Genomic DNA, 72089 nt, shown 5'->3' with positions numbered 1-72089 from the left:
CAAAAATAAAGAATTTAAAAAAAAAAAATAGCATAGTTTAAAATATTCTTAACTGATTTGGAGATTTTCTTTTTCAACTTGACTGTTAGGTCTATGTATACTGAAATTTGATTTGCAGCTAATTGTTTCATGAATACATTTATGACAAAGCGTAGCTGACTTTGGAGAACACAGTTTTGGAAGTTTATACATTTTGGTATCTATAGATATAGATCTAATATAAAATATTTAAATAGTGCTGGTAATTTCAAAGGAACAATAGAATGTATTAGGAGAAATTTCAAAGCAGATTATGCTATTATCATTGATACATTTGTAGAATCTAAAATTATATTTAAATATGTATTAGGCTCCCCCATTAACATAGTGATATTATATTTCCAAGATGAGAAATTTGCTTTAGTTTACTCGGTTGTATAATAAACAAGGTTGAATTACCTGATTACATTTGCATTTCTGCTTTTGTGATTTCTGTAACCTGTTTTTTTAAAAGCTATGTTTGGATCATATTAGCAAATTGGTCCCAGTTATTAATGAGCCCTGGATTTTTTTTGTTAACAGGAAAGGACAGTCTCAGCAGGATCTTACCCATGTATAGGCATCATGCGGGCCAAGTTTGAAGTTTTTTTTTTTAACAAAATTGTGGATTCCAGATTCCGCTTTGTAACAAAATGCCAAGATATTGTTTGTTCAAACATTTTTAGAAACACATCTACAGATGTGCATGTGTAGTGTGGATTTAGAGATACCTGTATAATGGCTGAGAGCAGGTTTAACAGGACAACACTAAGTGCACCACACCCACAAGCGTTCCATTACACATGCAGCCCATGCACAAACAACTTCCACCATAATTTCACACAAGTCCCATCCCAGAGTTACGAGACAACAACACACAAGTCCCCTGTCACACACATGTTGCATGATGTGTTTTTTCTGTATATTTTATTTCTATCTTTATGGAGAGCATCAAAATATACTACAGCGATGTGCAAAGGGCGTGATATGTATATTAATTTACATGTGCATGTGTTTTTAATATCTCCCCAACATCAGCATCCCATGACGCAGGACATGGACAGACCTGCCTTAAAAAGGGGCAAGTCCGCCCAAAGAAATGGCAGGTCAGTCTGGCATGAATGCACACCAGGCTGACTGACAAGCAGGCAGGCTGGCCTACAGAGATAGGACAGTGCAGGGAGTGCTGATTCACTGTACTGAAAAGTGGGACACCAGGAAACAATGGAAGGAAAGGACCCTAAAATAAGGGCTATCCCCAGTGGCACAACTAATGGAGAGAGGGCCCTTGAGCAAGAAAGTTTTTGGGCCCCATGTAGTGCCGCCGGCTGGGGAGGGAGAGAGGACCCGGTGGAGCTCTTACCTGCAGCTCCGGAGGGTTCCTTTAGCGAGGTCGGAGCATTTCCGCGGTTATCACGGCAACACGCAGATCTCGCGAGAGTGAACTGTAGCCTCGCAGGCTAAAGGTAAGAAGTGGGAAATAAAGTTTAGTTTTTTTTAAATTAAAAAAAGTCTATATTTAATATATTTAAATCTGCCCCCCCCCCACACACAATCCCTCCAAACATATTCACACACAGCACACTCACATTAGCAGCACCCCCAGACACACAGCACCCTCTCACACACACACACAGTACCCTCACACACACAGCACCCTAAGACACACAGCACGCTCACACACACAGCACCATCAGACACACACAGCACACACACAGCACCATTACACACACAGCACCTTCACACACACACACAGCACACTCACACTAACAGCACCCTCACACACACACACACACACACACAGCACACACATACACACAGTGAGTTAACAGACAAAGAAAATTAAAAACATAGAATTTGACGGCAGATAAAAACACCCTCACACCACCCTTCTTACACACACACTGCACCCCTCACACACACACACATGCTGCACCCTTCACACATACACCCAGCACCCCCCAACACACTGTACCCCTCATACATAAAATACATCCAAACATATATGTATATATACTACAGCACCCCTCACAATGCACCACTAAACACATTGCACTCCAGATACACGCTAGATCCAAACTCTGGCTCATCTAATTTACACACACACACACACACACAAACACACAACACTAGATCCCTATATACACTCTGAATCCTCTACACACACACACACAAACACACACACAATCTCCTATACACACTCTTGTTCCTTTACACAGTAGATCCCCTGCACACACACACTGCACCACTACACACACTACATTCCTGACATACAACCTCTGGATCCCATATGCACATACTACATTCCTTGTAAGCAAACACATACTATATTCTCTAAATACACACTCTCTACAACCCCTATACACACTATGTCACCTATATACACACACACTATAGTCTGTATGCACACACTCGCTACATCCCCTATACACACTATGCCCCCTACACACACACTCTCCGCAACCCCTATCCACACATATTACACCACAAACACGAATGAAATCAAACTATTTACACAATACCACACCACAATTAGCTCACTCTACACACAAGAAATTCAACAAGCAGGCTCCAAACACATGCACCATATGCTTTCCTGGCCTTTTTGTCCTCTGGTATCCCACTTATGGAGACACCAGAGACAAGTTAAAAGCAAACACAGCACAAGCATGTTATTACATTTGCTTGCTCTGTGCAGAGCAAAACAGGGCCCTTTTCTCATGCTAGAACTCTTCAGCAGGGCTCTGTGCATTGAACCAACATGCTCACTTTGAGAGGGGGCATGCTTGTTATTAGTATATTTGTATGTACTGTTGCTATTGGAATGCAGTGATGTACTTGTGTGTTGGTGTTTGAATAAAGGGGTGTTTGTATGTAATGTTTGCGTTTGATTGCAGGGGTGTGTTTTGATGTAATATTGGCTTTTAAATGCAGATGTATATATGTTTGTAGTATTTGAGTGAAGAGGTGTGTTTGTAAATCATATTTGTGATAGATAGCAGGAGTCTGTTTTCATGTTGCGTTGGTGTTTGATTGCTTGAATGTATGCACATGCACACATACACAGCCACATACATACTTACACAGATATATATATATATATATATACACACATTTGCACACACATACACACATACACACACTGACACAAAGATACACACTGACACATGCAAACACCCTGACACACAGATACACACACTGACATATACACACACACACACACACACTGACATATACACACTGACACACATATACAAACACACACACACATACACATACTGACGTATACACACCCTGACACACAGATGCACACACTGACATATACACACCCTGACAAAAAGATTCACACACACACACACAGTAACATATACACACTCTGACATACAGAAACACACTGCTGTTATTTCCTCCCTCTGGCGCGGCTCTCTTATGAAACTGAGCGGAAGTGACAGGCTGTCACTTCTTCCCAACGCCGCCGATATTATAGGAGCCCGGTTTCAGGCTTAAAGGGCCGCTGCTCCTGACCAGGCCCCTGTTCAGTAGTGCCCATCAGGTGGCCCAATGCTCTTAGGGCCCCCCCAAGTGTTAAGGCCCTGGTGCAGTCACACCAGTTGCACCTGCAGTAGTTCCAACACTGGCTGTCCCACCAAAACTGGGATGGTTGGAAGTCCGGTTCATTAGATAGACAAGTTTTAAGAATAAAGAGATAGTTAAACTTGATTGTCCACTTGGTTTCATATTCCTAGCAAACTGGAAGTTTCCATTGTTTCAACAATGGGACACACCCCTTTTCTGGTAGTTTCTTTGTTTCTAGGATATTCCACTCAATCACTAGGTCAAAGCAGTTGGTAAATTTGCATATACATAAGGGGTAGATTAGAAGTCAAATGAATAACCGAATCACTATAATAGATGTGGGAAATTTTAAATACAAATTTTTTTTCTGTATTACCATTGAGAAGGTATAAGATGATGAGACAGCTTCTGGATACATGAACGTGGATTTTGATTTGGTTTGCTTTTTATGATGTGTTTTATATTCTATATTTTATTTTTCCTCTATTTTCTAGTTTTATTTAAAAAATGTTTTTATATATTTTTTTCATATTTACTTCTCTTTGTATTTGTATTTAATTACCTTTTAAATGTTTCCTATTTTATGATATATTAATTATAATTAGTTTATGGTTTCCATAATTATTTTCCACTTTTCTATTAATTTTGACATCCCATTTTTAACTCAGATGGTTGGCCCCAGTTTCTTTATAGTCCCTCTCTTTTCCTCTGTTCAGATATCAAATTGGTATGCCATTGTCAATGGACGTTTCTGATATAATTTTAGTTGTCCTCGATTTGTTTGAGGTTTAACCCCTTAAGGACCGGACTGTTTTTGCGATGTTGTACATTTGCGACCAGGCATCTTTTTACACTTTTGTGGTGTTTGTATTTAGCTGTAATTTTCCGCTCTCTCATTTACTGTTCCCATACAAATTATATATTGTTTTTTTCAGGACAAAAGGGGCTTTCTTTACATACCATTATTTATATAATCCCATGTAATTTAATTTTTAACAAATGAAAAAATATGATGAAAAATTGAAAAATATACATGTTTTTTTACTTTTATGTGAAAAATCTTTTACTCATCTACAAAAGCGAATGAAAAAAACTGCTAAATAGATTCAAAATTTTGTCCTGAGTTTAAAAATACCCAGTGTTTACATGCTTTTTGCTATTTTTTTGCATGTTATAGGGCTATAAGTACAAGTAGGATATTGCGGTTTCAAAACATACATTTTTAAAATGTATCAATAGTGGCATTGTAACACTATTATCTGTCATAAATCGCTGAATAACACCCCACATGTACATATTTTTTTTAAAGTAGACAACCCAGGGTATTCAATATGGGGTATGTCCAGACTTTTTTAGTAGCCACTTAGTCGCAAACACTGGCCAAAGTTAGCGTTCATATTTGTTTGTGTGTGAAAAAAGTAAAAAACTAAATTGAACGCTAATTTTGGCCAGTGTTTGTGACTAAGTGGCTACTAAAAAAGACTGGACATACCCCATTTGCAATACCTTGGGTTGTCTTCTTTCGCAAATGGCATGCCATCATGGGGGTAATTCTCATTCCTGGGCTACCATACGCTCTCAAAGGCAACGTAACCAACCTGGCCATTTTCAATGTAAAAATATTTGACCCATATATTTGACCCTGTAACTTTCAAAAACGCTATAAAACCTGTACATGGGGGGTACTGTTATACTCAGGAGACTTTGCTGAACACAAATATTAGTGTTTCAAAACTGGAAAATGTATCACAACAATTATATAATCAGTAAACGTGCTGTTTGTGTGTGAAAAATGCAAAAAAAGTCACTTTCACTGACAATATCATCGCTGTGATATGTTTTACTGTTTTGAATCACTAATATTTGTGTTCAGCAAAGTCTCCCGAGTAAAACAGTACCCCCCATGTACAGGTTTTAGGGTGTCGTAGAACGTTACAGGGTAAAATACAGTGCAAGCAAATTAAATTCTCTGGACTTTCGGCCTGGGTTGGCAGGCAGGTCCCTTAAATTGCAATCAATAAAATAACATAATACATATTTATATATTTGAAGTCTACGTGTATATTTCTATAATTATTTATGTAATTTTGTATATGGACATATGAATAGTTCGTATTCTTTTTATTTCTTTATATATACATAGATATATATACAATTTCATTCTAAGTGTATTTTGATATAAATATATATATATTAATATCAAAATACAGTTAGAATAACATTTCGTATAGATATATAATTTTTTTTTTTTTTTTTTATTTTTTTTTTTTTTTAATTCTTTATTTAATTGTGCGTTTAGAGTACAAGTAAGTGAGCAATGCCCCAACAGCATTTTTTTTAATTTTTATTATTATTTTTACATGTTTAATTTAATTTAAATTACTTATTATTTGTATTTTATAATAATATATATACAATATATATAGTTATTATATATATTATATATATACGTGTGTAATTTAATTATAAGTGTATTTTTATATTAATATATGTACATATTAATATAAAAATACACTTAGCATGACATTATATATATGATATATAGACATATATTATATAGGTATAATATATGTCTATATATAATATATATATACACATATATTATAATAATTTTTTTATTAACTATAACTTTAATTTTTTTATGATTTTACACTAAGCAGGGAGACTGCCGGTCAACACAGACAGTCCCCCTGCAGGCAGAGACTAGGACACCTATTGTGACCATGTGGTCGCCCTGTTGGGCGATCACATGGCCACAGGGGTCCTAATCCGCCATGGGGAGACTGTCTGGGCTGCAGGCAGTCTCCCCACAACGGGAGCACCGCCGATCGCCACCGGGGGAACGACGGCGATCGGGTAAGTACATTTTAAATTTAGGACGGTTCAGGACCGTCGTCGGTCGGCAAGGGAAAAATGCCGATGACGGTCCTGAACCGTCTAGCGTCCTCAAGGGGTTAATATGACATTTGAGGTGTATGTGCTACATGTAACACAAGTGTGAGAACGAATAAGGAAGCGGAACCGGATTATGTACCAAAATTGAGGCGTGGAATACATTGATATGACTGAAATAACTCACACATGCAAGTGAACCAGCGGATTGGCTGGTGATGGCTATTCATGGGAGGAGCCTCGGGTATTTAAAAGAGGGAAGAGCTATATAGTTTGGCATATCAAACTTTGCAAGTAATTGAAGCTGAATGCACCTGAAGCGGTCCAAGCAATTGGACGAAAATACATAGGGGGATTTGTTTTATTACATTTTTTTTTTTTTTTTATATTTGTATGCTGAATTGCACCTAAAACTTAACATTTTGAGATTCCTGCAACAACTGGGAATGGTGAAATGTAAATACAAATATTTGTAGTGAGTGTATTTGTATTAAATTGCTGATTTTATTAGAAGATGTGCATTGTGTCCACTTTTCTTTTTATTCTTATACTAGGGTGATTATAATTTATATTTTTGAATTGCAAGGTTAAATAGGGCCATGTGAAATAAAGAAAAAACATCGACCTAGGAGCCATAAGTTTAACCCATAGGTCAGTGTTTGAGAAAAAAGGCCCCAATAACTCTTCCCAACGGGGAATAACCCACAAATTAAATAATAGAAAAGTATGGAACCAAAGGTCCCTAGTAGAAGACTTATTCAGAAGAAATCCCTATCTTTAATAATCCTAAGGGTATAGACCGTAAAATAGACAGGAGAAAATTAGAGGAGCCAGGGTAGAGGGGGTGAGTATGACTAAATACACACAAACCCTAATAATTCCTTAACAGAGAAATTTGTTAAAGCCTAATAATTAAGCCTAAATCAAATAACATACAAAAACTGTAAGGAAATTAAACTAGGTAGAGGAAAAAGTGGGTAAGTAAATCTAATCCCATAAGGGTCCACTCACTAGGAGAGGATCCTATAACTAAATACCTCGGCACTGTGACAATCACAAATGCCTACCTATTAGCCTGCTCCCTTCCTGACTAAGTAGCAAAAAGACAAATTAAATTAAATCCATAACGTGCTACCTAAATGTGCAAATGAAAATAAAATAAATAAATAAAACTCGACGCGCGTTTCGGCGTGCTAACACGCCATCGTCAGGAGTAATGCACTGCGGTGTAACTTTGTTCATTTTTATACACATTGTAACGATCATGATTGCCAAGTGTGTAGCCCACGTGTGTGCACTACGTCACTTTACCCGTCTGCTGATTGGTCAGAAATTATCAGTGTATCCTGATTGGTGTCCTTTTCGGACCATGTGACCAGGGGGCGTGTCGGTAGGTAGCGTGGGGCTCACGTGGGTAGTCCATCAAGTAGAGTGGGAGTGGTATAAACACGTCACTTAGTGACGATACCATCAATCTTAATAGCCCTCCCACTAAGTGGGACGGCGCCTGCATAGAGGAGACCCGCATCAAAGAAAGAGGGAGTGTCATAACTCCGTTACCTTGGTAACGAAAAAGACAGTCCCTTGCGATCTCCTACATTCTCTAGGACATCGTAAATGCTCAGTTCAAAGCATCCTCTATAATAGTATGATAATATCTTTGCTTTTGAAGGAATTACCTTCCAAAGGGTGCTATTAACTTATGTCCTTATATATATGTAATGTACTGGCTTTATAATGAATGCTGCATATGTGGAAACCATAATGATGAAGAAAAGGAAAAAATCCTAAAGTGAGGCAATGGTAGACCTGCTAGAAACACAGGCAGACTTAAGTCATTTATCCATACTCAAGAGGTAGCAACCTTTATTATTAACAATGGAGATTTAAACCAAGAGTCTGTCTCTCTATCCTGCCTCACCAGACTCCTAATACTTAAAGTAACAAGAAGAAAGAAATAATCCGTGCAGTGAGTTCCAATAACTATGTACAATTGTGCCTACTGATTATATACAAGGATTTAGTGGGGATAACTATACATGACATCTAAAAAGAGAGAGTGGTCATAAAAATGCGGTAAATGAGAAGCCCTCATTGAGACCAGCCAGCGAGAGAGTCTTCAGTCTGTAAATCCAGTAGGACTCTCGTTGTCTCAATTTCATATCCCAATCACCTTTCCTTTGGGTCTGTGGGATATGCTCAATTCCCATAAATCTCAGTTTTTTTGGAGGAATTTGAGTGATATATTTTTAAGTGGCGTGATATTGGAGTTTCCAAAGGTCGCCTAACAGAATTCACATGTTCCCTAATCCTTAGTTTAAGGGGTCTAAATGTTTTCCCCACGTATTGTAGACTGCACGAACAGATGAGTAAGTAAATCACGCCCTCTGTTCTGCAGTTAAAAAACGATCGGACTGGGAAAGTATCGGTATTGTGACTATCCGTGAATTCCTTGGAATTTCTTTCCATGAATTCACATGCAGTACAGTGCCCACATTTGTATGAGCCTTTCGGCAAGTAGTAATTGAGGCTCCTTTTCTCGAAAGTTACTTCCCCTCCTTGTAGTCACGGAGGGGAAGGAAGTGATTACATGTTTCAAATGTGGGTCAGATTTAAGTTTAGTGGGAGGGCTATTAAGATTGATGGTATCGTCACTAAGTGACGTGTTTATACCACTACCACTATACTTGATTGACTCCCCACGTGGGCCACACTCTACCTACTGACACGCCCCCTGGTCACATGGTCCGGAAAGGACACCAATCAGGATACACTGATAATTTCTGACCAATCAGCGGACGGGTAAAGTGACGTAGTGCACACACGTGGGCTACACACCTGGCAATCATGATCGTTACAATGTGTATTAAAATGAACAAAGTTACACCGCAGTGCATTACTCCTGACGACGGCGTGTTAGCACGCCGAAACGCGCGTCGAGTTTTATTTATTTATTTTCTTTTCAATTGCACATTTAGGTAGCACGTTATGGATTTAATTTAATTTGTCTTTTTGCTACTTAGTCAGGAAGGGAGCAGGGTAATAGGTAGGCATTTGTGATTGTCACAGTGCCGAGGTATTTAGTTATAGGATCCTCTCCTAGTGAGTAGACCCTTATGGGATTAGATTTTGGTGGGAGGTTCTCACTCCTCTGTTTTAGAGGGGTTTTTCCCCCTTCTCCCCTACTTACCCACTTTTTCCTCTACCTAGTTTAATTTCCTTACAGTTTTTGTATGTTATTTGATTTAGGCTTAATTATTAGGCTTTAACAAATTTCTCTGTTAAGGAATTATTAGGGTTTGTGTGTATTTAGTCATACTCACCCCCTCTACCCTGGCTCCTCTAATTTTCTCCTGTCTATTTTACTGTCTATACCCTTAGGATTATTAAAGATAGGGATTTCTTCTGAATAAGTCTTCTACTAGGGACCTTTGGTTCCATACTTTTCTAAATAGGGCCATGGAATTATTCCAGAAATTATGACAGCACATAAGAATTTTTCATAAGAGAAATAGCCTTAGTTTTATTCCACGTCTACTAGCTTATTGTGACAGGTTTTTATCCATTAATCCCTCCTCACCTCTCACCTGCTTATATAACTTGTGTGTCTTTACCCCTTCCTCATAGATTGTAAGCTTGTTTAGCAGGCCTCCTTCACCTCTTGTCTCTGTTAATACCTGGAAATTACTTCAGATATCCCTATAATTGTAAAGTGTTGGTGCTATATAAAAATAATAATGTGTGAAGAGTGTGTAATTTTTCATTTTTACACAAAATGCAGATTTCAACAGAAATTGCCACATTTGTAAATTCACCTGGTTACACTACCCTTATCCCTGTCTGTCAATTAGACAACCAGTCCCTTACTTCCTGGTTGTTTAGCTCAGTGGAACTAAGCTCACAGTACCTTCCTTGAAAAGACATTTAGCTGCATTGAAAAGTCTGTGATTGGACAGCCATAGAAAGTCTGAAGGTCAAGAGGTCTTCAGGGCTTCCTCCGTTGGGGTTTAATCCATTGCTCCTAACAGAGGAGCATTAGGGAACTGGCGCACATGTGTGGTGAGCGCTACACACATTCAAACTTTCCCATAGGAAAGAATTGACTCAAAAACTGCAATGCTTTACATTACGGTGTTAAAGGGATAGAGACACGTACCCAGACCACTTTATTGAAATCATTCTTCTGTCCTCTCTCTTTAGCATGTTTGTCAAAGAGTTAATCCAGTTATCAGGTTACTTTCAGTAATTTAGATCATTCACACTAAAGAAACTATCACAATTTGCATCTCCTAATGAATAAACTCTAAAAGTATCCCCTTAAATCTTTTCAATCCCTGTATTATTATCTTAAATTTTCATTCCCTCCCCCCCAGATATAAACAAGGGACTCTGTAATTGACAACTATATCTAACAGGGTTTTTCTGTGAGTTACCCAGCTCCATTAGCCTCTCATTGTATTGCATACCATACACCATCTATTTTAAACTGTATATCTTATATAAGGCAAAATAAATAGCTCTTTTTTAAATTTTATTTCCAAGCAAATGCCTTTGATACTGAGGTACACTTTTAACTGCCAAACTCTTAATAAGACTTTATTAAACAATGTGTTATTGTGCTGCTATTCTAAGAGTTAAAACTTTATGTGCATTGTAAGGAGAGAGTTTATAAGGATGTGAACTGGTTTCTCTTTTTAACGGTATACAGTAGTAAATATTTCATCTGTAAAGGATTACAAGAGGGAGGTAGCTGTTCAATATAATTTTAGCGTAGTTTGCAGGAGGTATTATTATTTCAGCATATTGAGGTATAAAAATTCATTGTAGAACCAGTTTTATTTGATGAAATTTTCATGTAATCCATGTGGCCTCACAGTAGCAGGACAGGCTGCAGACTCAGCAAGTAGCCTTGTGGCTGTCATCATTATGCATACACTGGAATTATTCACTACAAGGGATGAAGGTTCAGCTCGTGAAGGAGTCAGGACTTGGAAAGATTGGCAGCGAGGATTAGGACACAGTTTAGGCATTTAATAAGTGGGTAGAAAATATTTATAGCAACGTTCTATAGAATGAACAAATCGCTGATAGCTTAGAATTACTGACTTTCTTATCAAAGCACATAAAAATGTATACTTTAATGCAGCCACAACTACCTTCTTAACAATAATATATATATATATATATATATATATATATTTCCATTCCGAATGTTTTGATATATCTTTGCTGTTATTTATTAATTTAAAATAAAATAATAGAGATTCCAATTTGGATTTTATTGACTAGCGAGTTGCCATTAATTAACAATTAAATTGGAACATGTTGAAATAATTGAGATAAAAACAAGTATCCAATTTGGCTGAGTATGAATTTGTTTGTTTTTTCAATCAGACTATTGTATTTTACTTTTGGCAAAACTCCCATTTTACTGAAGACCATTGATGTCCCGTAAGTTAATTTTTAAGAAAATTTTTGGGGTTCCCTTTTTTCTTTAACAGTGATAAGGACAGTTCAAGTTATTATATATATTAGCTATCATATACAGTACATTTCGATTTTTTGTTTCTTCATTTATCCAAAGATATTAAACTGTAGTGTTTATTGTGCTTTCTCTTATGGTTCAATGCATTTAATAAAGTAACATTTTCAGAAATGTGAAAAAGTTACAAGTCGAATAAAACAGAACATGTTGTCAGAGTAATAAAGAGAACTCAATACAAAGAAGTGTAAACTACATTCATTTGAGGAGTCAATTCACATTAAATAGAGAGTAGGGGCCATTTATCAGTTAACATAGTAGATGCTGCAATTCTGTATAGATTATACGGCATGATATTTTCATTGATATTGGCGATAGCTGGCAAGTCAGTTGGTAATTCATGCAGACCCAGGGATGGACTGACAGCCTTCTGGGCCCCCGGACAAAATTAGATCCAGGGCCCTTCGAAGACTAAATATTAAAGGAGCACTATAGTGCCAGGAAACAAACTCGTTTTTCTGGCACTATAGGGTCATTAGGTCGACCCCCCCCAACCCCCCCCAACCCGCTAGGCTGAAGGGGTTAAACTGTTTAAGAACAGTTTGACAACTTACCTGGGGTCTGCTGGGATATGAGGCTGTAATAGGGCATAGGAGCAGTGTGTGTGTGAAAGGTTCAGTGTGTGTGGGGGAGGACGGGTGTAGTGAGTGAATGTGTAGGGTGTGTGGGGCAACGTGTGTATGGGGGGGTGCAATGTGTGTATGGGGGGGCAGTGTGTGAATGTGTATGGTGTGTGTGTGTGGGGGGCAGTGTATGTGTGTGGGGTGGGCAGTGTATGTGTGTGGGGGGGTAGTGTATATATGGGTGATCAGTGTATGTGTGTGGGGGAGCTGTGTGTGTGTATATATGGGTGAGAAGGGGGTGCAGTGTGTGTAGAACGGTAGGCAGTGTGTGTATATATGGGTGGCCAGTGTATGCAGTGTGTATATATGGGTGGGCAGTGTGTGGGGGGGGGGGGGGCAGTGTGTGTGTATATATGGGTGGGCAGTGTATGCAGTGTGTGTGTATATATATATATGGGTGGACAGTGTGTATGTGTGTAGATATGGGTGGGCAGTGTGTGTGTATATATATGGGTGGCAGTATATGTATATAGGTGGGCAGTGTATGAATATGGGTGGGGGGCAGTGTGTGTGTATATATGGGTAGGCAGTGTGTGTATATATATATATATATATATGGGTAGTCAGTGTGTGTGTATATATATATATATATATATATATATATATATATGTGGGCAGTGTATGTATATGTGTGGGCAGTGTATATATATATATATATATATATATATATATATATATAGGTGAGCAGTGTATGTATATGGGTGGGCAGTATATATATATATATATATATATATATATATATGGGTGGGCAGTGTATGTGTATGGGTGGGCAGTGTATGCGTATGGGTGGGGGGCAGTGTGTGTATATATATATATATGAGTGGGCAGTGTATGTGTATAGTCCAAGTAAAAAAAGGGTAGGTTAGCGCTAATAATACAGTGGATAGGCAGCGGCCTTGCAGAGGGTAACCCTCTATATGAGAAATGTACAATATACAATATGTAAAATTATAGGAATAGAAATAAATCAAAAGAATATAAAAATATAAAAAAAATAAGTTCAAATAAATATCTGAAGGTGTATAACTATAGTCACTGATTCCGCTGGTAGAGTATCTTCTCTGTTTATAGTAGTTCAGATCGTCTCGTGATATGGAAGACACAAGAAGAGAGAACCAATCGTGTGGAGTGTACAAAATAAATATTACAGAAAATAAAATGTAAGTATTCCACTCACATTTGGATGAGCTATGGCCAGCTCAGGTATAACAGGCATACAGCGGAATAATTCCCACTTGTAGGATATGATGATGCTTGTCCTCCAGGGGGTAGTAATGTCCAATTTTCAGGAAAAGAAGAAGATAAAAACAGCAAATAGTGCTCTCTGATAATATAATGTGTCAGTATATAAAATAGAATAAAATATACTCACAAATAGAGTTCAGACAACACTGCACTCTGGAAGTAGCGTTGGTGGTATAATCCCCACCTCAGAATAAATTGAATAAAATGCCAGGAAAAAAATATAAAAATAGTGTGTAAAAAGTTAGTGGCACAAATATATAGCCAAAACTCATTTATTATAAAATACACCATATTTGTAAAACCATTAACGCGTTTCACCACTGGGGCTTTATCAAAATGGATTAATCGTTAATCCATTTTGATAAAGCCCCAGTGGTTAAACGCGTTAATGGTTTGAAAGTGCCAATTGGGACAATGTCCTGCTATGCTGCATGATGGTTTCTAGTCCAGTATGAGTTGTTGAAATGTTGGAGTGATGGTGGCTGTGGAGTGATTGTCAGCAGCTGTGTTACATACACCTGGAACATGGAAACAACATAGGAAAAAATTGCCAACCAAGTGAGTTTCCTCAGAAATCTCATGATCATAAGGGATTTGGAACAACCTTTGTTGATGATGTGACAGGTTGCCTGGCATATTAGCCCATAAATGACCCCATGCTACGGCAGCCGCCACGATGGGATAGATCTCAAAAAGAGCTGAGGTAGTGGCAAAACCTTTCAAATCCTGAACTGCTGAAGGCCAGCTGCCCCAAAGCCATTCATTCCCAAAAATTGCTGCAAAACCAGTGGTAGATGCCGCATCTGACCAAATGGTAGGAGATGAGTCAGTCAATTGAGGGAGGAACATACTTTTACCATTCCAAGTGGATAAAAATCTCTTCCACATGTTTAGATCTGCCGTAGCTTGGGTATCTAAGGACAACCTGTGCGTGTCATGTAGGAAAAGTGGGAAAAGATGCAATAGTCGTGATATAAAGGAGCGGCCTTGAGGTATGATGCGCATAGCAAAATTTAGTGATCTCAGCAGGGACTGTAGCTCTTTGCGGTTGCAAGTACCGAGCTGAAGGTAGCTGTTTATGTAAGTGTATGTAAGTGTATCTTATCGTGTGGTAGGTTCGCTTGCATTGTGGCGGAGTCTAATTGGATACCCAGAAAAGTGATAACCGTGTCTGGCCCCTCTGTTTTCTTAGGGGAGATAGGTACACCTAGTTGCTCAAATAGCTTAGTGGTAGCTTTGAAACTAGTAGGAGGGGAAGTATTCTCCTCGACCAGTAGGAAATCGTCCAGGTAATGTAATACCGTAGGGCATCTGGCTATGTTCAATAGTAACCAGCATAATGCTTCGGCAAATGTGTCGAAAATAGCTGGGCTACTTTTGGACCCAAAAGTTAACCGGGAGAAAAAAATAGTAATTCCCGGACCACTTGATGCCATGCAGGTGCCACAGTGTGGGGTGGATTGGTAGTAATTTAAAGGCGTTAGTAATGTTGTTCTTACTGAGCCAGGCTCCAACCCCTGCGTGTATGATAGCGGTAATGGCATGATCTACGGTGGTGTATTGCAGGGAGAATTCCTCAGAGGGTATGAGGGAATTAAGACTGGGGTTGGCCGATGAGTGGGGTGCCGATAAGTCAATGATGAGTCTCTGTTTTTGGGAAGATTTCCCTGTGACAATACCAATGGGGTTAGTGCGCCACTCTATGAATGGAGGAGTTTTGAAAGGCCCCAATACGAAGCCCTCAACCACTGTGGGGTTGTGTTGGGCGGATTGTAGATTAGGGCATTCCAGAGTTCCAGCTGGTATGTGTAGGATACCTGTATGGAAGCCTTCTGTTAAACCAGAGATAAGAAAGTCTACTAGGTGTCTAGATGGGTGCTGGGACATAAATGCAGTGAATACTGGCATATTAATGGACGTTAGGTAAGGCTTGGAATACATTTTATTTGGACACATGGTCTTTGCATGTGCCCTAAAACATTTTGAACAGACATGTAATAGTCTACATCCACTGTAATTACAAGACCCAACATTGAAATTATTACATATCTGGGACTTGCCCAGAAACTTTATTGGGCGTCCCAGTTTGTCTCTTGACAACTTCTCTGGAACCCCAGAGGAACTAGCTCCTTGCGTGGAGGCATGTTCGTCCGCCTGTAGTATGGTCTGTGGAGGAGCAGTATGCACAAGCCGGTGTTCTTAGCCCTGCAAAGTGTCTGCAAAAAATGATGGTATCAATCCTTCCCCAGTTGGATCGTGTTCCGTACTGGGAGAAGGCTCCAGACACTTTTGCAGAAAAAGACCTATGGTAGTCATAGAAGGCTGAACCACCATATTTGTTGCCCAGGTCTACCAGCTTGTGCATATAGAGATCAAACTCCTCTCTTCTGTTGGGACAGACCGCACAGATGACATCCCTGTAAATACCAAAGGCTAGTACAAATTCAGGGATAGTCAGTTTCCTGTTTAGGCGGGCATCCCTAGATCTGACAACAACAGATACATCATCATAAGCATACGTCTTATTCTCAACAATCTCCTGGGAGGCAATCAACAGGGAAGCCAGGTTGACGTCTTTACCTTCCAGGATATCCCTTTTTATGTGCTCAGGTATGATATGAGCCGGGCTAACTTCCTGTCAGGGTTTCTTTGCTGTTTTAAACAGCAACCCTTTTCTGTTTCAGTGATTGAGTTTCAGTTGCAATTACTATCAGCTCCTTCTGCTTGTTGCTACGGTTACTCACCTGTGAGTAGTAATCAACCCTGCTGCTAATCAGTTCTGCCTATTTAAGCAGCTAAGCCCAGAACCTCCTTGCCCTTGCGTGGTTTCCTGTTTCCCAGAAGTCTCTTTGTTCCTGTGTTTCCTGTTTGCTCCTGGTTCCTGACTCCGGCCTTGTTCCTGACTCCGCTGCTCTCCGTGCTCCTGATCCTGGCTTGTCTGACTACCCGCTCTGGTGACTGACCCCTGCTTGATTCCTGGACTTTGCTTTTGTTTATTATTTGTTATTTATTAAGAAAGGTGTGTTTGCATCTACTTCTGTCTCTGTCTGGTTCCTGGTCTCTGACACTTCCTGGTCATCCAGGGTGATGGCTGGAGCAACTATTGGCAAGTCGGCTGGTGCTTGTGAAGCAGCAGCGGGTGGCCCTGCTAGAGTAAGGGCCGTGGTGACCGACTCAAGTTTCTCCAGCCTGGAGTTGACCTTGCTCATGGACGCCATGAGTGAGGATAACATGGCATGTATGTCTCCTGGGTTGGACTGGCTAGGTCCTTCCCCGGCATCCATGTTATTTGTAGATGTGCGTAGCAGTTTGAAAAGTTCTGCTTTCCTTGCTGTAGCGGGGTAGGGGATTTGTCGTCTCCTCAATTCCGTGGTTATACGCGGGATCGTCCAGGATCTGATCGATGCTGGACTAGCTAGCTCTCCTCCTTGTGTGCTCTAGCCGGGGTGCTAGGCAGGGAGAAATCCTCTACCCTTTCCTGAGACATACTATAAACAAAACAATTAATTAGTGTATGAAACCACCAAATTGTACTTGCAGGCTAGCTAGGCCGGATGGCGAAAACATTATACTTGTTTTAAATAAAAAGTTAAGAAGTAGAGCGATATCAAGATTGCAATAAGTCCCTCTCCCACATGCACCAGAGCTTACAAAAGGAAAAGAAAGGTACTTATATTCCCCACTGGATGGTATTCCAATTCATGCTCGACATGTAAGAAAAATATAAAAACAAAAAATCATAGAACACATCTGTGGGGCTTATTTGAAACTTCTTAAATGATATTAAAAATACAGATATTGTCTTAATCTGCTAAATATAAAATAATGTATTACCAATGTAACAGTATCAATTATGAAAAAGTTAAAAGTAAATATAAAACTTGAGCATACAGCATATCACTGCTTAGTTAACAACCTAAAGCAGGTATTGCTCGATATACAAACAAAACAATTTACTGCTAGATACATAAGACATAAGACAGGTTGGCTGCTTACTAGATAGAGTGGTGAGTAAAACGGTATATATTCCCGTAACTCACAAACAGGGTATCCCACACTGGGAGATGTCTCCTGGGTTAGGGGGTCAGTGGAGTTCCTTTCACTGTAGTCCTGGTAATGTGTGAGCGATCGGCTGCTGCTTTTTTTTCAAAAGTCCCGGTTTGTTTGTAGGCTCCGCCCCTTCTCAAAATACTTCCGTGTCTGTGACTGTGCAGAGAAAACCGTAAAGCGAGGACCCGTGCTGTACCGTGCGCAGTGGGAACCAATCCTGGCATGACAGGTAGGCCTGACTTACGGTTTAGGAGTCCCTGGGACGCGATCTACGACGAAGACCCGGGTAAGAAGCTGGACGGCCTGCAAGAGGATTCCTGGACACAGTTTGCCGCGGAGAAACTCGTGGGTAAGAAAACCAAGATGGCGTCTGAGAGAACCCGGAAGTGGATCCTCATTCAACGCTGACCTCGAACGGTAAGGAGCAAGGTAAGGGGAGTGCCTTAAGTAGGCTAGGGGTAGCAAACCAGCAACTCCCACAAATCCAGGCAAATTGCCTTAATACATATATGTGAGCAGTGTATATATATATATATATATATATATATGTATGTGGGCAGTGTATGTGTATGGTTGGGCAGTGTGTGTATATATATGAGTGGGCAGTGTATGAATATGGGTGGGCAGTGTGTGAATAAGGGTGGGCAGTGTATGAATATGGGTGGGCAGTGTATGTGTATGGGTGGACATTGTATATATATATGGGTGGGCAGTGTATGTATATGGGTGGGGGGCAGTGCGTGTGTATATATGAGGGGGCAGTGTATGTGTATGGGTGGGCAGTGTATGTGTATGGGTGGGCAGTGTGTGTATATATATATGAGTGGGCAGTGTATATATATGGATGGGCAGTGTATGAATATGGATGGGCAGTGTGTGAATATAGGTGGGCAGTGTATGAATATGGGTGGGCAGTGTATGTGTATGGGTGGACATTGTATATATATATATATATGGGTGGGCAGTGTGTGTGTATATATGAGTGGGGAGTGTATATATATATGGATGGTCAGTGTATGTATATGGGTGGGCATTGTATGTATATATGGGTGGGCAGTGTGTGTGTATATATGGGTGGGCAGTGTGTGTGTATATATGAGTGGGCAGTGTATGTATATGGGTGGGCGGCAGTCTATATATATATATATATATATATATATATATATATATATATATATATATATATGGATGGGCAGTATGTGTATATGGGTGGGCAGTGTGTGTATATGGGTGGGGGCAGTGTGTGTGTATATATGAGTGGGCAGTGTATGTATATGGGTGGGCAGTGTATGTATATGGGTGGGGGGCAGTGTGTGTGTATATATATGGATGGGCAGTGTATGTATATGGGTGGGCAGTGTGTGTATAAGGGTGGGGGGCAGTGTATGAATATAGGTGGGGGGCAGCGTGTGTGTATATATGCGTGGGCAGTGTATGTATATGGGTGGGCAGTGTATGTATATGGGTGGGATGCAGTGTGTGTGTATATATATGAGTGGGCAGTGTATATATATATATCGATGGGCAGTGTATGAATATGGGTGGGCAGTGTGTGAATATGGGCGGGCAGTGTATTAATATGGGTGGGCAGTGTATTACTATGGGTGGGCAGTGTGTATATCGGAGGGCAGTGTATTTATATGGGTGGGCAGTGTGTGTATATGGGTGGGCAGTGTGTGTATATGGGTGGGCAGTGTATGAAAATGGGTGGGCAGTGTATGAATATGGGTGGGGGGCAGTGTGTGTGTATATATGAGTGGGCAGTGCATGTATATGGGTGGGCAGTGTATGTATATGGGTGGGAGGCAGTGTGTGTGTATATATATGAGTGGGCAGTGTGTGTATATGGGTGGCAGTGTGTGTATATGGGGGGCAGTGTGTGTATATGGGGGGCAGTGTGTGTATATGGGGGGGCAGTGTGTGTATATGGGGGGGGGCAGTGTGTGTATATGGGGGGGGGCAGTGTGTATATGGGTGGGCAGTGTATGTATATGGGTGGGCAGTGTGTGTATATGGGTGGGCAGTGTGTGTATATGGGTGGGGGCAGTGTGTGTATATATGAGTGGGCAGTGTATATATATGGATGGGCAGTGTATGAATATGGGTGGGCAGTGTGTGTATATGGGTGGGCAGTGTATGAATATGGGTGGGCAGTGTATGAATATGGATGGGCAGTGTATGAATATGAGTGGGCAGTGTATGAATATGAGTGGGCAGTGCATGTATATGGGTGGGCAGTGTATGTATATGGGTGGAGGGCAGTGTGGTGTATATATGAGTGGGCAGTGTATATATATGTGGGTGGGCAGTGAATGTATATGAGTGGGCAGTGTATGTATATGGGTGGGCAGTGTGTGTATATGGGGGCAGTGTGTGTATATGGGGGGCAGTGTGTATATATGGGTGGGCAGTGTGTCTATATGGGGGCAGTGTATGTATATGGGGGGGCAGTGTATGTATATGGGGGGGCAGTGTGTGTATAATTCTGCTGTGGAGATCTCTGATCTCCAGAGCAGAAGCATGGCTGTGCTGCCGGGCCCCCTGACTGACTCTGGCCCTCGGTCCATGACCGATCTGCCCGACCTGTCAGTCCGCCCTGCAGACCGCAACTTGCCTGCTAACGCCTAAGGTCGGGTGGAGTTGAACGTTGTAATTTATCATCACCACTCACACTTCTATGTTAAATTATGGAACAGGAGGCCTTTAAAAACCTATCTACATTGCTGTTAAGAAGCTCAAGAGTCTCAGAAATGTAACCCCTTAAGGACACATGACATGTGTGACATGTCATGATTCCCTTTTATTCCAGAAGTTTGGTCCTTAAAGGAAAACCACAGAGGATGGAGAATTCTGAATACACTAAATGGCATATTTGAAGACTGCCTATAGCACAGATGACTGGTTTTGCCAAGGCAACTGAGCTTACTGTAAAGCTACACACAGACATTATTTTGTTAGCTATGCTTGTCGGAAGAACCTTAGCAGGGTTAAAAGCAGGAAATATTTCCCAGATGATTTAAGGCAGTCCGTGCCTTTTAAAATCCATAATATTTCCCAAACTATTAAACCCATTATATTGATTCTTTTACTTCTTTTGAAACACGATGTTCAAAGGTTACAATCTCTTTTCAACACCTTCTTATGGCATGGGAGAAGTGTAAGGGTGGAGCAACCTAGATACAGCTGCAGCAACCTAGATTTAATCTAGGCCCCCATATCTATAAATGTATTTATCTATTTATTTATTTATTAAATATTTTACCAGGAAAGATACATTGAGATTTCTCTTGTTTTCAAGAGAACACGAAGCGTGTGTTATACAACGCTGGACGTCCTCACGCCAGGGCCACATTAACATAGGGGCTGATGGAGCTGCAGCTCCAGGCCCAAGTCCATGGAATAGGCCTATTGATTTAAAAAAAAAAAAAAAAAAATGTTTTTTTATTTTTTACACACTACTCTTAGGGTTGCCAGGTATTTTTCAGGTATTTCTTATGGTTGCCAGGTACTTCTCAGAAGTATTTATCAGGTATTTGAGGCTGCCTACCCGGTGCCGGTATTGCAGTAATACCAGCAATACAAATGTCAGTCTCAGTATAAACTGAGATTAGATGCAATACTGGCAAAAGCCAGTAGGTGGCACTGTGTGTGTGGAGAGAGGCAGGGATAGAAAGTTACAGAATCTCAGTCCCTGCCTCTTTCTATTCACAGATCCGCAGGGGGAGCAGTTCTGCCCAGACAGTCCAAACAGCAGCTCCCAGCCTGCAGAGACAGCCAACAGCTCAGGTAAATGAGGGATGGGGGGAAAGGCTGCAGGGAGACATGGGGACACAGACACTAAGGAACACTGGGGCACACTGAGACACTAGGGGACACTGTTAAACATGGCGACACAGACTCTAAGGGACACTGGGTGACTTGAGAATAGAAACACTAGGGGACACTGGATGACATGGGGACAGTGAGACACTAGGGGGCACTGAGAGACATGGGCACACTGGGGGACACAGGGAGACATGGGGACACGGGGCAACTTTGCAACCTGGGAGACATGGGGCACTCCCAGTGTCCCCATGTCTACCAACCAGTGTCCCTAGTATCTCAGTGTCCCCATGTTTCCTAGTGTCCCTGGTATCTCTCAGTGTCTGTCGTGTGTCAGTGTCCCTTGTGTTTCAGTGTTTCCTAATCTACCAAAGTCCCCTAGTCTCCCAGTGTCTCAGTGTCCCAATGTCTCCCAGTGTCCCCATGTCTCCCAATGTCTCAGTGTCCCCTAGTATAAAATAAAAATCTAATCACTAAGGGACTGGGAGACACGGGGATATAGACAATGACATGCCCCTTTTTTGGGTATGTTTGCCCCTTTCGGCACTGCTTTACTGGACACTGCTGTTAATGGGTATGGATTTACTTGAAAGATGAAAGCGTGAGATTAGCATAGGGTATGTGTTTTCTCATAGCTGCATCCTATGAGTTTCCCTCCAGCACCATCTCCATCAGATACATGACGCTTGGGAGGTAGGACTGTTTAGTGTTTTTGGTTGATAAGATTTTGTAATTAGGCCCATCATAATTCTCAGCACCAGGCCCACTGGGCTCTTAATCTGACCCTGACCACCCTGTTTTCCTCACCCCTCTTTTGACTATTACCTCCAGTTGTAGCATGGCCTGGCAATCTGCAGTAGAAGACCTTTTTTGTCCTCTACGTAGTCTGACTGAAAGCTGGGCAATGCACCCAGCTACATGGAAGACCAGGTAGAGGATAAAAACTCCTAAACCAAGGTCAGCTGGCCATGCTACATGTAGTGACTGGCATCGTGTGACAGAATAAGGGACCCAGGCAGGTTTTGTCCCAAGTTTCGCAGTAAAAAAATGTGTCCTAAATTTGGTGGCAGGTAGCGCTATAAGACTCCAAGTTTTATCTTTGTGAAGGATTTTAATCTCCTCAACTACTGCTTGCCTTCATTGTTTGGCTTTCCCTTTAGGCAAATTACAAACTTCCCTTTCAGTATTGCTATTTGCTTTATGTTGTGTTTAATCTGTTTATGGGTTTCTAAGTTCTTCTTTACAGTTATTTTAAGTAAATCAAACACAATAATGTGAACATATAACTATAGGGTCCATTGCCACCATCTTATATAATAAAAAAATACATTACAATATATATACATATATACCAAAGAGCCTTGTCAAACAGTGGAAGCCAATGTAGCATCACAGGACCAAAAAAAGTTTCAATCAAATTGTAGGTGATTTTTACTGTTGCACACAAGTATGTAATTTCCAGAGAAGTGATAATTCCAGTTCAAAGTTAAATACTCACACAATTTCTGTAATGAGATGTACAAACCTTTTTTTTGTTTATATTTCTGACATGAATTAGTCGATTGGTTTCAACTAGTTGGCCTATAAATACGTTTGCCTTTTTTGTTTCGTATGTCCCAGGCTACCACCAGGTCTGTGTTTTGTGTAGCACCTTGTATGTTAAAGGGACACTCCAGGCACCCAGACCACTTCTGCCCATTGGAGTGGTCTGGGTGCCAACTCCCACTACCCCTAACCCTGCAAGTGTAATTATTGCAGTTTTCTATAAACTGCAATAATTACATTGCAGGGTTAACTCCACCTCTAGTGGCTGTCTACTAGACAGCCACTAGAGGTCACTACCTCCTTCATAGCACAGGAAACCTGTGCTAGAGCGTCGCTGGACATCCTCACGCTGTGTGAGGACCTCCAGCGTCGCTCATTTCCCCATAGGAAAGCATTGAAATTATTTTTCAATGCTTTCCTATGGGGAGACGTAATGCGCATGCGCGGCATTGCCGCGCATGCCCATTAGGTCTCCTCGGCCGGCTGGCAGGATCAGTCTCGCCCACCGGCCGACGCAATACAGAGGAGGAGCGGCGCGGAGGAGGAGACAGCGTCGAGGGACATCGCTGCTGCCTCAGGTAAGTGACTGAAGGGGTTTTCACCCCTTCAGTAACTGGGGATTGGGGGGTGGGAGGGAGAGGGAACAATCCGTTTTCCTGGCACTGGAGTTTCCCTTTAAGAGAGAGCAATATTGCTACAACTACAGGTTTTTACCGCTGCCGGTTTTCATTATTCAGGTTTAACACATTATATTGTATATCTGTCCCACGTACCATTTTCACACTGTTTGCCTCCAGCTGACTGGATGTACTCTAAAACACTTTTTATTTGCCTTAAAGTAGAACAATTTTCTTTATTTGATTTATTAACTGTTAGGTGAAATACCTGTAGCAGAATTGATATGATTGAATGAAGAAACCTTGCTACTAACAGGAAATAAAACAGATTGAAGGAACGTTTCAGCTTTACAAATATACATTTATTTATAATGATGGAGTGTTAATAAGTCATCTGTGCTGATTTTTCCCACCGGCACCTGTAGAAAAAGCATTATCTTACCTCTGACCCAGGGGCTAGAAGGTCTCTCACCATAGCTCCAATCTGTCTCAAGGAGCTTATAATTACTGATGATCTCCTGATTGTCAGGACGAACCAGTGGCTCAACAAGCAGAATTAAGTAAAACACGTAACAAAGACAAACCGTAACAACGTATTACCGGGCCTTAGAATGGCCGGATTTAATGTAATAGAATCATAGGCGTGTGCCGGGTGTGCCTGGGCACACCCTAATCCCCGCGGCGCGCCTATGTATTGAGACCGGCAGGGGAGATCTCAGGATCCCCCCTGTCGGCGCATGCAGAGCCGGCGCTATCCAAACGCCGGCTCTGCTCTCAGCCTCCCTCCCCACTGAGCCACAGACAGTGAGGGAGGCAGGAGAGGACCGGCGGAGCTCTTGCCAGCAGCTCCGCCGGGTTCCTCTCGCGAGATCTGAGCATTGCCGCGGCAACGCTCAGATCTCGCGAGAGTGAACTCTAGCCCCGCAGGCTAGAGTTCACTCACCACTGGACCACCAGGGAAGGATGGCAGAACAAGGATCCCCCCTCCCAGGCATAAGGTAACAAGGGAGGGGGGATATTAACTGATCTGCCCCCACCTCCACTGGACCACCAGGGAATGCAGCAAGGATTCCCTCCCCACATAAAGCAAGAAGGGAGGGGGGATATTGAGTAATGTACCCCCACCTCCACCCCCCACAATCACCCACACACATACAGCACCCACACACATAAAGCACCTACAGACATACAGCACCCACAGACATACACAGCATCCACACACACATAAAGCACCCACACACAGCACACACAGACATACAGCACCCACAGACATACAGCACCCACAGACATACAGCACCCACAGACATACAGCATCCACAGACATACACAGCACCTACACACATACAGCACCCACACATACACAGCACCTACACACATACACAGCACCCACACACATACACAGCACCAACACACATACAGCACCCACAGACATACACAGCACCCACAGACATACAGCACCCACAGACATACAGCACCCACAGACATACAGCACCTACAGACATACAGCACCCACAGACATACACAGCACTTACACACATACAGCACCCACAGACATACACAGCACCTACACACATACAGCACCCACACATACTGCACCCTCACAAAAACACACAGCACCCTTACACACATTACACAAACAGCACCCTAACACACAGCACACAAACAGTACCCTCACAAACACAAACAGGACCCTAACAAACACACACAGCACACTACCAGTACCCTCACACACAGTACATTAACAGCACCCTCACAAGTGCACACACACACACAAACAGCACCCTCACACACAGTAAATTAACAGCACCCTCACAAGCGCGCACACACAAACACCCTCACCCACATAGTACACTACCAGCACCCTTACACACACATCACACTAACAGCACACACACACACACAGCTGTGTATGTGTGTTTGTGTATATATGTGTATATGTATATATACACATATATATATACATACATACATACATATATATACGCAGCCTGTGCTTGTGCTTTAGGGTGCACACCCTAATGCAATAGGCTGCGCATGCCTATGAATAGAATAAACAGTCACAAGCCGAGGTCAGGAATACAGAAAGGAACAAATACAATAAGAGCAAAGCCGAAGGGTCAGGGATACCAGCAATATGGGAAGTCAAGCCAAGCCAAGATCAATAACCAATGAACAGTATCAGGAACGCGCTCTCGGATAACCAACAGGATGGAAACAACGACAGGGCACTGAACCATTGCAGGTTTGGGTTTAAATAACCCAGTAAACCCTGCTAATGGCTGTTTTGGGTCACATGACCCAAGAACGTGCGTGAAAACGCGATGATGCACGCACATTCATGTCACTAGTGACTTCATTGTGGGTGGCGTTATTATATAGCGCCGCCTTGAAGGGGCCGGCGTCCTTCCTAATGATGGACCCGGCTGCTGTATTGAGAACTGCATGAAGTGTGACCGCACCAATCAGATGCGGTCACATCGTGGTGCCAATCAGGCCATGCGATAGTGTGACCGCACTGATCTGGTGCAGTCACACTGAGGTGCCGATCAGGCACCGTGACACTTATCAATACAATGCTTCTTACAGAGGAACAGTGGAAGGTAGGGCGTATGATTGGCAATAACTGTGCTGCGCTAACAAAAATTCTAAAAGAGAAGCATTGAAGCTAATGCTTCTCTGTGAGAAGTATTGCCATCAACTTTGTCAGTCAGGACAGTCAACTAAGGAGCATTAAAAAAAAGTGCTGATTTCAATTGAAATCTGCACTTTCATAAAGTTAGAAAGAGGGAACAGTCCTAAATAGCAACATAAAGAGAAAACAAAGCAAAATAAAGTGTCATTAAAACAAGAGAGTCAGTTAACCATAGAGTCACTCAAAGAACTAATATTCTATTTTCTCTGTGGATATATTTATAACAGCTCCGACGGCTTCTGGATTCCGTAAAAGCACTTTCATTATATGTGATGGCTAACATTACAGCCCCAATACATTTTACATTTATGTGGCATTTTTGAGAAGCTGCCTTCATTAAAATGCCAATAGGTATCCCTGAACAACAATATATACATTATATTTTTTGGTTCATATTTCTGTGCTATATATTCCCTCAACTTTTGAAAAATGATTTCACTTTTTTATTGAAAAGTTTTGTGGTGAAGAGGTTAACATATCTGCCAACTATTAAAATGCAACACTTTATATCTTGCCTACCCTGTGAAATTACACTCCAAATGAGAAATTAGATTCTTAAAAAAAGAAAAGCAACAAACTAGAGTGAATAAATTATCATATGTTAAACAAATACTCTATTTTATATTAATAACTCATTGATTTGGATCAGTATATGGCATTTTATTGCTGCATTTGAACTATGAACCAGTGTGCCAAAATAAGTCTGCCCTGACAACTTAACAATTCCCATTCTTATGAATTTTGTAAGAACTCTGTTTTTTTTTTTCCCTGAGAAAATCTGCTAAATAAAACATGGCATGCGCAAAAGAGCAAAGAAAAACACAATAATTTGCATTTTGACTTCTGCAAATTAACTCACGGCACAGGCTGTCCCTGCCAAATATTTTAGGCCTATCTAGGGATATGAGGTATATCTGCCCAGAGCTGCCTGACTTATGAGAACTGCCACAGCAAGACAACAAGTGCATCCCTAAACATTTAGTAATATAATTCTGTTGTTCTGTTGTCGCCAGGAATTAACAAGCTTAGTCCCTATGAGAGGTGATAAGAATTCATTAATCTAATTAAATACTTCTTATTGCCAAAGTGACTTTGTAGAGAAGCTTTGCTGAAGGATAAGAGGAAAGCAAAATGGAGTCCCAGCAGAGATACAAATGTTAGACTTGAGCAAGCAACTACATGCTTCATTAAAGTCCTAATTATCTATTGGTTCTAAGTAGCTGATAATATTAAATGAGTATCCAAGATAATTTAAAGAAAATGTTTACTAATTGCAAGTGAAAAGTGCTATGGCACACTAGCACCTTGGGTACTGTAATTGCCTGAATTTACCTGTATCTCTCATTGTAGTCTTTGTCAAAGCCATTACCCTTGTTTTAATTTTTTAAATTTCTTTTTAAATAAAGATTATTGAAGGCTTTAAAAAAAAAACAAAGAAACTATTAACCACTCAAGTTCATACATTTGGAACAGAATGTGTTGCTCAAGTCTCTCACCACCAAATAGTTAAGATGTTCTATGTAATTTATCTAATACTGCCCAGAGACAAGATTGATTGACCAAGGAGCATGTAGTCGTAAATATAACTTTGTCAGCTCTCCAATAACAGCATCTTTACTACTAAGCCATTATGTGCTAATTTATAGTCCAGTTCCTTATTACTGCTGTTTAGTGAATTAGGCTGTGGTAATGAAATGGAGTTTAATTAATTATACATATGTAGGAGGCTCTTGTTACAAAATGTACTGTTACCAAATAGCTGGGAATTACACTATCAATTTCAAAATCTGAGTTGTTTGGTAGCGTTGGTTAATCAAGTTTAAGGAAATTAAAACCGGGCGACAAAAAATGCGCGAGTTATTTACAAAGTGCACAGCACAATGCATTAGAGTATAAAAACGTTGTTTTCTAAAGTAGCAAACACAAATGATACGTACAAAAATGAACATATAGAAAGTGAATACTCTACACTGTTTTTTTAATTTTGTTTTTTAAAAGCTAATTATTATTATTATTATTATTGGTATTTATATAGCGCCAACTAATTTCGCAGCGCTTTACAATATTATGAAAGGGGGGAAATTTACAATAAATGAAACAGTGACACAGGAACAATAGGTAAATGAGGGCCCTGCTTAAACAAGCTTACAGTCTAATGCTGCCTGCAGTCTAACTTTACACATTAACACTTTTTTATCTGAAAAATTGTGGCTTCGTTGTATGAGAAGTTGTTTTTTTATTAACAGTTTTATTACAGAATGCAAAATTGACACTGAACATATGAAATAGCGAATATTTGTAGGTGTAGGTATAAAACAGCACAGTGAATTGTACCAGAATGAAATAATTAATAAGGTTATAACAAAATGTACTGTAAGGTGTGTAACATCTCCTATACTACCGGTAAGTTTTTAATTCTTATTTTTATCACTTTGGAAAAAGTGTTTTATACAAGTTACGCTCTATATCTGAGGTCGAATTTGTCTATTTGTTTTCAAAGTGTGCCACTTTATACATGTTTGAAAAACAAGTGAATAGAATACATACAGATTATAAAAAATAATAGAACAATACCATTCACCCCGACCCCGCCTGGATTGTAAAAAGTACTAGTGTTAAAAATTATAAGTTAAACAATTGGGCCTATAAGTGAATATTTGGAATTATTATAAATTTCATCTCTGTTTGTCCATTTTCTGGAAATGATACTGTCCCTGTATTTGTTCTGTATGACCATGAAATATAAGACCATGAATTTAGTTATTGTGAACATGTTTGAAGCTGTCTTCTTCTATTCTCTCCTGGATATGATGTGCTCATCTTCCTGTGTATACACGACAAAGACAGATTAATAGGTTAACACAATTATTGTACAGTATATCACAATGTGGTAACTTGTTTAATTGGGTTATTATTTTTTCTCATGCATAGATCATTTAAATAAGCCTCATGGCTGTTTAATCACCTGCCTTCTTAGATGACAAACTTGTACTGCAACCAAAAAAAAAAAACAAATCGTTTTCTATGTATATTTGGTATACCCCTCTAAGGTCATAGTGACTAGTTTTCTATGTATATTTGATATCTTACTTTTAATGTTGTAATGACAAGTTTTTCATGTATATTTGGTATATCACTCTAATGCCACAATGACTAGTTTTCTGTTAGGGATGTGCATGGGCAAAAAATTTGGTTCGGTTCGGAAATTCGGGCAAGTAAAAAAATTGGCACTTCTGCAATTCTGTTCGGTTCGGCAATTCAGAACTTCGGCAATTCGGAACTTCGAAATTCGTAACATCTGTAAGGCTCCCTCCCTCTAACCCTACCTCTACACCTAACCCTACCCTTAACACTAACCCTACCCCTTACACTACCCTTAACCCTATCCCTAACCCTACCGTTAACCCTAACCCTACCCATAACCCTAACCACCACAACCACTTGCACATCTATAGGGCTCCCAGTGCCCGGACTGAAACCACAACCACTTACACATTTATAAGGCTCCCATTGCCAGGATTGCCACCACAACCACTTACACATCATTAGGGCTCCCAGTGCCAGGAATTAGCTTATTGATCAAGATTCCTGTCATCATTAACGTAAATTTTCCTCCCTCTCTTGTTTTGCCACTTTTCAGAAATCCGAAACATTTTGGCACTTCCGAAATTCAGCACTTCCGAAATTCGGCACTTCCGAAATTCGGCACTTTAGCAATTCGACACTTTAGCAATTCGACACTTCAGCAATTTGGTTTGGATCGGCACTTCAGAAATTCGGACTTTGACACTTCGGAAATACGGCACTTAGGACAGTCACAAGCAGGGTAGTGTATTAAATTGGAGAGGGAAGGGGGCAGTGTATTAAATTGGTGGGGAGGGCAGTGTACTCAATAAGAGTAGAGTGTGGGGGGTCCGTGTATTAGATTAATGGGCAGTGTATTAGATTGGGGTGCATGGAATTAGAGTGGATGGAGGGGAGCAGTGTATTGGATTTAGCGGCAGTGTATATAAATGGGGGGAGCGAGCAGTGATTAGATTGGGTCTGCATGGCGGCGCTGAACTCTCCCCATGGAGCTGCTCATTGGCCGCGTAGCGTTTTGCCACGCATGCACAATAGCCTCCCAATGCTTTCCTAAGGGAAAGCATTGGATTGGCTGAGATCATCAAACTTGAAGTTAAGAACACACTCATAGGACTTAAAAATCAACAAGATAACGTCATTTTGTTTTTTATAGCTGTGCAATTGCATACATTCACCACTTCAGTCCCATTACCAAACTTTTCTTAATATGTCAAGGTAGTTGGACTGAAATATTGGTTATATGCAAATGCTTGTCTCCATAAAATAAATTCGCTCTTTTGTTTACTTTGAAGCCCTACGAATGTGAGGACATCCAGTTAGGCGACTTTGTTTATACTCTTCTTTTCTAAATAAACCTATGTTTCTATGAAAACTGAAGTTTTTGTTTTTTTGCAACCCACACAAACTTAAATCTTGTTTATTTGGCCCGTGTTAGCCTTTGAGTTTGACATGCTTGTTATACACCCTTCTTAAATGGTCACAAATATCTTTCTAAGTATATTTGGTATACCACCTTATCTTGTAATGAACTGTATATATTGCACCCCTCTAATGTGTAATGACTAGTGATGTACCGAACTGTCCGCCGGCGAACTTAGCGTGTTCGCGTTCGCAGCGGCGGGCGGACACATGCACAGTTCGATCCGCCCCCTATTCGTCATCATTGGGCAAACTTTGACCCTGTGCCTCTCGGTCAGCAGACACATTCCAGCCAATCAGCAGCACTCCCTCCCTTCCACACCCTCCAACCTCCCTCCCAGCATCCATTTTCGATTCATTCTGAAGCTGCATGCTTAGTGAGAGGAGGGAAAGTTTAGCTGCTGCTGATTAGATAGGGAAATTGATAGCTAGGCTAGGGTATTCAGTGTCCACTACAATCCTGAAGGACTCATCTGATCTCTGCTGTAAGGACAGCACCCCAAAAAGCCCTTTTTAGGGCTATAACATCAGGCTGCTTTTTTTTTTTTTTCCTGTGTAATGTAATTGCAGGTGCCTGCCTGCCAGCTTCTGTGTGAGGTTCACATTGGATACTGTGCCTACTTGCCCAGTGCCACCACTCATATCTGTTTTAACAATAGGTTAAGCTTTAGATTTAAAAGAAATATTTTTTTTTCACTGTAATAGAAGAGCATTTGCCTGCCTGCCAGCTTCTGTGTCAGGTTGGATGCCTTGCCCATTTGCACAGTCAGTGCCACCATTCATATCTGTTTTAACAATAGGTTAAGCTTTAGATTTAAAAGAAATATTTTTTTTCACTGTAATAAAAGAGCATTTGCCTGCCTGCCAGCTTCTGTGTCAGGTTGGATGCCTTGCCCATTTGCACAGTCAGTGCCACCACTCATATCTGTTTTTACAATAGGTTAAGCTTTAGATTTAAAAGAAATAATTTGTTTTCACTGTAATAGAAGAGCAGTTGCCTGCCTGCCAGCTTCTGTGTCAGGTTGGATGCCTTGCCCATTTGCACAGTCAGTGCCACCACTCATATCTGTTTTAACAATAGGTTAAGCTTTAGATTTAAAAGAAATAATTTGTTTTCACTGTAATAGAAGAGCAGTTGCCTGCCTGCCAGCTTCTGTGTCAGGTTGGATGCCTTGCCCATTTGCACAGTCAGTGCCACCACTCATATCTGTTTTAACAATAGGTTAAGCTTTAGATTTAAAAGAAATATTTTTTTTTTCACTGTAATAGAAGAGCAGTTGCCTGCCTGCCAGCTTCTGTGTCAGGTTGGATGCCTTGCCCATTTGCACAGTCAGTGCCACCACTCATATCTGTTTTAACAATAGGTTAAGCTTTAGATTTAAAAGAAATATTTTTTTTTCACTGTAATAGAAGAGCAGTTGCCTGCCTGCCAGCTTCTGTGTATGGTTGGATGCCTTGCCCATTTGCACAGTCAGTGCCACCACTCATATCTGTTTTTACAATAGGTTAAGCTTTAGATTTAAAAGAAATAATTTTTTTTCACTGTAATAGAAGAGCAGTTAGTTGTCTGCAAGCGTCTGGGTGTCAGGCCTACTTCAGCGTGTGCTCTGCAGACCTGTGCCAGCGTGCTTTGACAGTTGACAATCATATCTGGTGTCTCTTTAGCGTGCTTTTACAAAGAAAAAAGGTTTCCAGTGTAAGCTAATAGCAGCCAGTCAGTGTCCTTCAAGCGGCTCTGTCAGGCCTTCCTTCAGCGTGTGCCCTGCACAACCCTGCCAGCGTACTTTGACAGTTGCCACTCATATCTGGTGTCTCTATAGCGTGCTTTTACAAAGAAAAAAGGAATGCAAGGAATGCGTGGCATTGCAGAGGAGTTGGTGACACCGCCACGAATTGCAGGCAGTCCTGCTGCCACCTCCTCTACTCCTCCTACTCCATCCTCTTCCATAACCTCCTCGGCTGAGTCCTCTTGTGCTGCTGCGTCTTGCTCCACATCAACGGCACCCCCCCCCCCCAGCTCCCCAGGTACTATTCCACATCCCGGATACGGCAGTGTCACGCCGTCTTGGGTTTGACTTGCTTGAAAGCAGAGAGTCACACCGGACAAGCACTCCTGTCCGCCCTGAACGCACAGGTGGAAAAGTGGCTGACTCCGCAGCAACTGGATATCGGCAAAGTGGTGTGTGACAACGGAAAAAATTTGATAGCGGCATTGAAGTTGGGCAAGTTGACACATGTGCCGTGCATGGCACATGTGTGTAATCTGATCGTACAACGCTTTGTGCATAAGTACACAGGCTTACAGGACATCCTGAAGCAGGCCAGGAAGGTGTGTGGCCATTTCAGGCGTTCCTACACGGCCATGGCTCACTTTGCCGATATCCAGCGGCGAAACAACATGCCAGTGAGGCGCTTGATTTGCGACAGCCCTACACGTTGGAATTCAACACTCCTAATGTTCGACCGCCTGCTCCAACAAGAAAAAGCTGTTAATGAATATTTGTATGACCGGGGTGCTAGGACAGCCTCTGGGGAGCTGGGAATTTTTTTGCCACGTTACTGGACGCTCATGCGCAATGCCTGTAGGCTCATGCGTCCTTTTGAGGAGGTGACAAACCTAGTCAGTCGCAACGAAGGCACCATCAGCGACATCATACCATTTGTTTTCTTCCTGGAGCGTGCCCTGCGAAGAGTGCTGGATCAGGCTGAGGATGAGCGTGAAGAGGAAGAGTTGTGGTCACCATCACCACCAGAAACAGCCTTATCAGCATCGCTTGCTGGACCTGCGGCAACGCTGGAAGAGGATTGTGAGGAAGAGGAGTCAGAGGAGGATTGTAGCTTTGAGGAGGAGGAGGAGGAGCAAGACCAAACACAACAGGCATCCCAGGGTGCTCGTTGTCACCTATCTGGTACTCGTGGTGTTGTACGTGGCTGGGGGGAAGAACATACCTTCAATGACATCAGTGAGGAGGAGGAACGGGAAATGAGTAGCTCGGCATCCAACCTTGTGCAAATGGGGTCTTTCATGCTGTCCTGCCTGTTGAGGGACCCTCGTATAAAAAGGCTGAAGGAGAACGACCTGTACTGGGTGTCCACGCTACTAGACCCCCGGTATAAGCAGAAAGTGGCGGAAATGTTACCGAATTACAACAAGTCGGAAAGGATGCAGCATTTGCAAAATAAATTTAAAAGTATGCTTTACACAGCGTATAAGGGTGATGTCACAGCACAACGGGAATCTAACAGGGGGAGAGGTGGAAGTCATCCTCCTCCTCCTCCCACGACCACGCCGGCAAGGACAGGACGCTTTAAAGACGTGTTGTTGATGGAGGACATGTGGACCTTTTTAAGTCCTATGCATCGCCACAGCCCTTCGGGATCCACCCTCAGAGAGCGACTCGACCGACAGGTAGCAGACTACCTCGCCTTAACTGCAGATATCGACACTCTGAGGAGCGATGAACCCCTTGACTACTGGGTGTGCAGGGTTGACCTGTGGCCTGAGCTATCCCAATTTGCGATAGAACTTCTGGCCTGCCCCGCTTCAAGTGTCCTGTCAGAAAGGACCTTCAGTGCAGCAGGAGGTATTGTCACTGAGAAGAGAAGTCGCCTAGGTCAAAAAAGTCTAGATTACCTCACCTTTATTAAGATGGGACTGACACTGGGCGATACATTCGATTAAAAAAGGCCTGATGAGATGAGCTGCCTTGGGCTAAAAATGGTCCACACGCTGCTGTATTTTAGCTCTGAATGACGTTTGACTTGCGTGACTTATCCGCCACCAACTAGGGTTCAAGCCGCCATGTTTTAGGGCACTTTCTGCCTGTGAAACAAACATCAATTTTTCTGGCCGCTGCTACAGCAGCGGCTGCAACAATACCAAATTTTTCAGGCATGTGTACATGCCTAATTTTTAGGCCCACTGGTGCAGCACTGTGGCTTCAAAAACTAAACCAAAAAAAAATCCTCCAAGATGGCACCAATATACCAGTGGTCTAAGCATCTTCCCACCTTGGCCTAAAAAGGGGAGGTGATTCAACAATTAAAAATCTCTGCCATTTACACGTCCACTGATAGGAGACGCGGAAGGTATTAAACTGATATGAACAATACTAAACTCACCACTCCTATCTGGTGGCACATTAGCTTGCCCGCGCAGTGCCCCAAATTTCAAGTAAGAGGACCGACCAAGCATCTTCTTCCATCTCCCTGTTACATAAATCAATGCCATATCCATAGAAATTGTAGAGAATATCCAGGATAGTTTTACAGGGCCAAGTCATGTCGCCTGTTGAAAGAGGTGACCTTGCTCGGGTCCCAGGTGTGCGGTTCCTAAAATGGCTGCCATATACATGTCCGCTGATAGGAGACGCGGAGGGTATTAAACTGATATGAACAATACTAAACTCACCACTCCTATCTGGTGGCACATTAGTTTGCCCGCGCAGTGCCCCAAATTTCAAGTAAGAGGACTGACCAAGCATCTTCTTCCATCTCCCTGTTACATAAATCAATGCCATATCCATAGAAATTGTAGAGAATATCCAGGATAGTTTTACAGGGCCAAATCATGTCGCCTGTTGAAAGAGGTGACCTTGCTCGGGTCCCAGGTGTGCGGTTCCTAAAATGGCTGCCATATACATGTCCACTGATAGGAGACGCGGAAGGTATTAAACTGATATGAACATTTACTAAACTCACCACTCCGAGTGCTGTTATTTATTTAATTTTTTTGTGGTGAGGCTTTACAGGACAGAGTGCTTCTCCACGGGACATGTTAACTCATGGGCAGCTGGCTCATCAAGGAACCAGAGCAGCTTGAACGAGGTGACCTTGCTCGGGTCCCAGGTGTGCGGTTCCTAAAATGGCTGCCATATACACGTCCACTGATAGGAGACGCGGAAGGTATTAAACTGATATGAACAATACTCCACTCCTATCAGTAGGTCCGTCCCATTGTGATTTATGCCCCCCACCCACCGCGCAGGGATGGGGGCCGGGGGGGAGGAAAGTAGACCCCCCCCATTGTGATTTATGGCCCCCACCCACCGCGCAGGGGTGGGGGCCGAGGGGGGGAGGACAGTAGGTCCCCCCATTGTGATTTATGGCCCCCACCCACCGCGCAGGGGTTGGGGAGGACAGTAGCTCCCCCCAGTGTGTATCATGGGCTTTGAGGACAGGTGTCAATCCATACCTGCCAAGTGTAGGGGGAACAGTCCCTATTCTGCTCTGTGTCAGTGTGTATCATGGTCTCTGTGGACGGGGAACAGTCTCTATTCTGCTCTGTGTCAGAGACTGTTCACCGTCCACAGAGACCATGATACACACTGACACAGAGCAGAATAGAGACTGTTCCCCGTCCACAGAGACCATGATACACACTGACACAGAGCAGAATAGAGACTGTCCCCCCTACATAGGGTCACTTGGCAGGTATGGATTGACACCTGTCCTCAAAGCCCCTGATACACACTGACACAGAGCAGAATAGAGACTGTTCCCTGTCCACAGAGACCATGATACACACTGACACAGAGCAGAATAGAGACTGTTCACCGTCCACAGAGACCATGATACACACTGACACAGAGCAGAATAGAGACTGTTCCCCGTCCACAGAGACCATGATACACACTGACACAGAGCAGGGGAAAGTCATCCTCCCCCTCCCACGACCCCGCCATATCTGCCAAGTGACCCTATGTAGGGGTAACAGTCTCTATTCTGCTCTGTGTCAGTGTGTATCATGGTCTCTGAGGACGGGGAACAGTCTCTATTCTGCTCTGTGTCAGTGTGTATCAGGGGCTTTGAGGACAGGTGTCAATGTTAGGTGATTTCTGCCCTTTATGGATTAAAAGCAGACTCTGCATCAACTGTGTAATTTTCCATGGGAGTTTTGCCATGGATCCCCCCTCCGGCATGCCACAGTCCAGGTGTTAGTCCCCTTGAAACAACTTTTCCATCACTTTTGTGGCCAGAAAGAGTCCCTGTTGGTTTTAAAATTCGCCTGCCCATTGAAGTCAATGGCGGTTCGCGCGGTTCGCCGATTTGCGAACATTTGCGGAAGTTCGCGTTCGCCGTTCGCGAACCGAAAATTTCGGGTTCGCGACAACACTAGTAATGACTCCTTTTTTATGTATATTTTGATTATGCAGGTTTTTCAGGTGGTATTTCTTGCAGAAATGGGTCATGCAGACAAATAAGCCAAGTTTTCTTGAGTAATTACAAATTAGATTGTTTTAGTTACATTATAGTTATCTTCCTATAGAATTAATTAAGGCACTGATTTTACTCTACTGTTAATTATTCTATGTATAACCAACCAGAAACGATGTTTCTAATTTTCTTTGGCTGTATGTGAAAAGTTTGTAAATATATAAGCCAAGGCTAAAAAATGTCACCTGTCGCTATGATAGCTTTTTTGAATATTCTATGTCTTTGTTTTAGATTGTTAATGTATATAGCAAAATAGATAAATGGACTTGTTCTTGACATAATGTTGGACCTTATATCACACACAGGAACACATATATACACATACTGACATTGTATGTGCAGAAACACCAACATGCACACCTACTGACATTGCATGTACACAGAAACATGGACCTATGCCCACTATAGGGTGGGGTGCAACTCCTAAGTATCACACAATGTGCATGAAAACCTAAGGCTGACATTGGAAAAAGGGAGTGGGTGGGGGGGGGGGGGGGGTCTCTGTGATCTGCTTTATCTGCCCACAATGAGAGAGAGAGAAATAAAATAAAGGCCCATTTAGTTTTAGTAAAATTATATTTTATTTCTCTTAAGTATGCCTGCTTTTTAAAATCATTTAACAAGTGACTAATTTAGAAATGGTTTAATTCATGAGTAATTTGGCACCATTTCAGATAGATTTCATTGGGCTCCCATTAGGATCAATTTGGAAGTGAAGGATTATACAGTTAGAAAATACCCTCTGAAATGTTGCCTGCTAATTGCTGCTGATTGCTAAAATTATATCTTGCAAATTGTGAAAAACAAAATCAGCACTCAATGAAAACTCACAAGTGTAATTTTGTTTTTTAAAATCTATTCCTTTAATAAAATAAGGAAATTTTCCTGGACTTTTGCATTTGTTTTTTTGGTTAAATTGCAATTCGGAGACCAATTTATGTAGCCTTGTTATGTCAGACAGATGTGTAGCTGAACAGAGTTCCATCCATGGCGCCAATAAAAGAATTGATGGGGAAAAAATATGTTTAATGGTTAGGGGACAGCCACTAAATTTGTTGATTTTATTCACAGAGCAATGAGAAGTGAATAAAACAGGGGGAAAAGGAGGAAAAGTAAAGAAATTAAAAAAACAAACAAACAAAAAAAACATGTATTTACATTTATATGTATAAATTTCATTTTTTCTACTGCTCCTCCTCTTTTTCCTGCTCTATTGGTTACTCTCCCCACACTCCCCCTCTCTTGGTCTGTTAACAAAATGGTGTGGAAAAAGCACCTTTTGGTTTACTGCAAGATACATACATAATGTTTACATATTTTGCAGTACACTGACTTGTCCATTTTCATGCCAATTTGGTTTGTCTAAATTTTCTCCCCCCAATATTTTGGATGTGCAATTTTTAGATGAGCCACACTACCAGGTGGACAGCCAACGGACTATCCAAAGTAAATTGTATTTTTGGATAAGGTGATTCGGCTGAACCCCATTTTTTTGCCGTGCACATGTATACATTTTTCTCCCTGACTTTATGGGCATCCACTAAATACTATTGTTTTTTTGGGAAATGTATATTCTATTAAATGGAAGATAAGCACATAACACAAAAACAATACATCAGTGAACAGTTATGAAGAAACAGTCTCTGGACAAGGTTACACAGCCACACGTTTTAAATAAGAGAATAGAGGTAGCATGCTGGTACTTTTAAAAAATAATAATATAAAGGGAAAAAAAGAGTCTCCTTTTTGCCTTGTTTTCGTTTACAGATAATTCACTTGATCTGTGTTCCTGAAATTCACTTCCTACACTGACCTAATAACCTTCACTGTCAAGTGGCAAAGTTAATGTGATCACTGAGCAAGTGTTTAAATGGCAGTGATGCATCACAGTCCAGAGAAAGGCATAATAACAGTGTGACTAGAATTGAAAATGTACTGCAATTTCCGTTCAATGTATTTGTAGGTTTACTATTATTAGAATATGGATAAAGTGATTACAGAAGGCAAGTAGAACAAAATAAAAATTACATCACAGCAATAAAGTGAAATAGATGGGGGACATTGATTTCTACAGGACAGGCAATTAATCACTGATTATGCATCTTCTCATTAACACGTTTCGTTCTGACTCTTCTGTATCATTGTTTATAAGATAACAATAGATAGTACAACAATCAGCAATTAAATTGTTAATAAGAGAACAATCTGTTTTACAGTTCTTTATTCGGCTATCAAGCCCAAAGGTTATGAATGAAATAGCAATTGTGCAACACCAGTTCTGTATTTGGAACAATCAGGAGAGTCATTTACTCCATTTGTTTTCTTGGTGATCAGAGAGAGCACTTACATTTTTGGCCTTGAATTGTGGTTATCTGCACCTTGCAATAGACAATAGGGTATTTGTTTAATGATCATTTATAGAGCGAAATTCTAGGAATGGTGCATTAGGCATATGCCATTGTTTTCTCCGTTGTGATGATATATATTATATCTGTGAGGGTTAGAAGTTAAAGGAACACTATATATATATTTATATAAACAATGCAAGCAAAACACAAGCTTTTTCCTTTGGCATACCACCACACGGTATTCTTGAGACCCTTAAGAGCCAATACCCCTTTGATTGGCGCAGATTACATTTGATATTTAGTAGAACACCTTACCAAATCTCGCCATTAACTCATTATGGCAAACTACATGAAGCTGTTTTTTCTACACTTGAATCCCATGTCAGCCTAGAGGTATCATGGTTGGGCTGAATAAATACCATCACAATGTCCATGTTCTAACTGTTTCTGTATTTATTAAATACTTTGCCTTTTCCCCTTCCCCTCTCCCAAGGTTTTTTAATGGATATATCTGGACAGAACTCCCCTCTCCCAAATCACTCCCAAAGTTTCCTGGTTGCTGTGACGGTAGTCACCATCACTGGGGATGGAAGACAGATACTATGGGTGGGCTCCCAAATTCATTTTGTGTTTTGTCACATTGTGCCTATTATTTGTGCAGGGTATGTTGAATGTATTGCTGGTCTGTGCTGCTCCCCCTCCCCCCTTTTTCCTGTCCTATTGTTTCCCCAGCAGGGCGTTGTCCCAGGGACACGGCCAGACCAGTTTAATCTAGCTGCTCTGTCCCTCCTCAATCTCCCATCAGCCCTTGCTATTGTCTGACCCCACCCTTCCATGTACTATAGTAATCTATGTAACCTATTGTATGTAAATGAGGCTGTTGGGGGCTTAAACTATGTGTGCTGTTTCATTAAAGAGTTGAAGTTTAACCTTCACCATGTGTCGTCTGGTGTTTGGTCCAGGGTGGAAGAGGCCCTAAGTGATCCCAGTCAAGCCTCGGCATCTGGGTCTGAAGTGTTTCAGGGTCCCTGATAGCTCAAGGAAGCAGACTTGGCGGAGGTACTCGGTCGGAGTACTGGAGCTCCGTTACAGTTGCCTTCTTAGCTGGCAGGTCTGGGAGTGCCACTTCTAAAAGATATAATATAGCTACTTACAGAGCCCAACTATATGCCAGCATAGTGTCCCAGTGGTTGCATGTTGAAAATGGCCTGCTTTTCTCCTTATTCCCTAAAGCACGCTTCCCTCCAGATGTAGCTGAACTACAACTCCCATGATTCTCAGCCTATCTATTTTATTCATAGAAGCATGGGAGTTGTAGTTCAGCAACTTCTGGTTGGCCGGAGTTTGGGGAAGCCTTCCCTAGAGCAAAGTGTGTCGCTGCTACTGAGAGACAGGCCAGCCACACCACAGATATGGCTCAGATATGTTCACCTTCTTGAGGATCATACATATTTTACAAACCCACAAGTTAAAGGTCCATGATGCCTCCACACTCACATCTTTAGGATTACACTGCTTACACAGCAATTATTTTTCTCTCTTTGCTATAATCAGACAGCTGTTGACATCTATAATCAGATAGCCATGTAAGAAACTTGAATCCAAAACGAAACTTATATACAAAATGTAGCGGAGGCCTGGTATTCCACAGGTTAACTCCACTATAGATCCCAGTGAGGCTCAGGAACAAGTAGTAAAAACATCATGAAGCAATAATTCCAGCAAACAAGTAATCCACGAATATCCCCATACAGATCCCAATGACTGGACGACACACAGCATCAGGAGCAGAACTGACTTTTAATCCACACAGTCTCCTTATAAAGCATTCTCCCATGCAAGGGAGGGATTCACATTAATCAATACAGTATCCAATAGTGTAACAGTTACCTCCCACACATCTCCTCCCCTCAGTGTGACACCTTATCCCATTACACATACTTTAGTTTTCCCAGAGTTCTGAATGTACCCTAAAACAAGCAGTGACAATAACTTTGGGTACCCCCTGGTAGCCCTGATCTGGGTTACTAACATATCCAAAATTCACCCAGATCGGTCCATGGGTTCGGGAGTTAGGTGGAGGGTGTAATTTGACCGACCGCACACAAGGTGGTATCCGAAAAGGGATCCATGTGTTTTGGCCCTGCGGTCGGTCTTCGTTCGGGAGGTAAAACACACATAAAATACTGCCATCCACGACTAACCTTGCATTTGTATGTATCCACTTGTTCGGTACTTTAAACTTACCAAACGGGGGTCTGATTAGCCTTCCCGTTCGGGAGTTACGGAGCCCTGGAGGTCTCAGCGGTGTTCGGGTAATCGAGTGTCCGATTTGAGTTCCAGACACTCGACGACCAAACACCGATGAGATTTTCGTGCGTAAGATGGCCGCCGCCACATGTTCGTATATCGAACGGCGGCCACCCAGATACATCAATAAAGTACCGATTAACTTGCGGTTAAAGAAGTGTGAAAGCTTAATAAGGTACACACTTCTCTCTGGGACGGTCTATTGGTTTGGTAGTTTCCATTCGTATGGAGTACGGATGGAAACTACCGAACAAGCATACGAATTCTACATACAATTTACCTATACAAATAGAAAATAACACACAAATTGCAATTTTACCAGTCTTTTAGAACAGCCCTAGTACCATCCACTACACAAAATAAGTATTCTTCTTCTTTATTACTTCATTGTTTAGTAGATATTCACTATAATCACCAGAACTGATACAACTTAATGTAGTGGTTCTGATGTCTATAGCAGTGGTACCCAACCTAGTCCTCATGGACCACCACCGGTCCAAGATTTATGTATTTCCCTTTTTTATTCCAATGGAGATGCTGACAAAACCTGGACTGTTGGTGGTCAATGAGGACTGGGTTGGGGGCTACTGGTCTATAGCCTGCCCCTTCAGTGTTTGCACTGTAAGCACTGTGTAACGGATCACCTGGCACCCCGACTGGGTACCTCCGTTGATGGATGCTCCTAGCGCTTCTTGAGGATTCCAAGCACTCTAGCCGACAACACAACCACCGCAGGACGAACCTCTCTTCCTTCCAGAGCGAAGCAGGAATGAGCTCTTAAAAGAGCTTAGGAGTGATTATAGCAAGGGAATATGCAGAGCATAGCAATCCCTTGTAGCAGATTCCCCCAATAAGAGACAGGACTCCAAATTGAGGGTGAAGTAGAACTGACAAAATCTTTATTTTACTTGGGACTAGCCCATTTGGTCATTACATTAACATTGCTGTGAAAACTCAATAAAATTACAAACAGTCAAATCATAGCAGGCAACATTCAGTGACTTATTATAACATAATTACATATTTATAAATAGGTGGGGAAGACCATAATTAACACAAATGTCTCTCCTGCATGCAGAATTAGCGATATGCAAATCTACCCGAATATGCAAATTACCAGTCTTGCTATTCAGGTAGTGCATATTACTGTTGCTACCAACAGAGGGCACTACACAAGCTCCATAGCCAAATCCACCTAAGGGGTAGCAATCCTCAGCAGTACAGGAGAGCAGGCAATACATCTCAGGGGCCATAGTCACATGGCAGGAGGCTGGCAATCAGTCTTCTCCAATGCCCAGTGGCAAGGCTGGTACCGCCACATTTCTCCCCTTTTCCAAACAGACTAACAGGGTATCTGACCTCCTGCCGGTCAGTGCCCTGGTTAGTCCAGCAACCCACCCACGAAGCACAAACAGTAATACAGCCTACCCACAATACATGGTTACTACACCTGGGTAAAAGATTAGCTCGTCCATGTCCAGGTGCCTCAACAAGGCTGTGTGGGGTACTGATAGGCTGCCTTGGTGGGTTGCTGAGTGCCAGCGCTACCACAGGAGTAGCCTGGTTGGAGCCATGCTGAAAAGAAGAGTTGGTAGGCTCCTCTCTCGGGATCTGGGGCTGCTGCTGGAGGGGGAGACCGACTGTCTCCCCTTTGGTTACATAGTCCTGCTGCTGGAGGGGGAGACCGACTGTCTCCCCTTTGGCTAAACAGCCCTGCTGCTGGTGGACAGGACCGACTGTCCCTACCCCTAGTGGTGCATGTGCAGAGACCACGGTCCCATTTGCACTGTTGTGGAGCTTACTGTCTCCCCTTGGTGGGTTAAGCTGCTGCTGGGGAGAGGGGGTAACAAGCTCCTCTCCCATACACACTTTCAGCTGCTGGGGAGAGGGGGTAACAAGCTCCTCTCCCATACATACTTTCAGCCGCTGGGGAGAGAGACTAACTGTCTCCTCTCCTAATGACACACACTGCTGCTGGGGAGGAAGGACGACACCTTCAGCTCCCTGTAACACACACTGCCGCTGGGGAGGAAGGACTGCATCTTCGGCTCCCTGAGACTCACTGGACTGCTGGGGAGAGGGACCAACTGTCTCCTCTCCTAAGGACACACACTGCCGCTTGGGAGGAAGGACTGCACCTTCGGCTCCCTGAGACTCACTGGACTGCTGGGAAGAGGGACCAACTGTCTCCTCTCCTAAGGACACACACTGCCGCTGGGGAGGAAGGACGGCACCTTCAGCTCCCTGGGATACATACTGCCGCTGGGGATCTGGGCCGACTGCCCAGCATCCCTGTAGGGCCGGTAGAGAGACCTCGGTCCCATCTCCACCTGCCAGCTGGGTGTCTTCCCAGGACAAGTCAATAAGATCTTCCATCTCTGGTGCTGGTTGGGACATATGTGGTACAGTACCAAGGTCCCCTGATAACAGGCTTGGTTGCTGGGGAGGAAGAACTAAACTCAATGCTTCCGGTGGCATACAGTCAATAAGCCCCATCATGTCAGAGACAGGCGGCGTTATACATTGGAATAGGCAAACATAATCCTGTTCTAGTTCCCACTCCCGGTTGGCAAGAAAAGATAGATCTGGCTGAATGGCATCGATCTCCGTAAGGTCCCAGTTGTCTGCCCGCTCAGCTCGGATGGACCAAAAGCGAGCAATGTCGGTGTCTCCGAACCAGAGACTAGTTTCAATAGTATCCCACAACAAACCAGGGCCATCGTAGTCTTCCCCCTCAATACACTTGTACTCGATCAGCCATGGGTAGAGGTGGTAAGCATGCCACCGCAGGGCCCGATAGGAATCATCCAGCCACACCTCAGTCTCAACTAACGTCTCCAGTTCGCTTACCCATGCCTCTGAGGGCTGGTTTCCCAATAATGGCATCCACAGCTCTAGTTGTTCTGCTTGGCTCTGGTTAGTGGTCAGGATTTCCTCGAACCGGAAGGGTCGAATTTTGTCGATGTCCTCCTTCCAGAGATCAGTACGAAGCGCCACCCTCCACTCTGTCTCTTTTTCCTCTGGGATAGGATACTCCATACTGCGCATCACATCCTGTAGTCGCTGCTGGAGCCTGGCATCAAAGGGAGATACTGCACGGCCTTCCATCTCTGAAGTAGTGCTGGTTTTCCCAAGGCTAGGAAGCCATCCCACCGCTGCCACCAATGTAACAGATCACCTGGCACCCCGACTGGGTACCTCCGTTGATGGATGCTCCTAGCGCTTCTTGAGGATTCCAAGCACTCTAGCCGACAACACAACCACCGCAGGACGAACCTCTCTTCCTTCCAGAGCGAAGCAGGAATGAGCTCTTAAAAGAGCTTAGGAGTGATTATAGCAAGGGAATATGCAGAGCATAGCAATCCCTTGTAGCAGATTCCCCCAATAAGAGACAGGACTCCAAATTGAGGGTGAAGTAGAACTGACAAAATCTTTATTTTACTTGGGACTAGCCCATTTGGTCATTACATTAACATTGCTGTGAAAACTCAATAAAATTACAAACAGTCAAATCATAGCAGGCAACATTCAGTGACTTATTATAACATAATTACATATTTATAAATAGGTGGGGAAGACCATAATTAACACAAATGTCTCTCCTGCATGCAGAATTAGCGATATGCAAATCTACCCGAATATGCAAATTACCAGTCTTGCTATTCAGGTAGTGCATATTACTGTTGCTACCAACAGAGGGCACTACACAAGCTCCATAGCCAAATCCACCTAAGGGGTAGCAATCCTCAGCAGTACAGGAGAGCAGGCAATACATCTCAGGGGCCATAGTCACATGGCAGGAGGCTGGCAATCAGTCTTCTCCAATGCCCAGTGGCAAGGCTGGTACCGCCACACACTGCCTTTTCAGAGAAAAGTGTACAGCATTGGCGCAGCGGAGCACAGCGTTTTTCTACCACGCATGCACAATAACCTCAAAATACTTTCCTATATGAAAGCATTGGATTAGCTGAAATCATCAGCATGCAGGTGGGACAATGTTTAGCTAGCTTCGGTGAGATCTTCGCGGTGTGGAAGAAAAGTTGAGTAAAATCCACTTTAATCTCCACAGAGATGGGGTCGGGAACCTAAATAGCAATTCCTGCACTATAGTATCAGGAATAAATGTTTGTATTTCTCCATAACAAAAAATTCTATATTAGTACATACTATCCCAGAACTAAGATAATGTAAATAGGTAATTAATACAAATATAATTATACAAAATGCATGCATTTGCATATTAATTATATTGTCAGATATAGTAATCCAGATCCCAGAAACAGTGTTACCTCTATCAGATATGTCAGTGAGTTTGAAGCTGGTCATCTCAAATGTTGGCTAGATGCCTTCTTTAGGTGTATTGCCTTCTCAAACATTTCAGCTACTTGTCTGAAGAAGGCCTAAAGGGCCACAAGCCCATTGACATTCTGATTGAGCTAACACTATTTATGGGATCTGGATTACTTTACTATATGTGACATTATATGTGTATAGACATATATTTTAATGTATCCAAATATGTTTTGTGTAATTATGTTTGAACTATTTTCTTATTTATTTACTGACTTAATTCTGGGATAGTATATGTACTAATAAAGATTTTATTTTACATGAAGAAGGTATGCTTTGACTTTTCTATTTATAAGGGTTATTCACTAAAAAGTTGAAATGGAATTCATCAATGTCTGGATTTTGTAATTTAGGCCCCGAATGGGCCTGAATTTAGGCTGGCTTAAGGCCCAATCTTTTTTCTAAATATCAAACTAGCAGCCAGTGGGTAAATAGTTACAAAACCCTGTGTGACTCGAGGGTTAATTATGTAGAAGCTGGTTAGTGCTCGCTAGTTAGCCACAACATGGAAATAGTAAAAAAAAAAATATATATATATATATATATAAAAGAAAATCCCATTTCTACAAGGGAGGAAATCTATCTCTATATGCCCCCACCTGCCATGTCTATTAAAAAACTAACCCTAGAGCCACCCAAGTTTAACCCCACTCTAGACCTAAACTTGATCATTCAAAACATCCCTAATACCATAACTATAACACTTCTCAAGTTTTAAATCCTCTTAACACTAAAAAACACCCTATGTAGTCTAACCCTGACATTAACCCCTTTCAAACCTTAAACCTTAATCTTAAACCCTGCATGCATTAACACACTTCATTATACTCACAGATTGAAACAATGCATTACAAGCAAAAATTGGCAAATACAAATATATATAGTTGTCAGATATGAAATATGAATACATCATTTTATGGTGGCAGTGACCAATTAATAGATTAATTAAATTAACTTTATCTGCCTTTTCTTTTGTTGGAGGGGTGGATGGATAGGGAGGGGACCGGTAGCAGGGGACACCTTACAATTCTATGTAAATCTGGCTTGGCTGTTGGACTAAGGTGACAAAAATATCAGCAATTAATTTACAATTAGTTTATAAAACATATGATCCTCAAGCAATTTGGAGGTGATAATATAAAAGGATTTGAGACATAAGGAGAGTTTGTAATGCACAGAGAACACAAGAAGCTACAGGAGCTGATGTGCCAGGTATTTATATAAAACCATAGTTACCATCAGCAGCAACTTTGTCTCTTGGATTTAGTAAATGTAATTATTTTTCACTATATCTACAAAATTATACATTTGTCACAATACAAATTAAATTATTCAGTGATTCCAATTCGACTATGCTATGCTATTCCTGGGTTCCTTTAGGTCCATGAATTTGCAGAATTTACAAATAAAGACGTTACAAATAGATAGATTAGTGTCTAAAATCAATGTCTAGTATTTTCTAGTAATTTATTAATTCGCTATTAGCCTTCCATACCTGGTCAGTATAGGATTCCATTTGAAGCATTTCTTACAGTTAGAATAGTTCATGCTCAGCGTAAACGTTGTGCTATTTTGTAGCCAGAAAAGTTATTATGTTAATATAATTTTTGTAGTTCTGGCAGATTCTTAGATTTATTTCTTTTTTTGTGAGTCAACAAAAATAAATTTGTTTGGAATGGTTGAGTTGAGTGAACTTTCATTTTTCAATATCATCACAAATTATGCAAGACATATTAATATGTGTCAATATATATCAATTAATATTTCCAATGTGCTCTGTTTGTTGATAAGCTCCATGACAGATTATAGGGTTAATCATGAGTACCTTAGCAATATATTAATAAATCTTGATTTCTCAAACAGAAATAAAAATACAAAAGAGTTTGAAACAACAACTCTTAAATTCAAACAATACAGAGCCCATATATAAAATATAGTTGGGCTTTAAAATCATGTAGAGTCCATTCGATGAACCCAGATGTTACAGCCATCTCAAGTTGAAATCGTCATCTTTACATTGTGGCTTGCTGCATAAAGTCAGTATATTATTCAGCGGGATTATATCTTTGTATTTTTGGAGTAAGTTTGAAACAAAACAGCAACACACGCAGACACAGACGATCAGAATTCCTGCTCCGATGAAAAGCCACTTAATGAGGCTTGAAACTCCACTCTTTATGGAACGCTCCTTGCGAAGTTTCGGCCTTTCTTCTGGTGCTACATCCTCCTCCTCAGTGGCCTTCTGAAAATTTTTATTTTTGTATTTAGGAACTGGCCTAGCACTGAGCTCAGAAATCAACAAAGCAATAAGCAGAAGAAATCTGATGCACGCCATTCTTACTTAACTGGAACAAGCTGAGTGCCAGTGATAGCCTGTACACTGACGCGGATCATCCCACAGCTTTGTTACATTACCGGCCATGCTCTCACAATGGCTTCACTGTCCTAGCTGAATATTTTGAACCATAGCTGGGTCTCTATAAGATGTAAAGATGAAATCTCAATTACTTATTCTGACGTGCCTTCATTTACATTAAATGGAAACGAGTATTTCGTAAAAAGGTTTTTCTTTAAGTTTCTACATTTCTACGAGGTATATATTCATTACAATATAATTGCATGCTTTATTTGTTAATTACCTTCTAGACAGACTATAAGGTTAATCATGACTGAGTACCTTAACAATATATTAATACATGTTGATCGAAATTAAAAACTGCTAACACGTAGTAATGAAAACTCCTAAACTGAAACAATTATAATAGAGAGTATTAGACTTGTGCCCAGTGGAAAAAATTGGTTCGACCAAATCAGTGAGGCCGAAATGTTTTTTACATTTGGTTGATACTGACAATACGGGGAAAACAGACAAATCAAAAGAGCATGAAAAATTTGCCTATAACTGTACTGCAAAAATATATATAAATAATATATAATATCAAAGGACATTATACACATGTCCACATTGCCTTAATAAGAGTTCGCTATAGGACTGAAACATTGAACTTGTTGCTGTGACACTGAATCTGCTTCAATAAAGGCAGTTATATTCACCTGAAATTCGTCCTGTGGGTGCTCTCTTCATTTGTTTGTTTGGTTCATTTAAGTTATCGGCCAGAGCAGCACCTATGCTATGAGTCATCGAGTGCCTTGCTTGTTTGTTTGTATTTATATATATTTGGTCCAGTTGAACTCTGGTTTATTTCATAATTATTGATTTATTTTTCTTATTTATTTTCTTTCTTTATTTGGTTTAGTGGCTAACCATCAATCATCTCATTTTTTGGCATCACGCCTGGAACTCCGAATCAAATAAAACTGTTCCTCCTTTGTTTTATGATATGTCCATATGGCACTTTCGGAATTTGGACAATGCAGACAACTCAATCGGCCAAAGTTCAGGCAAATTTGTCATTTGAAACTGAATGCACGAGTCTAGAGACTATGAATATAAGAGGCCATAGTTAGATACTATATTGTTCTTTAAAAGAACAAGTGAAATCTATTGAAAATATATCTAGATGTGAACCCTCAAAATCATCTCCAGGTGTCATCCTCATCATCATCCTTATCTTATATGTTAGGCATAATATAACATAATTTGAACACATAATCATTAAACAGTTTAATGAATACAGAAAAAAAGGTTGTTCTCTGATGTTGTCCAGATGAGGACTGCAGGCGTAAAATAATTCTTCTTTCTTTCCAGGACAAGCTTTACACACACTGATTTCCTCTGTCTTCACATTAAATAATGATCTTATCTCATACAGGAGGCTGCTGGCTGGAGCAATGCTTTAAGGACTTCCAGCTGTCCTAAGCTGGAAGTTAACAGAGCTGTGAATAATTCTCCCAAATTACTCCTGCAGGTCCCAAAGTGACTGTAAGATCGGGGTGTAATTTATATATCGTTTCAGTAAGTGTGTAGGCAGTCTCTGTGATTGGACTGCAAAAATAAAGTAAATTAAAGTCACCAGAACACCTACAGCTTAATGTAGTTGTTCTGGTGTGTATAGTCAGTCCCTGCAGATATTTTAATGTAAGCACCGTCTTTTCATAGATATTTCAGAGAAAGTTTACATTGGTGCCCAGGGACACCTCCAGTAGCAGTCACTCTGATAGCCAGAGTGCTTCCTTGGTCAGTGCTGCACACTCTGCATGGAGACGCTAAACTTTTCCCACAGAGATGCATTGTTTCAATACATCCCTACTAGAATATGCAGATTGGCCAGGGCAGCGTTTGGCTCCTCCCCTGCCCGGCCCACCTCCTTGCCTGAGAACATCAAAATTGACAATCTCAGTCAATCCACAGCAGGTTGTCCGGGCTTACCTGAGTTCGGAGTCTGTAGCGCAGATATATGTGCTCACCCTTGCAAGTAAACACAGGCCAAGATGGTCAGGAAAGAATTCCCCTGGCCTGTGAGTCGGTGCACGGGGGCTGTGCAGGATGATGCTCCAAGTCGCAGTGCAGATACGGACATAAACAGGAGAATCGTCGTTGGTAAGCCAAAGGTCAGTGGGTGCCAGAAATCAGGATAAACCAGTAGAGAGCCGAGGTTGGAGGATGCCAGAAGTGAGGGTACACGAAATAACAAGCCAAGGTCAGGAATCAACAGGAGAACACTGGAACACGAAACAGCAATACTTGAACCAGAGTCAATGAACTGACACTGCCCTCAGGGAGAGGCAGTGTCTTATACCTGGCTAATTGGGCCATCATCTTCAGGTGTGCTGATAATATTGGAGCAGCCACAGATAACGTCCAGCCCCTAGGCCCCTAGTGCTGGATACAAGGCAAGATCGGACTATAGGCTATACTTGAGCTGTAAGGTGGCTCAGAGGAGAAACAACAGGCCCAGGACTGCAGAGTACTCAGGTTGAAATCCTCTATTGGGCACTTCTGGGGTGACCTCGTCTGGCAGTCTGGATTTCCCGGTGAGAACTGTGACACAGGTTAACTCTTCCCACAGAGACCGGAGACACATGGAGGGAGCAGAGAGGAGGGGGCCGTGCGGGAGAGCAGGAGGAGAATGCAGAGAGAAGGGGGCTGGACCGGAAGATATATACACTGACAGACATACTGATACATACACACAAATATACTGACAGATATATTGACGAGGACACACACAAGGACACACACAGACATGCTGACACACACACAGATACACACTGACAGACATGCTGACACACAGATACATATACTGACACACACACACACATATAAGGGCTACATCGCACGGATGGGTTCCTGCTTGCAAAGGCCTACCAGTGTGTGGGCCCCCGGTGCCATGGGGGAAAAAAATAAATAGTAGAGGGCAGCAGAGCCCACTGAGCAGCTGCTTTGGGCTCCCCTGAGTAACTGGGCCCGTGGCAGCTGCCCCATTTGCCCCTTGTTAAATACGGCCCTGCTCCTATCACCTTCATATAGTCTCCTTACCTTTAGTCTATTGCAAATACTGAAGGCTCTGTGACTTACTTACCAGTTGGGAGGCTTCCCTATTTTCCGTTTCTTCCCATTCCTTCTTCCTTTTTTCTAACTGATAATTTGTTGCAATTGCAATCTCATCCCAAATATTATTTGCTTTTTACCTATCACTACAAATCTAGCATCACCCGTAAAATCTAACCCACACAGATTTTGTTAAAATAGCACTAAGTGCAATTCAACAAACTCAGAAAATGGGACGTGAGAAACACCCATAAAGAAGTTAAAACACACACTTCTACGTTTGCACACATATGTTGATAATTTCAAATTCAATTACCTATACTAATGACAAAATATAAAAGCGCGGACATCCTACTTAAGAGGTTGCATCATGTCAAGTAAAAAATTAAGAGGACTAACACTTGCCTAATTGCATTTTTGTATCTATTTACCTGCTCTATGGTTTATTCAATGCTATTAGTTAAGCAATGTTTAGAATATCCCATGTTGAAGAAAACAATCATACAAGATTTAACAACACTTGTGTTAAACGCGTTGGTTAGGTCACCTTGTTTGATGCTAGGCGTTACCTTATATGACTATATGACATTTATGCTATTCCCTACCTCATTGGGGCATATCTAGGTCCTGACTTACTACCTACATCTTGGAAATATAGTATGTATCTTCCTAATGAGAAAAGCATTCAAAAGCAGCACTTCTGTCAAGGTAGATCTCCTGCTGTGAAAATGATACCAAGGGGGAAAAAAGTCTCCACTTGAGAGAAGGAGCTTGAATATAAAGAGCTTCATAATTGAATCTTCTTACTGGGGTGAGAACTAGCATCTTTATAGCTGTTCAATTTGAAAGACAGGTCATTTAAATTCTGTTAGTTCTCCATCTTATATATTTTTTTTTTTAGAAATTCATAAGTACAACTTCTAAAAAAGAAACGCTGAACAATACAGTTGGCCGTATTTGGCTTTACAAATTATTCCACACAGCCTCAAACTATCTTTTGTTAAAATATACCAACTTTTAAAAGGAGACAGTTTTGAAGTTAAAATACATTTTTGAGCCTTTTCTGAAAGTTATGTTAAATGCAATTTTCGGAATGTAAAAAGAGATTTCACAAATGACAAATCACTTGGTAGCTCAATCTAAGGCCAATTCAAATTGATTCTCTAATCTCACTACAGGATATATCTGAATACACAGCCCAGAAACTGCTAAAATAACAATATATTAAAGCTCACATTTCTTTCAAAAAAGCATACCAAAAAAGATCAAACCCACTAAATGATCATACTTTGCCTTTTCCTTAATGTTAGCTTTGTGAAATTCAGAAAAGCCCTTTCTGGATTTTAAACATTTAGATTGAAGGCAAATAAAATAGTAATATAATTTTTTATGGAATTTTTAGAATGTCATGTGGGCACCACTATGCTTCAAACAATGAAGCCCTTAAACTTTGCTCTCAATATCAAGGGCTAGTTTCTGTTACCTGGGGTAAATGTTATCATATTCTTTTATCGTTAACTTTTTTGTTAAATTCATATGTAAAAATGTCTTTGAACCACATGAGATATCTGGACAATCAAAGCAACTCAACATACATTAAAAAATATGTAAAAATTATTACTTATGAATTTCATCAGTGAGACACCTAATTTTCAACCTCATCTTCTGCAAATGGTTTTGGAAAATTTCCAAAAGACATTGGAGAACTTCCAAAACGAAACTCCCAATTGCTATAAAGAATGTATTTATTGTATTCCTCTTTGTCAATACAGCAAAATTTGACATCACCTTGAATATAGAACTAAACGGTTGTTGTTGCTATTTCATCATTTTATTTTTGCCTGTTTATATATATATACACACAGTTTGAAAGTTTGCAAAATTAAATATTTGGATTACAAAGTCCAGATAATGCTCCAATTTACTAAACGGTTTATGCATATACAGGCATTAGACAGCACCAAGGCATTTGATTTAGAGGTAATTTAAAAAAAAAAAATTACATTAAACAAGTTATATATTTAAAATAAAAGTTTATTTTATTAAAAAGCTCTGTAAATGATTCCATCCCTGACTGTTTGCTATTAAATATTTAATATTAAATTTGCTATTGGTTTGTAATGTTTTTCAATATTAAATGACAATCCACACGTAGGATTCACTTAAAGGTAGAAGAGCATTATTTTGGAGATTATGGTCTTTCAGGTTCTACCTGCATGGAAAAATTTTAGACTCATAGACAATCTTTCACTTGTGTATTCGGAGATACAAATATTTTAACTTAACCAGCTTTGCTTGTTAGGGTACATTCTCACCTATACATTTCCTATAGACTGTAAGCTCGTTTGAGCAGGGTCCTCTTCAACCTATCGTTCCTGTAAGTTTTCTTGTAATTGTCCGATTTATAGTTAAATCCCCCCCCCCCCCCCCGTAATAATGTTGTAAAGTGCTGCGAAATCTGTTGGCGATATATACTGTACATGGAAATAATAATAATAATAACTATCTAAATAAAAAAATAATATTTGAATATATCCCTCACTAAGTCTGTTTAAATTTCCTTTAAAGAAATAAAAACTGATTTAGAGTTTGTAGCAACAAGTATGCTCCTTATCGTCCACTATTTATTCTTAAGTCTGTTGGGATAGGATGCAGAGTTTATATTCGATTTAGAGTTTATACTATCAAGCCTTGTATTTGTGATGCAAAGTCCACAAATTACCACTATGAAGGACCTTGTCTATGATTTTTGAGTTAAAAATGCATTTATGAGGCATAGTGTGACCCAGTGTCCATAGAATGGGGATAAAGTGGTCGGGTATAGAGGGGTCTGGCCCACTCAGACTCAGATCAGCCTGTGCTCTCTGCAGGGTCCTTAGTGCCCTAAACATAGCATGAGCTAATCTAATGATGCTAAGACACCAAGGAACTAAGTCAGGACAGTGGGCAGAATCCAAAAATCAGGACTGTCCTGCCAGAATCGGGACAGTTGTGAGGATAAAAACTGCCCCATGACTTTAAATGCCTTCTGTTAGATAACTTTTAAACAAAGTATGGGAAAGTGCACTCATAATGGAAAAATACTTTTTGAATGGGTACAGACATGGTATTTCAAGTAGCCCTAATTTATTTTCTTTGACATCGTGTCTATATGTCTAAAAGAAGTGCCAAAGTGATACAGACCTCTAGTTTGCCAATACTCATCTTCTGAGCTTAATATCAGATGCACATGGTTGTGAGGTCTGGAAAAGAAAATTAAATATGGAAATTCACACGCTGTATTTAACTCTATCTTTGAATCGAACATCTTTATCTTGATTTCCTGCCTATCATGGTTAGATAGCATGGTTTTCTGTCATTTAGAAAAACAGCTTATGCCCCTGTCAGTCAGCATTGAGACGCCCCGCAACTTGCATCAAATATGGATCAAATTTGGATACAGAGATAATCTATGGGAGGGGGAGCAAGTGGGTGGATTACAAATAAAACAGCTCTGATGCATCAAGGCATGAACTCCTCAAGACCACTGAACACGTCCTGTGCTGTCTGACACCAAGACATGAGCAGCAGATCCTTTAAGTCCTGCAAGTTGCAAGGTGCGGCCTCCACGGATTGGATTTGTTGTTCCAGCACCTCCCACAGACAGATTCATAATCTGTTTGAGATCTATGGAATTGTTCTTCAAACCATTCTTGACGTTTTGGGGATGCTCTGACCCAGCCGTCCAGTTATCACTATTTAACCCTTGTCACTCAGAGCTTTTCCCGTGTCCATTTTTTATGCTTCCAACAAATGAAATGTAAGAACTGACTGATCACTTGCTGCCTAATATATCCAACCCCTTGACAGGTGCCATTGTAACATTATCGTTAATGTTATTCACTTCACAATTCACCTGTCAGTGATTTTAATGCTGTGGCTGATCAGTGTATATTTGTTTAAAATAAGTTCATTAATAAGGAAACAAAACATCAGATAAAAAAGATTAACACAAGTTAGAGGTGTTTTCCAAGATTTTAATCAATGAACTGACAATTTTCCTTTTGTTTTTAAATGTTTCTGTCAATCTCTTTTTTATGGAGGTATATGCAGAACATACAGAGCAATAATAGGATATTGAGTATTAGGTGAGCGTAAAACACATGCAAATACGTATCAGAATAACAGACCTCATATTATTATTTTAGAAAAATACTATGAGGAGTAGAACAAATGCAGAATGGTACTTATAAAAAGTATGGACAGATTGTAAATCATCTGTGAAGTGACTTCTATGACGTGGCTTATATCCATTTATATGTCATATAAAAAGAAAATAAAAATATAAAGAAAAGGAAAAAGAAAAAGATTCATGAAAGGCCTTAGAGATAAGTAAGTAATATCCATAGGTATATCCTAGACAGGTATACAGCCAAGAATAAACTGGCCTTGTACTATCAATAAGCGGAGATCTAATGGATGGGGCAAGACAGACAGGGAAATTTAGTGACCTGTTGAGAAACACCCTTCAGTTCACGTATTATTATTGTAACATGAGTTATAGAGCAATCTTAACCTGAGATTAAGTATAAGGCAAAATAATGAGGTTTACCAGTGGTGATCCTAATCAACGATATAGTTCCTCCTTTTGCGGATAGGAACCTTGTAAGATATTTTACCCCTGATCTTAGGGGGTAAAGAGGAGAGGAGGTAAGCGATCTTGTTCACCATGACAGATGTATAAAGCATAGTTAAATCACCTCTGCCTGTACAAAGCAGGTTGTCCACCTGTGCCAAGGCAGTGTAAACCCAAAGATAGAAAACATACGGAAAAAAACTCAAGACTCAGAGAAAACATTAACTAAACTAGCAGTAAGGCATGAAGCATGACATCTTGCTGTGCACCCACTGCCCCCAACACTTCTTGTAGTCAGGTCCCCACTCAAGTTCTCAATGTTCCCTCTTGGGACAAAAAGAACCAAAACTTTTGGATCCCTGGAATGAGCAGTTGTGCTTTCAACAGTGCCCTTTTCAGGCATTGGTATACCTTGTGCCCTGAGAAAGACTTGTGTGTTAGAGTTGTAGGAGAGCGTGTGTCCCATTATGAGTTGCAGCGAGAGTCCTGGAGGCGCCCCAAGTATACTCCACTCTTGCCTCAGGCAGTTGTCTTGTAACGGGTCCATATGATCTACACCATTGGAGCTTCGACATTAATATGCCTTTATGTTTTGAGGAGGAACAGCCAACTATTATGCCTCTCAGGAGAAATGACTTAGGCCAGTGGCGGCTCTAGACTTGGCGAGGCCTTAGGCGAAATTCATACATGAGGCCCCCACTAACACCATTATTGGAAAACAATTGCAGTTGACTTGTGTGTGTATAAGAAGCTGTAGATATATTGAAGGGGGAGCTTGCAGTACTGGATATAGAGAACTAGTCTTTGTATACATTGTTGCATTGTCTACCTGTGTGTGCCTGAGAGTGTGTGTCTGGCAGTGAGTATCTTTGTATATGTATGTATGTTTCCCTGAGCATGTGTATGTTTGTGTACTGCCTGTGGCCTTTGGCATTAAGTTCATGGCGACGCTATGTTTTATGACAGTGTGCAGAAAGATTGCCTTTAGGGGTTACAGGGTGAGTAAAGGAGTAACTGTGGCAGGGTGAGTGTAAAAGAGCAGGAGGGTGCCAGAGTGCGCAGAGTGGTGCCCGTGTGTTTAGAGGGGGCGATAGTGTGTATGGAGGTAGGTGACAGTGTGTGTGGAGGTAGGTGACAGTGTGTGTGGAGAGAGGTGACAGAGTGTGTGGGGAAAATGACATAGTGTAGGGGGGGCATAGTGTGAGGGGGTGGCATAGTGTGAGGGGGTGACAGAGTAAGAAGGGGGTGACAGAGTAAGAAGGGGGTGGCATTAGTGTGAGAGTGTTACATTAGTGTAAGGGGTGTGACAGAGTAAGAGGGGGAGACATTAGTGTGAGGGGGTGACATTAGTGTGAGGGGATGACATTAGTGTGAGAGGGTTACATTCGTGTAAGGGGTGTAACAGAGTAAGAGGGGAGAGACAGAGGGGGGTGACAGAGTGAGAGGGGGTGACAGAGTGAGAGGGGGTGACAGAGTGAGAGGGGGTGACAGAGTGTGAGGGGGTGACAGAGAGAGAGGGAGGGTGACAGAGAGAGAGGGAGGGTGACAGAGAGAGAGGGAGGGTGACTGTCAGGGTACCTGAGGCCTCTACCTCTAAGGGAGGTAGAGACTTGGTGGTTTATCCGTCCAGGCGAGCTGTTTCCTCCGTTCCTCGCGGTTCATCCAGCCACTTAAACACCGGCCGCGAGGAATCCACGTCCTTTTCTAGCAGGACGCTCAATACGTGACGTCATGACGCTATCACGAGCGACCTGCCACTCAAGTGTCCGATATCCAATCGGCACTTGTCAGAGGCGTGCTTACCATCCGGAGCCAGGGTATTTAAGCTTACTTCTCTCTTCAGCTCATTGTCCTGTCGTGGTTCTAGCTTGTCTAGTCACTCAGTGCTCTGGTATTCTAGTTTGCTCTATTTGGTTTTGACTCGGCTTGTTGTACTTCCCTGCTTCTCTGTTCTCCCTTGACCCGGCTTGTCTCTCGCTCATCTGTCTTCTCGTTCCCTCGACCTCGGCTTGTCTCTGACTATTCTCTATTACTCTCGGTACGTTAGTCCGGCCATTCTAAGGCCCGGTATACGTACCTTTCCACTCTTTGTACTCTGCGTGTTGGATCCCTGTCCCGATCCTGACATTACGACAGGGCCAATGGATCCTGCAGGTACAAACAGTCAGCTTGGTTCTTCTGATCCCAGGTTTGACGCCATGGAACATAGGATGGATCAGATGGCATTAGCACTACAGGCACTTTTGTCTCGTGCTAGTAACCCACCTGAGGAGACACGTACTCCTTCTATTTCTCCTGCAGTCTCAGGTCTAGAGGTAGCCACTGTAGGTGCTTCTTCCCGTATTACCCCACCAGTACGCTATGGCGGGTCACCGGAGAAGTGCCGTGGTTTTCTGAACCAGATTAGCATCCATTTCGAATTACAACCCCGCTCTTATCCTACAGATAGAGCGAAGGTTGGATTTGTTATTACTTTACTCATTGAGAAAGCTCTGAGATGGGCCAATCCTTTATGGGAGAATGATAATCCACTAGTCTATAATTATAATGCCTTTGTAGCTGCGTTTAGAAGAACTTTTGACCCTCCTGGTAGAAAGGTCAATGCAGCTAGATTACTGTTGCGCCTTAGACAGGACAATCGAACACTTGTGGACTATGCACTAGAGTTCAGGTCCTTGGCGGCAGAAGTTAAGTGGAACGAACAGGCTTATATAGATGTGTTTCTGAATGGGTTATCAGATGTAATTCTTGACGAGGTCGCTACTAGAGAACTCCCTGAGAATTTGGAGGATTTAATTTCTTTTATATCTCGTATTGATGAACGCATAAGAGAGAGGCAGAACACTCGAGATAGGAACCGTAGACCCTCCTTTAAACTAGCGCCTACCTTTCAAAATTCTGAGTTCGAGGACTTACGTATTTCTGAACCTATGCAGATAGGCAGTACTCATCTCACAGAGAGAGAGAGACAGTACAGAAGAAGGGAGGGTTTATGTATGTATTGTGGAGTCAGAGGACATTTACGCCTAAATTGTCCTAATCGTTCGGGAAACGCTCGCACCTAAGTTTCTCTAGAGGACAGGCCTTGGGTGTTTCTACTTTGTCCTCTATTCACAACTACAAAGAGTTCAGGCTTCTGTTACCCGTTTCTTTGAGGTGGGAGAAGGGAGTAGTAAAGACTATGGCACTAATCGATTCTGGAGCTGCTGAGAGCTTTATAGATCAGGGTTTTGTTGCCAAGCATGCTATCCCATCCCAGTTAAAAGAGACACCACTGGCTGTTGAGGCCATCGATGGTAGACCGTTACTTGAGCCTGTTATTTTCCATGAGACCATACCGATTAACTTAACTGTTGGCATCCTACATAAAGAGGATATATGCTTAATGCTCATTTCTTCTCCGTCTATTCCCATAGTCCTGGGGTACTCCTGGTTGAGGAGACACAACCCTATTATTAATTGGGAGTCTGGGGAGATAGTTTCGTGGGGAAAGAATTGTCAAGAAAAATGCTTGCGGAAGGTCTTACCTCTCGGATTAACTAACACATCGACTACCTCTGACAATCCTACAGAGACACAAATTCCGCCTCAGTATCTAGATTTAAAGGCAGTATTTGACAAAAAGAAAGCCGATACCTTACCCCCACACAGGTCCTTTGATTGCAAAATTAACCTACTCCCTGGTACCATGCCTCCCAGAGGTCATGTATACCCATTATCTACTAAAGAGAACTCAGTTCTAGAGGAGTATATTCACGAGAATTTAGACAAGGGATTCATCAGGAGGTCCTCCTCCCCTGCCGGGGCTGGATTTTTTTTTGTTAAAAAGAAAGATGGTTCTTTGAGACCTTGTATTGATTATCGAGGCTTGAATAAGATAACCATTAAAAATGCCTACCCGATTCCCTTGATCACCGAACTCTTCGATCGTTTGAAGGGCTCTACAATTTTCACCAAGTTAGACCTCAGAGGGGCATATAACTTGGTGAGAATCCAGCAGGGACATGAGTGGATGACGGCATTCAATACTCGATATGGTCACTATGAATATACTGTTATGCCTTTTGGGTTATGCAATGCGCCAGCTGTATTCCAGGATCTGATAAATGAGGTTCTTAGGGAATTTCAGCAAGATTGCGTCATTGTATACCTAGATGACATACTCATTCATTCTAGTGAGATTGAGACTCATCACAAGCAAGTCAGGAGGGTTTTGCACAAGCTTCTCCAGCATGGCTTGTACTGCAAGTTGGAGAAATGTAGCTTTGATCAAACCCAGGTAACCTTTCTCGGCTATGTGATCTCTGGGGAGGGATTTAAGATGGATCCGGATAAGCTCCAATCCATTCTAGAGTGGCCTTTACCCAAAGGTCTTAAAGCCGTACAGAGATTTATTGGTTTTTCTAATTATTATAGGCGCTTTATTAAGGGCTATTCTTCCATTATCGCACCTATCACTAATATGACCAAACAGGGGGCTGATACTAAGAATTGGACTACTGAAGCTCTCCTTGCGTTCAAAACCCTCAAGGAGCTTTTCGCTTCCGCTCCAATTTTAGTTCACCCCGACACTTCTCTGCCTTTTCTACTTGAGGTAGACGCATCAGAGACTGGTTTAGGTGCTGTTCTATCTCAAAGGTTGGGGGTTGATAAACCATTACATCCATGTGGATTTTTCTCTAAAAAATTGACCGGTACTGAAAGCAGATATGACATTGGTGACAGAGAATTACTAGCGGTTATCAAGGCTTTGAAAGAGTGGAGACATTTATTGGAAGGTACATTACATCCTGTTACCATTCTAACTGACCACAAAAATTTGTCTTATATCGGAGAGGCTAAGCGGTTGTCCTCCAGGCAGGCTCGTTGGTCGTTGTTTCTTACCCATTTCAATTACGTTCTGACTTACAGACCTGGGTCAAAGAATTCTAAAGCCGATGCGCTATCTCGCCAATATGAGCCCTCTGCTTCAGTTGAACCACTTATGTCCTCCATTGTACCCAAATGCAATATTATTGCTAATACCAGTCTCAAAATTCATTCTCCGCTACTTGACCAGATCTTGAAGTCACAACATCTAGCTCCCGGAAACACTCCTGAGGGAAGAAACTTTGTTCCTCCTGAACTTCAACTGGAGCTCTTACAATGTTTTCACGAAAGTAAAATAGCTGGTCATCCTGGTATTCGCAAGACATACTCTTTGATATCCAAGGATTTCTGGTGGTCTTCACTGCGAAAAGATATTGAGGAGTTCGTCGCAGCTTGTGAAACTTGTGCCAAGACTAAACTACCTCATGCATCTCCATGTGGCCTGTTACACCCCTTGGACATTCCTGAGAAACCTTGGTCCTGTTTGTCCATAGACTTTATCGTTGATTTGCCTGCTTCCAAGAGACAGACTGTTATTCTCACGGTGGTGGATAGATTTACTAAGATGGCCCATTTCGTGCCATTACCTAAACTTCCGACTTCTCCTGAATTGGCGGAGATTTTTGCAAGAGAGGTTTTTCGCCTACATGGGATTCCTTCGGAGATTGTCTCTGATAGAGGCTCTCAATTTGTCTCACGTTTCTGGAGATCCTTTTGTTCTCAAATGGGCATCAAATTGAACTTCTCCTCGGCCTATCACCCTCAGTCTAACGGAGCTGCTGAACGTACCAATCAAAAGATCGAACAGTATCTGCGTTGCTTTGTTTCCGAACACCAGGACGATTGGGTCGGTCTGATTCCTTGGGCGGAGTTCGCACACAATAACCTTGTTTGCGATTCAACTCGCTCTAGCCCTTTCTTCATGAACTATGGCTTTCATCCTTCGATTTTTCCTTCGGTTTCCTCTTCTCAGGGGATACCGTCGGTTGATGATCATGTCGCCAACCTGAAGAAATTATGGGATCAGACTCGGCAAATTCTGTTACATAGTTCCTCGTTGTTCAAGAAACACGCTGACAAGCATAGAAGAGCGGCTCCTGTTTTTGTTCCTGGGGATAGGGTATGGTTAAGTACTAAGAACATTCGACTAAAAGTTCCATCTATGAAATTTGCTCCTCGCTACATAGGTCCTTACAGGGTTCTCACTCGTATCAATCCGGTTGCGTATCGCCTTGCTCTGCCACCTGCCTTACGCATTCCTAACTCTTTTCATGTCTCCTTGTTGAAACCTCTTATTTGCAACAAATTCTCCTCTAAGGTCTCCTCGCCTCGTCCTGTTCAGGTGGAGGGTCGGGAAGAGTACGAGGTCAGCTCCATCGTTGATTCCAGAATTTCAAGGGGAAAATTGCAATATCTGGTCAACTGGAGGGGATATGGTCCTGAGGAGAGGAGTTGGGTACCTCAGGAGGACGTTCATGCTTCTCGCCTTCGCAGAGCATTTCACCTCCGCTTCCCATCTCGCCCCGGTTCCTTCCGCCCGGTGGGCGTATCTGAGAGGGGGGGTACTGTCAGGGTACCTGAGGCCTCTACCTCTAAGGGAGGTAGAGACTTGGTGGTTTATCCGTCCAGGCGAGCTGTTTCCTCCGTTCCTCGCGGTTCATCCAGCCACTTAAACACCGGCCGCGAGGAATCCACGTCCTTTTCTAGCAGGACGCTCAATACGTGACGTCATGACGCTATCACGAGCGACCTGCCACTCAAGTGTCCGATATCCAATCGGCACTTGTCAGAGGCGTGCTTACCATCCGGAGCCAGGGTATTTAAGCTTACTTCTCTCTTCAGCTCATTGCCCTGTCGTGGTTCTAGCTTGTCTAGTCACTCAGTGCTCTGGTATTCTAGTTTGCTCTATTTGGTTTTGACTCGGCTTGTTGTACTTCCCTGCTTCTCTGTTCTCCCTTGACCCGGCTTGTCTCTCGCTCATCTGTCTTCTCGTTCCCTCGACCTCGGCTTGTCTCTGACTATTCTCTATTACTCTCGGTACGTTAGTCCGGCCATTCTAAGGCCCGGTATACGTACCTTTCCACTCTTTGTACTCTGCGTGTTGGATCCCTGTCCCGATCCTGACAGTGACAGAGAGAGAGGGAGGGTGACAGAGAGAGAGGGAGGGTGACAGAGAGAGAGGGGGCGACAGAGTGAGAGGGGGCGACAGAGTAAGAGGGGGCGACAGAGTAAGAGGGGGCGACAGAGTAAGAGGGGGCGACAGGGTAAGAGGGGGGAGACCTAGTGTGTGAAGGGGGAGACCTAGTGTGTGAGGGGGGAGACCTAGTGTGTGAGGGGGGAGACCTAGTGTGTGAGGAGGGAGACCTAGTGTGTGAGGGGGGAGACCTAGTGTGTGAGGGGGGAGACCTAGTGTGTGAGGGGGGAGACCTAGTGTGTGAGGGGGGAGGCCTAGTGTGTGAGGGGGAGGCCTAGTGTGTGAGGGGGGAGACCTAGTGTGTGAGGGGGGAGACCTAGTGTGTGAGGGGGGAAACCTAGTGTGAGGGGGAAACCTAGTGTGAGGGGGAAACCTAGTGTGAGGGGGAAACCTAGTGTTGATACCGGAGAAACTGACGGAAGCCAAGCACAGAGAGATGGACACAGGTTTCTTCAGGAAGGAAGAGATTCTTTATTGGATCACCGATCGGGACTCAGAGGGACTAGTGTCACCAAAATACAGCAAGTTCTGAGCCCCGGACAATAGTGCAGGTTCCTTATATAGGCACATAACTCCTCCCATATTAAGCTCCACCCGCACATTCTCTTGACCAATCAATACAAATAAGAATTAACTTCCTGCTTGACCGCATGGCCTGTCCAGCACAATGGAGGAGGGGAATACTATATCCTGTATTCTTGCACATGCTCCGTACACTACTGATCGTATCTTGCCTCGTGCAACCAACTGATCGATACGTCAGCATATGCACGTACACATGCCACGTGGTAATCTCGGCCCACTAAATTTATTTTTACAGAGATTCCACCACATTCCCCCCTTTGATGCCTCTTGATATTTCACAATTACTTGAGGCATCACTTAACCTTGGTTTGCATACACCGCAAGTTACCTTGAACCAGACCAGACTTATCTATGATGTGAATCTTCAACACTCATCTTCCTGCATTGGTTCTCCCTGATCTAGAGCCTTATATTTATATATAGCCATTATCTGTGCAGCAGCCTTCCTTTCTGCTATATTTTCTATCAGGCTTTGCACAGACCTAACTACTAAGGGTATAAGACACGGCAGGAGTAGACACAACATTAAAATCAGTAGGACTCCACCTACCACTGCCTTAAGCCCTCCAAACCACTCATACCAGCTACCAAACCAACTACTTGGATTATACCCTTTCCATACCTGAGTAGGCACATGCGCTAGTTTAACCATATGGCTAGTAAGCTCAGCTATTGCTTGCCCTTCGTCATCTATTTGAAGACAGCAATTGCTCAGGTTAAACTTCCCACATACACCTCCCTCTACTGCCAAAAGGTAATCCAAGGCTAATCTATTTTGGTATACTGCTGTCCTCATCCTGGTATTATGCTTCGCTAGAAGATTGAGCACTTGTGATGTCTCGTTAGTAATGATCTCAACCACTGCCTGTAATCTTATAATACGGTTGAGCATATAAATTGGGGTTCTATAACCAAAGGTACCATCCTCTGCCCACGTGGCTGGCCCATAGTAATCTATAATACGCTGGGGAGGCCATTCATTATCTTCCCAGGTGCCTATCTCTATGGGTCCCCTTTTCTTCCTATGATTCACATCATACACTTTAACACCTAAAGTCTCACCTGTTTCGATAGGTAACAAGAAGAAGGATGGTTTGAGCATACCCAACACACATGCCCCTTCCCAGTCCTGTGGCAACTCCGAATAGGCTTTCTTACCACAGATCCAGTACAAATTTGCCGGGGCTCTCCAGTTAGATGTGATGGATAAATCAAACCACACATCCTTTAAATTGGTGTATCTAGCAAACGGGTTAGATGGTTCTGAGACATTTGAAGCCGACCACCAAGTTGTATTCTTTGTATCATCATCATAAGCTTTTTGCCCTAGACAAGTTAATTCTCCTACAGAAGTATTATACATCATTCCTTTCCTCGCTATGCAAACATAACCTATGATGGAGGTCTTTAATCTCCACTCAGATTTACCTCTTATACTCATATGATAATCGGCTTGTGTAGATATTAATTGGTCAACTGCCTCAGAACCGGACATTACCTCCTTTGCTTCCCAAGGCCATTGGTCTCCCATGTTAGTACCTCCACACACATAGCAGTTGGTAACATTAAGACTACCGGCAATACTTTCGGCTAAATCAATGAACAGGTTTTTAGCATTATGGGGGATCTTATTATCTATGCTCATCTCTTCATAAAAGGAATGGTATACTTGATGAGTCTGGGAGGATACCGTATCAGTCTCTATCCCTATAAACAATACTGTCCCAGGATCTAAACCCGTCCCATATATTTGAAACCCAAATAAATTACCATATTTATCTAAGAACTTGTCGGGGTTATTTATAAGTATATGGACTGGATTGCATTCCATAGACTTACAATATGGACTGGTAGGCAACTTAGTCACAATCATATCCTTGTCTACTGTCTGTCCCCAAGTCGCCCACCCCACACAAGACCAATATGGGCAAAAGTTATAATCTCTATTTGGGCATCTAGGACTCACATACTTATTTTTACTACTGGGACAAATATATTTATACCCATTATTTAGACCCATACGTCCTCTCCCATCTAAGATCCCCACATACATTCCACGGCTTTCTACCACTTGATATCGCTTTACACGCATCAAATAGCAGAACACCCGAAGAATGTACGGATTCTAATACCGTCTTATTAATTAGGGTCCCCTGAGGATCTCCATTCCTGAGAGTCAACCAAATTGTACGGGGTTGATACTCTGGACTGAAGCACTTAGGTTCTCCTACTCCTAAATGGCACACACTATATTCTATATTTAAGTATCTACATCTTGATACATCTCCTTTACACTCGTATTGCGAATGCCAAATTAGGGTTTGGGAAATATGGTTACCTGTTCTTGTAGTCTTAATGCATACCTCACAGCTAGGAGTGCCGGTACCTCTACCTTCCTGAATATAAAAATACACACATAAAAACATTATTAAGAATACATCTTTCGTCGACATCCTCAGTCTTCGTCCGTGCGAAGGCACCTCAGCTTCCAGGGGTAAGGGCTGCAGGGAATGGAGTTCTGCTCGTCTTCACAGGGGTCCCTTCGAGACTTTTCCTGTCTTATATACTACACGTCGGTGAGCGGACAGGCTTTATTATGGCCTTCTCACTCACTTACCAAATCTCTGAAACAATAAAATTTGTAATCCACAGGGTTCCTCGTCACTCCGACTGAGTCGTGCGTTTTAACCGGATCTTGCAGGGATTCTCTGTATCTGCTGTAACTTGCCAAGAATCGACTGCTGCTGGTTTAACCCTGGAGTGATGTATCCACGGAGTCACTTCGGCTACTTTTATCGCTGTAGGGGTAGACAAAAGAACAACATAAGGACCTCTCCACTTGGGCCCTAACAGTACATTATTCCACTCTTTAATCCACACTTGGTCTCCTGGGTGGTAACTATGAACTGGGGGATAAATATTCACAGGTAATCTATCTTGTACCCATTTCTGTACCTCCTCCATAGTCTTACCCAACTCTACAACCTGCTGCCGGGTAATTCCTTCTCCCAACTGACTCAAATCCCCCCTTAAGTTACCAAGTACGGGAGGTGGTCGCCCATACATGATTTCAAAAGGAGAGAGGCCCATCCTTCTGGTAGGTGTACTGCGGATTCGCAATAAAGCTATGGGCAAGAGAATGTTCCACTTAAGTTGGGTTTCCTGACACATTTTAGCCAACTGATTCTTAATAGTTCTATTCATTCTCTCTACCTTACCAGAACTCTGGGGTCTATATGCCGTATGAAGCCTCCACTTTATACCAAGCATATGAGTCAGTTGTTGTAGGCATTGGTGCACAAAAGCTGGACCATTGTCCGATCCTATAGAGCAGGGTAGTCCATATCGGGGTATTATTTCTCGTAGCAGGAATCTCACAACTTCTCCTGCTTTCTCTGTACGAGTAGGACATGCTTCTACCCAGCCTGAATAGGTACACACAACTACCAGCAGGTAGCGATGTCCACCAGATTTAGGCATCACTGTATAGTCAATTTGTAAATCGGACATGGGGAGTCCCCCCATAAACTGGACTCCTGGTGGCTTTACTGGTCCTTGCCTTGCATTATTCTTAGCACACGTTACACATCTTCGTACAATGGCCTGAGTCAAGTTGGACAATCTTGGTATGTAGAAATGTTTTCTGAGAGATTCTTCTGTACTATCTCTCCCAGAATGTGTCCCGTTGTGATAGTTTTGGACAATTTCTACCGCTAGTGATGCTGGAATGACTATTCTTCCATCTTCTAACTGATACCATTTGTTCTCCAAGTACTTTCCTGGTTCAGTCTTTAACCACTCCTTTTCTTGAGCTGTATAAACTGGAGTCCATTGAGACAGTGGAGTTGGTATAAGAGCAGCTATATGCTCCACATATTCCTGTCTTCCTGATTCAGCGGCACGCTTAGCTGCACTATCTGCCATCCGATTTCCTTTGGTTACATCACCATCTCCTCTCAGATGCGCTCGACAATGTATAATACCGACTTCTTTCGGCTCCCACACTGCTTCCAATAGTTGTAGGATTTCAGCTGCGTATTTGATTTCTTTGCCTTCTGAATTCAATAGTCCTCTTTCTTTATACAAAGCTCCGTGGGCATGAGTGGTTAAAAACGCATACTTGGAGTCCGTGTAGATGTTCACTCTTAAACCTTCAGCCAATTGTAACGCTCGTGTCAGTGCTATCAATTCTGCCTTTTGTGCTGATGTTCCTTTTGCCAGTGGCCGAGCTTCTATCACCTTGTCTATCGTTGTTACTGCATATCCTGCATAGCGAATCCCTTCTTTCACATAACTACTGCCGTCAGTGTAATATTGAACATCGGGGTTCTGGATGGGAAAATCACGAAGATCTGGTCTACTTGAAAATACTTCATCCATTACTTCCAAACAATCATGTTGACTTTCAGTAGGTTGTGGCAAAAGGGTAGCTGGATTTAAGGTGTTTACAGTCTCTAAATGCACTCTTGGGTTTTCACACAACATTGCTTGATACTTGGTCATACGGCTGTTACTAAACCAATGATTTCCTTTGTAATCCAACAACGTCTGTACTGCATGTGGAACTCGTACATAAAGTTCTTGACCCAGAGTGAGTTTATCGGCTTCAGCTACTAGCAGGGCGGCTGCAGCTACGGCTCTTAGACAAGGTGGAAGTCCGCTGGCCACTGCATCCAGTTGCTTAGACATGTAGGCAACAGGTCTTTGCCATGATCCCAAGTACTGTGTCAATACTCCCACAGCCATTCTCCTTTGTTCATGTACATACAGGTAGAATGGTCGTGTGTGATCAGGTAGACCTAATGCTGGGGCACTCATCAAAGCCTTCTTCACATCTTCAAATGCCGTTTGCTGTTCTTGAGTCCATAAGAAGGGGTCGTGCTCTGTACCTTTGATAGCTGCATACAGAGGTTTTGCCAGTATTGCGTAGCTGGGAATCCATATCCTACAGAAGCCTGCTGCCCCCAAGAATTCTCGCACTTGTCTTCTATTCTTGAGTATCGGTATTTGGCACACAGCTTCTTTTCTCTCTGGCCCCATAATTCTTTGGCCTTCAGAGATATGGAATCCCAGATATTTGACAGTTGGCAAACACAACTGAGCCTTCTTTCTAGACACCTTGTATCCTGCCTTCCAGAGAATGTGTAGTAGATTGTGCGTTGCTTGCTGACATATTTCCTTGGTAACTGCTGCTATCAACAAGTCATCTACATATTGTAACAATACACACTCTCCTGGGATGGACTCGAAATCCAGTAGATCTTGACTTAGAGCTGAACCAAATAGGGTAGGTGAATTTTTAAACCCTTGGGGCAGTCTTGTCCAAGTCATTTGGCGTTTTGAGCCCGTCACAGCGTTTTCCCATTGGAAAGCGAAGATACATTGGCTTTCTGCGGCAATTCGGAAGCAAAAGAAGGCATCTTTGAGGTCTAAGACTGTAAAGTAAGTAGCCCCGCCCGGAATTAAAGCAAGCAGGTTATATGGATTGGGCACAACTGGATGTATACTAACAACCGCATCATTGACTGCTCTCAAGTCCTGCACAGGTCGATACTCATCTGTACCGGGCTTTTGAACAGGCAGCAATGGGGTGTTCCAGGGGGAAGTACAGAATTTTAGGATACCATACCGTATGAACTTATCCAGATAAGATTGGATGTTCTTCTTAGCCTTCTGCGGGATGTGATATTGTCTTAGGCTCACTGGATAAACCCCAAGTTTTAGTTCGATTTTAATAGGTGGAATATTGCGGGCCAGTCCTGGTGGGTTGTTCTCTGCCCAAACTCCTGGTATGTTGAATAAGGATTCATCACTCCTAGGGTTTTGGATAGTCAACGCTGTATAAAGTCGCCACTCTTCTTCCTTTGGTACGGATAATGTCATAATACCTGAAGGTCCATTAAACTTTAAGGATGTTGTTCCATTTGGTAGGAACGTAATCTGCGCTTGTAACTTGGATAGCATATCACATCCCAGCAATTGGACTGGACATTCAGGCATATAAAGGAATTGATGTTTTACTACGTGGCCTCCCAATGTACAGAGTCGACTTTTAAGAACCGGTTTTGCAGCACTTCTCCCAGTTGCTCCTATTACAGTAATAGTTCTTCCAGATGGAGGAGCAACTAGGTCAGTCACCACCGAATGTTCAGCACCAGTGTCGATCATGAACGCACTCCTTTTTCCCCCTATTGATACATCAACCATAGGCTCCGCTCGACCAAGGGGGATGGAGCCCGGTCGGTATCAATAGTCCTCCATGACCGTGTCAGCCAATCCTACAAAGTCCCTACCTTCTCTATCGCGGGACCTTTGCGCTGCTGGATAGTACCTATCTTCCCTTACACTTCCTCTGTTCCCATTACTTCCTCTATTACCATTACTCCCTCCGGGGCCTCCTCTACCTCTCGCTCTGCCTCTAAAGTTTCCGTAACCTGCCCTGGGTAGGTCTCTCTCGTACTGCTCTCTTTGCGGACACTCGTTTCTCCAATGCCCTTCTTCCTTGCAATACGCGCACTGATTCCTACTCAAAGGCTCCCTATTCCATCTACTATCGCCTCTATCTGGACCCCGTCTATCTACGCCTGCGATCGCTACCGCTAGCATATCAGCCTTTTTACGCATCTTGCGCTCTTCCTCTTTCTTTGTCTCTGTTTCCCTGTTCATGTATACTTTATTTGCTACCTCCATTAGTTGGGTAATAGACATTCCTGCAAACCCTTCTAACTTCTGTAGCTTGCGCTTAATATCTCCGTAAGCTCGGCTGACAAAGGCGGAGTTTACCATTCGGGAATTATCAGCGTCTTCCGGATTAAAGGGGGTATACAAGCGGTATGCCTCCAATATCGGTCATAAAAGACACTGGGCGCTTCATCACTTTTCTGAATCACCTCAACTGTCTTCGACATATTAATAGCTTTCTTCCCCCCGGCTTTCATGCCAGCAATTATAGCGTCTCTATAGGCTTTGAGTTGAACCATATCAGCGCCATTAACATTCCAATCGGGATCGGTGTTAGGGTAATGTGTTGCAGCCCATGCTGCCGGATTGGCTTGATTTAAAGCACGGGCTCTATCCTCTAGCGCTTTAATGGCCGCTTGATTAATCCTTGTCCTTTCCTCATTATTAAACAAAGTCATTAATAACTGCTGGCAATCAGCCCATGTCGGGTTATGTGTCTGAACTATCGAGGTGAACAGATCGGTCATAGCTTGTGGTTTCTCAGTGTACGAGGAGTTGTGGGTCTTCCAATTCAAGAGATCGGTAGTCGTGAACGGGACATATACGAAGACTGGGTCAGCATGTGCCATTTGACCTGCGGCATCGAGATAGGCTGACCCAGGATTCAGACGAAGAGGCATCTGATAATGTTTTAATTGTTGGGTACCGGTCAGTTGTCGGGTTAGTATGGGACTACGTGGAGGGGCGTCATTTATGGGTTCCAGTCGGGGGGAAATACGGCATGAGGATGTGGGAACTTGATTTTGGGAAAAGCTAGTAAATAGAATACTCCCAGCCGAGCTAGAAGAAGCTTGACCGGAAGTTTGAAGTGGCGCCAAATCAGGATATTCAGATCTAACGGGGGTTGGTTCTGGTTCCGGAAGGGGAGGTTTAGTACGAGGGGGGGTGGATTCTGTACTGGAGGAGGAAGCGGAAGTGGATGAAGGCAATGAGGGGAGGGGTATAGAATTTCCTGCACTCGCGTCACCTCTTCCTGTAGGGAAGTAAGGGGGCGGCAAAGGGATCTCGGACTCAGGGGGCGTGTCCAAAATGGGCCTAACCACAGTCCTAGTGGACAAACAAGTCCTGGCCACCATGAGGCGACATTGCTCCTCGTGGCATATCTGAATCCATTTTGGCGAGTCGTTTACGGCCTGTCTCCAACAATCAATATATGGAAACTGCCCGTAAAGTTCAGGCCTACCTGATACAGCCACGTGTACACGCTGTACCAGGGTTGGATCCAAACTACCACGTGGCGGCCATGCCGCAACCAAAGTAGGCCACTCCCTAGTGCACAAAGTG

Source organism: Pelobates fuscus, chromosome 2 (assembly GCF_036172605.1).
Source record: "Pelobates fuscus isolate aPelFus1 chromosome 2, aPelFus1.pri, whole genome shotgun sequence".
NCBI lineage: Eukaryota > Metazoa > Chordata > Amphibia > Anura > Pelobatidae > Pelobates > Pelobates fuscus.
This window is presented reverse-complemented; position numbering follows the sequence as displayed.